Source organism: Dama dama, chromosome 25 (assembly GCF_033118175.1).
Source record: "Dama dama isolate Ldn47 chromosome 25, ASM3311817v1, whole genome shotgun sequence".
NCBI lineage: Eukaryota > Metazoa > Chordata > Mammalia > Artiodactyla > Cervidae > Dama > Dama dama.
In genome coordinates, this window is record NC_083705.1 from 35,425,229 (window position 1) to 35,497,317 (window position 72,089).

General features: G+C 41.2%; 1 protein-coding gene across 1 annotated transcript; it reads right to left on the reverse strand.

The window, feature by feature from the left end:
* Positions 1-30,751: 30,751 nt before the first annotated feature.
* ISL1 (ISL LIM homeobox 1) lies at positions 30,752-41,668 on the reverse strand. Its single transcript, XM_061129517.1, has 6 exons — positions 41,419-41,668; positions 40,397-40,586; positions 37,448-37,707; positions 35,357-35,643; positions 33,969-34,136; positions 30,752-31,927 (listed from the first exon to the last, which is right to left on the reverse strand). The coding sequence occupies exons 1-6, from the start codon at positions 41,444-41,446 to the stop codon at positions 31,811-31,813; spliced, it is 1,050 nt and encodes a 349-aa protein (XP_060985500.1). The 5' UTR covers positions 41,447-41,668; the 3' UTR covers positions 30,752-31,810.
* Positions 41,669-72,089: the final 30,421 nt, after the last annotated feature.

The window sequence follows — 72,089 nt, forward strand, 5'->3', positions numbered from 1 at the left end:
AAAAAAAAAAAGACCACAATTTTTAATACCCCGCGCATCCTACACCAAAATGGTGGATCATATCACAAATAATTTTATTAGAGTCTGGCCTTATGGGCAGTTTTCATTTGAATTTAAAACTTCACCCATAATTGGGTAGAGATCTCTTCAACCATGGTGCAAAGATCACCACTGTCTTAAGAGAAGAGGCTTTTGCACCCATTTCACCTCCCCTTCTTTCTCTCTTTTGGGATCTAGAATGATCTCCACCCAATCTTTTTCTCTCTTAGCAGCATCACCATTTGCCTTCACTTTTCTCTGCAATGTTCAATAAGGATAAGGAAAGGGCTTCTTTAGTTCTTCCTACTCTGAGAATTTCTAAGTTCTCTTCTGCAACCCATGGAAACTAAATTAAAGCAGAAGCTATAGTTTATTCTGCTGTCCTAGCATTGCACTACCTACCCTGCTCTCTCCCATCTGTCCTGTTAGCCTTCATCTTTATTTTTCTGCCTCTCATCACTAAGTCTCCTTGAGATTTCTCCAGCATGATGGAGGTCTCCCAACAAGGTCTTTCTCTTTGGCAGAGTGATAATCCACACTCTGGATTATCACAATCTCTGTTGCTTGCTTTGTTTTACTATGCAGACCACAGCAAGACCCTTCCTTAGACATGCACATGGCTTATTAAGGGTTTTATACATACAAGGCTTAAAAGTGGTATCCTTGCATGTATAAAGTCATTCAAAAAGCACAATAAAACTATCTTAACTGATTTGATCCCATTGCCAAAATACTTAAAAACAAGTCATCTACTGAGTTTAACCAGAATGCTTTGAAAGTTAAAGTCTCTCAGTCGTGTCCGACTCTTTGTGATCCCATGGACTATATAGTCCATGGAATTCTCCAGGCCAGAATACTGGAGTATGTAGCTTTTCCCTTCTCCAGGGGATCTTCCTAACCCAGGGATCAAACCCAGGTCTCCCGCATTGTGGGCAGATGCTTTACCAGCTGAGCCACAAGGGAAGCTTTAACCATTGTATTTAGACATGGAAAATCATGATTGGACAGATCCACTAGAAACTGAAGCAAAGAGGGTTTGGTAATGTTGAATTCCAGAAGGGTTCTCTTAGTCAATCCAAAATTCAAGTAATAATTATTTATAGAGAACTTAGATTCCAATAATATTTGAAATTCATCAAATATTCCACCAGAAACATAAGACAAGTTAGAAGAGAATTCAGGAGAAGCATACATAAAGAATTTAGAGAACAAAACCACAAAACAGTGTATAATTAAAAGGCAATCACCAAGGTAAAAGCAGAGATACTAAAGAAATTCTTATAAGTGAAATACTAGACAAGGATGGTTTGGATGAGGATATGGAACTCAAAATGAACTATGTGGATTAAAAAAAATAATGTTTCAGGAAAGGACATAAGAAAGGACACAAAGTTGAAACTAATAACCATGTAAGGGACTGGAACTAACCATTATAAGAAGTAGATGACTTTCTCATGTATCTGTTTCAAACAGTCTCACATGGGGAAATTAAAAATAGCCATAAATCTTCCCTTCCAAGAGCTAAAGTCTATGTCTTCACCGCCTGGATCAGAGTTGTCACTGTGGCTTCCTTTGGCCAGTAGAACCTTAGCAAGCATGCCACAGCAGAGAAATAAATGAGAAACACTTGCATCTTGGAGCTTGCCTTTTATTATACTGGTATCCCAAGACCATCATGGATGAAAAAGAACCCAAGCTGGCCTCCTGTAGGATGAAAGATGAAAAGACCCCAAGGAGAAGTGAGGTGACATAGATAACAACCAGACAGCTCCAGGAAAAAGCCTCCCAACTGCCAGGGATATAGTGAGGCCAAGCAGCCCGCCAGCTCACCAGGGACGCATGAGTAAGTAAAGAGCTGTGCGGCCAGCCCAGTGCACCTTGCCAATCCATGGAATTCACACACACACACACACACACACACACACTCTTGAGTGTGTGTGCCTTTCTTCAAAATTATTATCTTCCAATTAATCACCTCCGAACTGATGACCCAGCTTTCAGCTTTTCCGTCCAAGCTACCTTAATCATTGCTGTCAGTTTAACTTTTCAAAAGAGCTCATCTTTGATCCTCTCATTCCTCTGATCCCAGGTTTCTAATAAGCATTCATTCATTCAATACATTTATTGATCACCTGCTAGGTCCTGGCCACTAATCCAGATGTAGGAAATACAGTTTTTAAAACACTGTACAAAATCTCTGTTCCACAAGATTAACATTTCAGCTCATCAGTTTCTACAGTAAAGGATCTCCAGTTACTTCACATAAGATCACTGGGGGAGATTAATAATGACGTACTGAACATAAACAACAGAACAACAAACCACACATTGTTTAAATGGTTATCCACAGCGGGAAGAGGCATATAGGCTGCTGTAGCTTTGTTGTTGTTGTTTAGTTGCTAAGTCATGCCCGAATCTTTTGTGACCCCATGGGCTGTAGCCTGCAAGGCTCCTCTGTTCATGGGATTTCCCAGGCAAGAGTACTGGAGTGGACTGGTCAGACAGGCTAAATTACTTTGACAGTAACTCGGTTTGTAAATTTAACATGGGAAACATGTAAACATCCTACACAATTATAAAAGAAAATTAAACTTATAAATTAGCTTCTTTAAATGAAAATAAAATGAGCTTTAATACATAACCAGTTGCTGGTGCAATCAAATGGATAAACTGACTGTGGGCTTCCTGGTAGCTCAGCGGTAAAGAATCTGCCTGCAATGCAAGAGACACAGGAGACACGGGTTCAATCCCTAGGTCAGGAAGATCCTCTGGAGGAGGAAATGGCAACCCACTCCAGTATTCTTGTCTGGAGAATCCCATGGACAGATGAGCCTGGCGGGCTACAGTCCATGGGGTCGCAAAGAGTTGGACATGACTGAAGCCACTGAGCCTGCATGCAAACTGACTGCAACCCCTAGTGGCATATACACCAAGAATAAAAAGATAACAAAGGTTCCAGTAATAATGTTATTAGAAAAGATGTGTTTGTTGTTATTCTGAAATTTTTGTGTGATCACTACAGGTCAAAGCAAATGGCTTATTATAAAATATTCTTCTAACATTCCTCATATCATTGAAAAGTGGGATTTGGGAGAGACTTGGGGGAAAAATCCTACTGACATGAAACAAATCCTGTGGTGCTGAGTCTGAATGGAATGTATCTATAGATCTTTGAGGTGAGAGTATCTTAGAAAATAAAATCTTCCCTGGCACTTTCCATTTAAAAGGCTTAGAAACATGGGCTAATAGCAGTGCAAACCACTAGTATCCAGCATGTAATCTTAAAATATGGTTTCCCAATGAAAGACATCAAAGCTCCACCTCAGGTTTGGGACAGGAAGTGTCCTAGACGATCCTGACACATTCTGTCATACTAGAAAGTAAATAATGTTTTAAATATTATTAAGGTCATGTCAGAAGAACTCTGAAGCCAAACTGAAGAAGTCCCCACCAGGCAAAGAAAGAATTGAGAATCAGTAACAACAACATTGCAATGGACTGGAATATGCCAAACATGTTTAAATTCAGAGTAATACTAAATAAACTAACAAAATAATTGGATTTACTGTATGATGCTAATGAACAAATTCATTATTTTTAAAACTGGTAAATAAGGAAAAGAATCATGTATCCTGCTTTTCCAGTCTAGACTGTACCACTTTTTAAGCAACTAGCAGATGAAAGAAAATGTCTCTTTATAGAAGTATTTCAGCAAGTTATTGAGAGATGATAGAATATCATCATTTTGCAATTTCTGTTAAATTAATGGATAAAGGCATTGCTCATCAGTAGTTCCTAACATATTAATAAGAGAAGCAAACAGATATTAAGTGCTCCTAATGAAAGAACACATCGTTACCTAGATATCGGTCTTGGAAAAAAAAAAAAAAAAAACAACTGGAAGAGAAATCTTTTAAAACCTCTTATTCCAACTGTAAATAACTAGAAAATATTCTAAATATGCTTCATACACTAGTTTGCAGGAACAGTATGGACCTAACAGAAGCATAAGATATTAAGAAGAGGTCTCAAGAGTACACAGAAGACCTAAACAAAAAATATCTTCATGACCCAGATAACCACAATGGTGTGATCACTCACCTAGAGCCAGCCATCCTGGAATGTGAAGTCAAGTGGGCCTTAGGAAGCATCACTATGAACAAAGCTAGTGGAGATGATGGAATTCCAGCTCAGCTATTTCAAATCCTGAAAGACGACGTTGTGAAAGTGCTACACTCAATATGCCAGCAAATTTGGAAAACTCAGCAGTGGCCACAGCCCTGGAAATGGTCAGTTTTCATTCCAATTCCAAAGAAAGGTAATTCCAAACAATGTTCAAATTACTGCACCATTGCACTCATCTCACACACTAGCAAAGTAATGCTCAAAATTCTCCAAGTCAGACTGCAATAGAACGTGAACCAAGAACTCCCAGATGGTCAAGCTGGATTTAGAAAAGGCGGAGGAACCAGAGATCAAATTGCCAACATCTGCCGAATCATAGAGAAAGTAAGAAAATTCCAGAAAAACATCTACTCCTGCTTCATTGACTACGCCAAAGCATTTGACTGTGTGGATCACAAAAAACTATGGAAAATTCTTAAAGAGATGTGAATACCAGATCACCTGACCTGCCTCCTGAGAAATCTGTATGCAGGTCAATAAGCAACAGTTAGAACCAGACATGGAACAATGGATTGGTTCCAAATTGGGAAAGGAGTAAGTCAAGGCTATATATTGTCACCCTGCTTATTTAACTTACCTGCAGAATGCGAAATGCCAGAATGGATGAAGCAGAAGCTGGAATCAAGACTGCTGGGAGAAATATCAATAATCTCAGATGTGCAGATGATACTACCCTTATAGCAGAAAATGAAGAAGAACTATAGAGCCTCTTGATGAAGGTGAAAGAGAAGAGTGAAAAAGCTAGCTTAAAACTCAACATTAAAAATAAAGATCATGGCATCCAGTCCCATGACTTCATAGCAAATAGATGGGGAAGCAATGGAAACAGTGGCAGACTTTATTTTCTTGGGCTCCAAAATCACTGCAGATGGTGACTGCAGCCATGAAATTAAAAGACACTTGCTCCTTGGAAGAAAAGCTATGACAAACCTAGACAGCATATTAAAATCAGAGATATTACTTTGTCAACATAGGTTCTTATAGTCCAAGCTCTGGTTTTTCCATTAGTCATGTATGGATGTGAGAGTTGGACCATAAAGAAAGTTGAGTGCCAAAGAATTGATGCTTTTGAATTGTGGTGTTGGAGAAGACTCTTGAGAACCCCTTGGACTGCAAGAGGATCAAACCGGTCAATCCTGAAGGAAATCTGTCCTAAATATTCAATGGAAGGACTAATGCTGAAGCTGAAGCTCCAATACTTTGGCCATTTGATGTGAAGAACTGATTCATTAGAAAAGACATTTATGCTGGGAAAGAAAAGACTGAAGGTAGGAGGAGATGGGGACGACAGAGGATGAGATGGTTGGATGGCATCACTGACTCCATCACCAACTTGATGGACACGAGTTTGAGCAAACTCTGGGAGCTGGTGGACAGGGAAGCCTGGCATGTTGCAGTCCATGGGGTTGCAGAGTCAGATATGACTAAGTGATTGAACTGATGCTAAATGATACCATAGGAAAGAAACCAGCAAAATGCAAAGTAAAGAAAATTTTGTAGAACAATCTCATTTTTTTAACAGAGAGAGAGAGAAATGAAGAGGGAATATTATATATTAAAAGAGATATATACCAGCCAACATTATTGTGTTGCTGTTGTTCAGTCACTAAGTTGTTTCTGACTCTTGGAGACCCAGAGCAGCACACCAGGCTTCCCTGTCCTTCACTATCTCCCAGCATTTGCTCAGATTCATGTCAATTGATTCGGTGATGCTATCTAACCATCAAAATTATAATTCAAACAATCTGTAGAAAATTGTATACAAACACTCACACTGATGAAACAGTAACTAATTAAAATACAACTGGTTATTTCATGATATTATAAATGTATGGCATCATTGGATGTCCTTATTTTGCGATACAAACTGAAGTGTTACAGCTTCCCTGGAAGCTCAGCAGTAAAGAATCTGCCTGCTAATGCAGGAGACACAGGAGATGTGGGTTTGAACTCGGGAAGATCTGCTGGAGGAGGGCATGGCAGCCCAATCCAACATTCTTGCCTGGAGAGTCCCATGGACAGAGGAACATAGGGTCACAAAGAGTCAGATATGACTGAAGCGACTGAGCACACACTCAACTGAAATGTTATGGATGAAATTTTATAATGTCCAAGATCCACCTCGAAACAAAATAGAAGATGGGGAGTGGTAGGGGTACAAGTCAAATGAGACTGGGTGGAGGAGAGTTTACAATTGTAGAAGTTGGATGATGGGGTGGGTGCAGAGGTGTTCACTATCCTGCACTGCCTACTTTTATATATATTTAAATCTTCCCATAACAAAAAGCAACATGCATATATACATTGCTACAAAGGTCCCAATCTCAGAAATTCAAATGTAATTGGCCTGAGGCTCAGGTAGGAGAAGGAGAGAGAGAAGAAAAAGAGGAAGCAGAAATAAAGAGGGAGGAGAAGCAGCAGCAGGAGGAAGAACAGAAGAGGAAGAAGAAAGAAAATTATAGAAAGAAGAAAGGAACGAAGATAGGGAGAAAGGGAAGGAGGAGGGAACAGGGAACTCTCCCCGCGACCCTACTGCAGGAGAATCCTGGGCAAACAGCTACTCGTCTACCCTCCAAACATCCCTTTACTTCCAGTCACCCAGCCATGCCTGTTTCTCAGTGGTTCCATCAGAAATTAGTGGTAAAGAACCTGCATGCCAATGCAGGAGATAAGAGACAAGGGTTCTATCCCTGGCTCAGGAAAAGCCCCTTGAGGAAGGCATGGCAACCCACTACAGAATCTGTATCTGGAGAATCCCATGGATAGAGGAGCCTGGCAGGTTCCAGTCTACAATGTCACAAAAAGGTGGACATGACTGAAATGACTTAGCACACCTGTGTTAAACATGCTGACTCCTGGACCTCATCTCAGGCTGGGGAGGGGCCTGGGAACATGGACATTTCATAAGCTTCACAGGTCACTGGCTGTCAAATTAGGATGAACACCTTCGCTGTGCTCATCAGAGCAAGCCTTCTGTTGTTCCTGCACACGTGGCTCTCGGGCTACTGGTTCTGAGCCTTTGTTCTGCCCAGCCCTTTCTCCACCTGAAATGCCCTCTTCTTCAATCAGTTCAGTTCAATCACTCAGTTGTGTCTGACTCTTTGTGACCCTATGGACTGCAGCACGCCAGGCCTCCCTGTCCATCACCAACTCCTGGAGTTTGTGATCCCAAACTCATGTCCATGAGTCGGTGGTGCCATCCAGCCATCTCATCCTCTGTCGTCCCCTTCTCCTCTCACCCTCTATCTTTCCCAGCATCAGGGTCTTTTCAAACGAGTCAGTTCTTCCCATCAGGTGGCTAAAGTATTGGAGTTTCAGTTTCAACATTAGTCTTTCCAATGAACGTTCAGGACAGATTTACTTTAGGATGGACTGGTTGGATCTCCTTGCAGTCCAAGGGACTCTCAAGAGTCTTTTCCAACACCACAGTTCAAAAGCATTAATTCTTCGGCACTCAGCTTTCTTTATAGTCCAACTCTCACACCCATACATGACTATCGGAAAGACCATCGCTTTGACTAGACAGACCTTTGTAGGCAAAGCCATGTCTCTGTTTTTTAATACACTGTCTAGGTTGGTCATAACTTTTCTTCCAAGGAGTAAGCGCCTTTTTATTTCATGGATGCAGTCACCATCTGCAGAAATTTTAAAGCCAATAAATAAATAAATAAAGTCTGCCACTGTTTCCACTGTTTCCCCATCTCTTTGCCAAGAAGTGATGGGACCAGATGCCATGATCTTTGTTTTCTGAATGTTGAGTTTTAAGCCAACTTTATCACTCTCCTCTTTCACTTTCATCAAGAGGCTCTTTAGTTCTTCTTCACTTTCTGCCATAAGGGTGGTGTCATCTGCATATCTGAGGTTATTGATATTTCTCCCGGGAATCTTGATTCCAGCTGGCGCTACCTCCAGCCCAGCATTTCTCATGATGTACTCTGCATACAAGTTAAATAAGCATGGTGACAATATACAGCCTTGGCGTACTCCTTTTCCTGTTTGGAACCAGTCTGTTGTTCCATGTCCAGTTATAACTGTTGATTCCTCACCTGCATACAGATTTCTAAAGAGGCAGGTCAGGTGGTCTGGTATTCCCATCTCTTTCAGAATGTTCCACAGTTTATTGTGATCCACACAGTAAAGGCTTTGGCATATCCAATAGAGCAGAAGTAGATGCTTTTCTGGAATTCTCTTGTTTTTTTGATAATCCAACTGATGTTGGCAATTTGATCTCTTGTTCCTCTGCCTTTTCTAAAACCAGCTTGAACATCTGGAAGTTCATGGTTCACGTATGTTGAAGCCTGGCTTGGAGAATTTTGAGCATTACTTTACTAGCGTGTGAGGTGAGTGCAATTGTGTGGTAGTTTGAGCATTCTTTGTCATTGCCTTTCTTTGGGATTGGAATGAAAACTGACCTTTTCCAGTCCTGTGACCACTGATGGTTTTTCCAAATTTGCTGGCATATTGAGTACAGCATTTTCACAGCATCATCTTTCAGGATTTGAGATAGCTCAACTGGAATTCCATCACCTCCACTAGCTTTGTTCATAGTGATGCTTCTTAAGACCCACTTGACTTCACATTCCAGGATGTCTGGCTCTAGGTGAGTGATCACACCATGATTATCTGGGTCATGAAGATCTTTTTTGTACTGTTCTTCTGTGTATTCTTGCCACCTCTTCTTAATATCTTCTGCTTCTGTTAGGTCCATACCATTTCTGTCCTTTATTGAGCCCATCTTTGCATGAAATGTTCCTTTGGTATCTCTAATTTTCTTGAAGAGATCTCTAGTCTTTCCCATTCTATTGTTTTATTGCCTTCTCCTTATCTTCATCCAAATCCTTCCTACTCTATGAGAAGTGCACTTGCTCAGTCATGTGCGACTCTTTGCCATCCCATTGACTGTAGCCTACCAGACTCCTCCGTCCGTGGCATTTTCCAGGCAAGAGTACTGGAGTGGGTTGCCATTTTTTTCTCCAGGGGATCTTCCCAACCTGGGGATCAAACCTAGGTCTCCCGAATTGCAGGAAGACAGTTTACCCTCTGAGCCACCAGGGAAGTCTCTACTCCATAACCCAGTTAAACCCTAATCCTAACCCTATAACCCAGTTCAAAAATCACCCATCCATGAAGGCTAATCACTTCAGCTGAAGTGATTCCTTCCTCTTTTGAAGTCAATTTTCCCCCTCTACACAGGTTTGTATCAGTTTATATACCCCTACTCAATAATAAGCTGCTTTGCATCAAAGGGCCTTTTTAAAAACATACTCTTATAATCTCATTGAATTTAGACACTGTTTTTGAGTTCAATAAATGTATATGAAATCAATGAAGCAATGAAAGCATAATGGCTGATGGTGGTCAGAATACTTATCTATACACTCTCTTCTCTTAAGGACTATTTACCATCCCCATTCCACCCTCAATATACAAAGAAGCACCTCTCGAGGAAAGGTGGTACTAGGAAGAAGGCTGCTGCTGCTGCTGCTGCTAAGTCGCTTCAGTCGTGTCCAACTCTGTGTGACCCCATAGACAGCAGCCCACCAGGCTCCTCTGTCCCTGGGATTCTCCAGGCAAGAACACTGGAGTGGGTTGCCATTTCCTTCTCCAATGCATGAAAGTGAAAAGTGAAAGTGAAGTCATTCAGTCATGTTGGACTCTTCACGACCCCATGGACTGCGGCCCACCAGGCTCCTCCATCCATGGGATTCTCCAAGCAAGAGTACTGGAGTGGGTTGCCATTGCCTTCTCCAAGGAGGAAGGCAGTTCAAGATAAATGACTATCAGCATCTCTCTAGAATCAGCTGTAAAAGCTTGATGGTGGTTTAATCGCTAAGTCATGTCCAACTCTTAAGACCCCTCAGTCTCTGTCCATGGAATTTTCCAGGCAAGAATACTAGAGTACGTTGCCATTTTCTCCTTCAGGGGATCTTCCCGACCCAGGGATCAAACTTGGGTCTCCTGCATTGTAGGCAGTCTCCTGCATTGCAGGTGGATTCTTTACCTACTGGACCACCAAGGAAGCTCATAAAAGTTTGACTACTTCCTAAATCAAAATTCCATGCTTATCATTTTTACCAACTAAAGAAACTGGTTTAAAGAAAAATATTTCAAAGACTATTTCGCATATGGCAACTGTGTCCAAATATGCTGATGCCTTGTTTTATAAAAATGTAAGTAAATATGCCTTTCTGTATAAATGTGCTTCAATTTTAGGAGACTTCTACAGAAAAGGGATATGGATTTGTAAAGACCTCTACTTCAGATTCTCAAAGGAAAGAAAAGTCTTTTAAACTCTGACTGGGAGAGTTATCATTATAAATTAATGCCTGGCACTCATTGAGTGCCTGCCGTGCTCAGCAGTTTATCTGATTTTTCTCACTAAGTCTCCTCTGAGCTAGGATTATCCACAGTTTATCAAGAAGAACAGTGAGATCTGGAGAGTTTGAGTAACTGCCTGTGGTCACCCAACTAGCAGAAGTGGAATTGAAGGCCCCATATACCTGATTCTTTCCTCCTACAGATCTCAGCTTTCTTAGAACTGGGCTGACTGTTGAGAGTAAAACGACAAATGCTGGGGAAAGGGATGAGTAAGAGGAGGAAGGGTGGACTACAGAATGAGAGAAGAGATGAATGAACAGAAGCATTAGTGTTAGTGTTCAGTTACTCAATCGTGTCCAACTCTTTGCGATCCCATGGTACTGCAGCATGCCAGGCTCCTCTGCTCATGGAATTTTCCAGGCAAGAATACTGGAGCAGGTTGTCATTCCCTTCTCCAGGGCATCTTCCTGACTCATGGATTGAACTTGCATCTCCTGCATTGGCAGGTGGATTCTTTACCACAGAGCCACCTGGGAAGCCCACTGAGGGTTTTACTGTGAGACAAATCTTCATTCATATCTGTACTGAACTCCTCTGATCTTCTCAGTAACAATATGGACCATCTGGAGCTGCTGTGAGGAGTGTTTAAGATGGTGCATATGAGGATCCTGACTCAATAAATGGAAAGTGTTGGTTAAAACAGCCAGTATGGACAACTTTGGTCTTGTCATGAATAGAGTGTCCTTGTAGATCTCTCCTCACTGGACCATCAACTGATTCAGTGAAATGAACTGAATGATACTTCATCCTTCACAGATTCTAGTGAAATCATATTATATGACATTATATCACCTAATTTGCTGTTGTTATTTTTTTTTCAAAAACATCTTAAAGCATTATATATATAAAATATTATATATTATATTAAAGTTATATCAATAAATTTAATATAATATAAATTTATATTTATATTATATATAAATATATTATTACAGTATATAAATATATTACACACTCTTTATATATATATATAAAGGGTCACCCTCGTTTAACCCCAAACTCATGAGCTGAACTGCTCTTAGCAGCCTCATTCCACATGATCTGTCATTTAGGCAGAAGGCTCCGCTCTGTGCCTAAGTCTTGCCCGAGGGGACGAAGCCCGGAAGGGTCAGTTCAGTACGCACACAGTACACCTGTCACGGTCAGCCTCTCTAGCAATCCTTCTGCATCCTCCTTTGCTTCACCCAGGGATAATGATGATCATTATTTCCCTCAAGTAATCCTTCCTAGCAGCTCAGACCTGGCAGAAGCGAGTGGTTCTGGAGGGACACTCCGCTTGCCCTTCCTCTCTCATCTGTTTTTTCCACCCTAATTTGAATGGTTTTACCCTAAACTAAGGAGTGTCTACCTCTTAGGATTCGAAGAAAAAAAGTTATTTTCTAAATCCTCCTGTACTGTGTGTGTGTGTGTGTGTGTGTGTGTGTGTGTGTGTGTATGTTCGTGTCAGTTGTGTCTGACACACAGGCTCCTCGGTTCATGAAATTTTCCCTGCAGGTATACTGGGGTGGGTTGCCATTTCCAAGCCAGGGGATCTTCCCAACCCAGGGATTGAACCCAGATCACCTGCGTCGCCTGCACTGACAGGAGAATTCTTTACCACTGCGCCACCTGGGAAGTCCCACCACCTGTTTAGGAGGTACTTTTGAGGTTTAAGGAGAAGGCAATGGCACCCCACTCCAGTACTCTTGCCTGGAAACTCCCATGGACGGAGGAGCCTCGTGGGCTCCATCCTTGGGGTCGCTGGGAGCCGGACACGACTAGGTGACTTCACTTTCACTTTTCACTTTCATGCACTGGAGAAGGAAATGGCAGCCCACTCCAGTGTTCTTGCCTGGAGAATCCCAGGGACGGGGGAGCCTGGTGGACTGCTGTCTATGGGGTCGCACAGAGTCGGACACGACAGAAGTGACTCAGCAGCAGCAGTAGCAGTATGAGGTTTAACGGAGTGGTCTGACTCCATGGTTAAATTCCGAGGTGATTCGATACTTAGAGATGCAAACTCTTCTGCCTTTAAATCAGTGTGGACTTTGAGTAATTGAGTCAATAGTCAGAGATACTGAGAGAGAGTCCACAATTGTTGATGATTTATCATTTTGTTTACCAATTATAGCCACAGACATTATTTATAGGAAATTATTTACAATTTCTACATTGTGAGAAACATAAATTACTAACAAAAATAAATAATTGGTAATTTGTGGGTTTCTGTTCACAATCTTTTGTCTTCGAAACAAAATGTTCCACTAGCACCTTCCTGTACCTGAATTGAAGAAAAAGCTAATAAAACTGAGTGTTTATTTATAACTTAGAAATAACTTTGCAGGTATGTTGACAGAATGATTCAGATACCAATACAAGCATACCTATTTTTTCTCGCAAATAATGTAGTTCTCCAAACTCCAGGATGACTGAAAATCTCTTGCTCTCTGGGGGAATCTTTCACAAACTAGTGTATGAAGATATTTTATTCTCCCTTTATTCACAGAGAGCTAGGTTTGGAGAGCTGACCCTTTCAAAGTATACAACATTTCTTAAAACTTAAGCCCATTTATGTTTTTCTAAAAGATATGCTCAGATGTTCACACTTTTAATAATATGGCTATTTTTTACATACATACAGAAAATCTGAGACATAAATATATTAAAAGTAGATTCTTCTTGTTATGGAACCAGCATTAAAACAGGATTTTTATTTTAAAATTTTCCTGAAAGCACTCTGCATTTATGAGATTAAGCTGCTGTGAGGTCTGCTTTATCTATTTCTGTAATTATTTTGTCAGTCTCTTTAACTATCTAAGTATCTTTTACAGTTAGAATTAAAAACCCAAACCTATTGTTAGGATTCTTATAAATCCTCTGTAGAAAATCTGTTTACCAAGGAAAAGAAACAGAACAATTCTTAAGCAGAGGATGTCCTACAACCGGAAATGATGTAGAAATTACACATTTTTCCAAAATGTACATTTTCTCTCTTAGAAGGATATAGAGGAAAACAATTCTAACTCAGTATGCAGAAAAAGTTGATCATGTGTCCAATACGCTGGCTTAAGCTTTCTTCGGTGCTCCTGCACTGTTTTTCACTGGTTGCTGAGTAACATTAGCATAATCCTGAATTATTAAGAAAATTAGAGGTCAGATTTGCTTTACAGGAGAATTCAACCTAGCTGAATCAGGCCTGAGAGGGTGGTGGCATTCCAGATGTGAGCCTGGTGGTAGGTGTAAAGTGCACCCCATGTAGAGAATGTGCACAGTAAGGAAAAAGACAAATTACCCAGAGCTATTACTGTCATTAGTTCCATCAGCCTGGGAAGCCCTCCCACGGCATTTTCAGTGGAGTATGTGGAGCAGGCCTGGGGCTTATCACATCTCGCAGGGGGTCGTCTTCTTCCGGGCATAGTCACATAGCTTGACATTTCAGTTAAAAAAAAAAGAGTCTGGGCCTTCAATCTCCATGCAGGCTTCTGTTTCTCAGCTCCACAACCACTAGCTTGAATAAAGGGAGCCAGCCCAGTAAAGACGCAATCATTTATCTGATGGCGGAATTGCTAGCCTACACCGAGGTGCACACTATTCTCTCACACAATCAGGTCTCAGCCAAGGAAATAAGCCTGTGCCACTGCATTGTACCAGAAGCTCCTCTGGGGCTTGTTTCATTAACCTCTTGAATATTTTGCCATAATTAAAAGGCTAGGAGTCTATGCCACAAGAAAGGTAATGAAATAATTAAGCACACACAATAAATGTTAAATGGACTATTGCATTAAGACTGTGTAATGGTCACCATTGAAAATGGCTTAAAAAACCACTGATATAATAGAGCCATTTTCCCAAGGTGTTTTTGCTTCTGAAAGTGCACATAACACCATGGGATATTGAGCAGAAAGGGTAGAAAACAATGTATATAAATATATATATATATGACATTGATATAATCTGCTATTCACTCGTACTTTAATATATATACAGTAAATATAGGTATACATATACATTATAATCATAACTATATGAGAATCTGTGCTTGTGGGAAGTTATATGTAAAAAGGAAATGGGTTGTGCTAGGTAGGGTGGTGTAATTTTTTAAAATTGTCTTTTAGTCATTTGCTAAAATCCTTTTAATGTTGCATATTCTCCTCAGTTAAAGGAAGCCATAGAAGTTTATGTATACAAGGATTCTCATGAAGGAAACTAACCAGAGAGAGGAAAACAAGTGTAAAAATAAAAATAAGAAAAAACCACAAAGGCTCGGTATCTATTTCAATAGGGAGCAAAGAAAAAGATGCAAAGAACCAAGTACATTCATTCAAGAGAATAACACTTTTCTTGCACCCTTCAGAATACAATAATCATCCTATAGAGCAGGCACACATCAAACTAATCTAACAAGCCATTCCTAGACATGTGGAAACAAGTTCTGAGAAGCTAAGTAACATGTCCAAGGTCAAACAGCAAGTGTTCATATCCAAGACTGCTGCCTGATTCTATCTTTGCTCTACATTGCACATCCCTCACTCCTCACCATCATCATCATCATTTCATTAAGGTCCAGTTATGACTTTGAAATAGCCCTCTTTTTCTGTTCCTCTCTAGCCTTTAATAAAACTACAATTCTCACCTGACTTTAGCAGGTCTGATATTCACTTGTACTTTAATGTATATACAGTAAATAAATATTTGAGTACCTTCTCTGCAGTGGGCTGGTTCTAGGGATACAAGGCTGAAGAAAACAGACACTCTGGAGGCTTACACTGAAGTAGGAGATACAAGCATGCAAGGAGGCAAGTGTAGTCTGTGATGGGAGCACAAAGCTGGGGCACATGACATCCTTCTCTTGAGGAAATGACATCTGAACCCAGAAACTGAGGCGTAAATACGGATTAGACTGATGAATTGTGCATTATCTAATCTATCCTCATAGCTCAGTCAGTAAAGAATCTGCCTCCAGGGCAGAAGACCAGGGTTCCGTTCCTGGGTTGGGAGGATCCCCTGGAGAAGGAAATGGCAATCCACTCCAGTATTCTTTTTTTTTTTTTTTTTTTAATTAGTTGGAGGCTAATTACTTCACAACATTTCAGTGGGTTTTGTCATACATTGATATGAATCAGCCATAGATTTACACGTATTCCCCATCCTGATCCCCCCTCCCACCTCCCTCTCCACCCGATTCCCCTGGGTCTTCCCAGTGCACCAGACCCGAACACTTGTCTCATGCATCCCACCTGGGCTGGTGATCTGTTTCACCATAGATAATATACATGTTGTTCTTTCAAAACATCCCACCCTCACCTTCTCCCACAGAGTTCAAAAGTCTGTTCTGTCCTTCTGTGTCTCTTTTTCTGTTTTGTATATAGGGTTATCGTTACCATCTTTCTAAATTCCATATATATGTGTTAGTATGCTGTAATGTTCTTTATCTTTCTGGCTTACTTCACTCTGTATAATGGGCTCCAGTTTCATCCATCTCATTAGAACTGATTCAAATGAATTCTTTTTAATGGCTGAGTAATATTCCATGGTGTATATGTACCACAGCTTCCTTATCCATTCATCTGCTGATGGGCATCTAGGTTGTTTCCATGTCCTGGCTATTATAAACAGTGCTGCAATGAACATTGGGGTGCACGTGTCTCTTTCAGATCTGGTTTCCTCAGTGTGTATGCCCAGAAGTGGGATTGCTGGGTCATATGGCAGTTCTATTTCCAGTTTTTTAAGAAATCTCCACACTCTTTTCCATAGTGGCTGTACTAGTTTGCATTCCCAACAACAGTGTATGAGAGTTCCCTTTTCTCCACACCCTCTCCAGCATTTATTGCTTGTAGACTTTTGGATAGCAGCCATCCTGACTGGCGTGTAACGGTACCTCATTGTGGTTTTGATTTGCATTTCTCTGATAATGAGTGATGTTGAGCATCTTTTCATGTGTTTGTTAGCCATCTGTATGTCTTCTTTGGAGAAATGTCTGTTTAGTTCTTTGGCCCATTTTTTGATTGGGTCATTTATTTTTCTGGAATTGAGCTGCAGGAGTTGCTTGTATATTTTTGAGATTAATCCTTTGTCTGTTTCTTCACCTGCTATTATTTTCTCCCAATCTGAAGGCTGTCTTTTCACCTTACTTATAGTTTCCTTTGTAGTGCAAAAGCTTTTAAGTTTCATTAGGTTCCATTTGTTTAGTTTTGCTTTTATTTCCAATATTCTGGGAGGTGGGTCATAGAGGATCCTGCTGTGATTTATGTCGGAGAATGTTTTGCCTATGTTCTCCTCTAGGAGCTAGTTTCTGGTCTTACATTTAGATCTTTAATCCATTTTGAGTTTATTTTTGTGTATGGTGTTAGAAAGTGTATTCTTGCCTGGAGAATCCCATGGACAGAGGAGCCTGGTGGGCTACAGTCCATGGGATCGCAAAGAGTCAGATACAACTTAGTGACTAAACCACCACCATGGTGCACTATAGGAAATAATTCCTGTAGAGGGCCAAAGTGGGGGACAATAAAAGACAAAACCAAACAAATATGGTATAGTCTAGAAGCTGAAATTGACCCAGATAGCTGTATCTGGCATCAGTAATATCCACAAAAACTTTGTTGTGCCTAAACAGTATTTTTTTTTGACGATCTGGAGGGTTTGTTTTTCAAGGAAAAAAAAATTATTCATGATGGCAAAAAGCAACATTTAAAGCTTTTTAGATTTTTCCTCATTGCATGTCAACAATACAAACTTCTTGTGAATAACTACATCTAAATTGAGTTTTGTTATGAAAATTACATATGCAACTTAACTTAAATATCATTGTGCCTATTTTGGAAATTCTGAGACCTTGGGCAAGTTTTCTTGACTGGTCATTACCTTCCTTTTCTGCAGAAAATGAGCTTATCTTAACTGTGTGTGGATGAGAAAGGGGAACAATCTAAGACTAGCACCTAATCCGGTGCCTGGTACATAGAAGACACCACTAAATAACAACTATAGTAGAAGAGTGTGGGACTTCCCAGGTGGCTCAAGTGTCAGAGAATCCGCCTGCAAATGCAGGGGCTTCAGGAGACTCTGGTTTGATCTCTGGGTTGTGAAGATCCTCTGGAGGTGGAAATGGCAACTCACTCCAGTATTCTTGTCTCTGGAGAATCCCAGGGACAGAGGAACCTAGTGAGCTCCGTCCATGGTATGCAGAGTCAGACACGCCTGAAGCGACGGAGCACACACATATAGTAGAATAGTTTAGAAAGCCAAATACCCATAAAGGATCATTTTAGTGACAAGGAGGAGGAAAGAGGGAAACAAAAAGAAGGAAGAACCATTTGCTTACCTGCCTCACACTTTGTTCGGAATACCAACTGACTATTTAAATATATGATTATTTTACTAACAGCAAACTTCAACCTTGTTAATGACTCAAAAGCCCTCCTGTCTTTCTCTTACTCCATATACATTCATGTTGCATACAAGAATATGTGCTATAGATCAATAGCTACAGATCGGAATGGAAGCCTTGATTCATTGAGGATAAGGCTTCTAGGCACAGTTAGAACATGCCTAAACTTCATAGGATGGGTCACAAAAGTTCTCATTCACTGCCTGGGTCATCTAGCCACCCACTTGGCGTATGCACTGCTTGCTATAGAGCTAATTGAATGCCAAGAGGTTTGGGGACTCATGCAGAGAGTCTAACTGTCGTGAATTTATTGGCATGTTTCCTTCTGAGAGTTTATTGCATCACGTCAAGACCAAGACATTTATTTAACTCTATAACTTTCTAGACTATAATGCTCACAGTCTTGCTAAGCAATAGTGAGCGATTCAGAGCTGCCATTCTGAGATAGTGGGTAGTGGGGAAGAAAACAATTCTCATTAACTCTCAAGCATAAAAATAGATTTATCATCATTCATTTTGAAGAAAAATGATTTTCTCTTTAATCAACTGGTTTCAGAAAGCTGCTTTTCTGAAAGCGAATGTAGTTTGGATTGCTGTGGCATTTTTTTTTCCACAAAGAGAAACAACCAAGACTTTGTCTTTGGAAAAAAAGACAACTAATATCAGGTGATAACAAGTTAGTTTAGTTATAAGAGGTAAATTACATTTACATTATTAATATACTTTTTACATGATGCACATTTTAGAAAGTTCATTAGGTGAACACAAATGATATTTCATTCAGAAGAAAACAGAAGATTTATATAGGAAAGTATTTTATATGCCAAATCTGCATTCCACAAAGAAAAGAATAAATAAAAACCTTTACAGTTATGGAGGTGTCTTCATTTTATTGTTTGATGCACTTTAACACAATCTCAAAATTAGAGCTCGGGGCTGGGGAGAGATGGGGTCTCTCTCATTATCGGGTGAAACAGTATTAAAGAACTCTCTAAGACTTAACATGTTCAAAACTGACTAATTCAACTATCCCTCCTAAAGTCTTTTGCTCTGTCTTTACACACTTTTCCATACTATACCTTGTGCATTTATGCATCAGATGAGGTTTCCTATTTCCTCTACATTGGCCCTTATAATCACATAAGCCTTTCTCTTCTTCCTCCATCCATTCCTTCCTTTAACAAAGGTTTTATGTTTTACCTTCTTGTGTATACTCTAAGTACTGGATTAAAAGTATTTAATCTTTTAAAATTATTTAACTATTAATACAAAGTATGTTTTTATGTTAATAGATTTCGACTTTACCTTTCCCTCCAAAGTGTCTACATTTTATGCACATCCGTAGTGGTACATATACACCCTACCATTTCTCAGAGTAAAATAAAACTAACAGAAATATACATTCTTGGGAGGCAACCATTCCATGAGAGGCAAATTATGGCAGATATTACCAGTGGCTTTCTCTTCCCACGGACACCTCTGTGATGCAAACCAACATACCATCTGATTCTATGGTGTTTTCAGACTGGCAAAACATCAGCTGGATGATGAGTTACAAGACAAAATATATGAAGGCTTTGCTTCTTGCCACTTGAGTTTTAAGTCCCAAGTATTTTTTTCCTTACTTCAGGTGATTTTCAAACCTGTTGCTTTTTTTAAAGTCCTTTCAGCTGAGTTTTCAGTAGCATGATAGTATACAGTTCAAGGAATCCCACTTTCTGATGAAACATCATCTATTCTAGCCTACTGTCAACAAAACTAAGCAAATTGCTAACCTCTCAAAGAGTTTTACAACATGTCAGTATGTCTTTTTCTCTTTTAGGTTTTTGCCTAGGTTCTTATAATTACTGCATAATGACCTCTCCACGCTCACTCTCTTTTGACAGCTTAGTTCTAGCCTCTGGGATTTTAACATCTAATCGGTTTGTCTGCTTAGACTGTGGATACTTGAGTCTTCCTGAACTCAGCAAAGCCAGACGGCCAAAGGGATTAAAAACATTTTAGGTAATTCTGTCCTCCAGAGCCCTTCTAAAATAGAAGTACCAGGCTCTGGTACTTCTGTCACTCTTCACAGAACTGGTAACTGGACTCAGCGAATACTTTGGTTATCAGAGCAGCACTCTGTAGAATCACTGCACTCAATAAATGTCCAATAACAATGGCGAAGAGTTAGATGAACTATATTTAAAATATTTTCCCCTTAATTCCCCTCCTAAATCTGGCTTCCATCTTTGCCTCTTTATGGTATCCAGTGATCTCAGTTGAGCCAAGTTCAAAGGCACTTCCGCTGCCCTTATCTCCCTTGATCTTTCTGATGTATGGGGCACAACTTTTCATACCTGCCCCTTTGAAGGCTTCTGGCTTCAGTTCCTGAGACACTTCTATTGTCATTTATTTTTCTTCATCACCACCCTGATCTCTTCACTTATTTCTCACGTTGCTTTGTCTTTCTTTTTTCCTTATACCTTTCCAGTCACTTTTCTTCCAAACATATCTCTGATGAATTACTGTTTTCCTTGGGTCTTCCTGATTTTTTTTTTAATTCTACAGAGATTCTTTTGCTTTCACTAAGTTATGTAAACTAATAATTTACAGCTACCTCTCTAACATTGATTCATTTCTTTCTGTACATCAAGGGCACATTAAAACTCAAATATACAGTTTCAGTATATTGAACTGATACAGTACATTTATTATTTCATTTTCATTTTTTCCAGTGCTCACTATCTCTTCAAATGTCACCTCTTCCGAGAAGTTGTGCTTGATCACTCTACCTCAAATTCTGTCTCCCTTTCTAAAATAGGCTTGATTTTTCTTCAGAGCATTTATTATTGCTTTCACTGTAGTGTGCATTTATTTGTATGTCATTTGAATACATCACAAAAATATAAATTTCATGAAAGCTTCATGTTTATTGCCATATAGCCAACATATAAAACAGTACATAGGATGAAGTAACTACAAGATCAGAATTAAAATGGGTTAATGAATGAGTCAATGACTCAGTAAATAAATACATGATTCATTCAGAATCTGTCATTCAGATTCAGAACTTTAGAACCATCCTTCGATTTCTCACTACCTCAATGCTCTAGTCTATATCCTATTGTATTAGGGTAAGGCTAGGCTGATGTAATAAATAGACCTAAAAATAACTTAGTGGCTTAAAGAAGATAAAAAATTACTTCTCACTTATAGTTTGAGCTATTTCAGGCTCCACTGGGAAGCTGGGCATGCCAGTCCCTGAAATTATTTAGAACATAAGTTATTTCCATCATGTTGAGCCACCATACCCATAGGGCACTTTCATCATCTGTCCTTTCAAAGCTGGACTTTCTTGGGCTCCAGCTAGTTAGGAGGAAAAAGAAAACATGAATGAAGCACATCCCCAAGCCTAAAATAACCTACATTATTTCTGCCTAGATTCCACTGGTAAGGATGTAATCATGTGTCCCCTCCCTTAACACACACCTGTAAGGGAACCTGGGATATGAGCCTATTATTCAAGAGCTTACAAAAAGAGAAAAACACATTCTGATGAGACAACTGCCAGTCTGCTTCACATCAGTTAGTTTATCAGAATATTTTTAAGACCGATTCCTTCTGTTCTCTATTCCTGCCGAATCAAAAAAGTCCATCCCCTGCCTGAACCACTGTGATCCTTGACTTGTTATTTTTCTAGACTTTAGTCTTTCATCTTACAAGCTTCCTAAATCCAAATCCAAATGACTTTTTCAAATTAGAACCGTCATTTTTTTAATTTGTTGTCTCAAAATGCTGCAGCTAGCAATTCTCACATACATCAAGTCAGAATTATTTGCTATGGATTTCTGTGCTCATCATCCTCCAACTTCACTAAAGTAAAGGAGAAATGAGTCCAGCACATATGACATTTCCTAGTCCACACTCATGGGTCTGTTTCTCCTAAAGGTTCTAAGAAAGAAGTCTTAAATTTTCAGTTATATAACATCACAATATTTTTTTTTTCCTTTAAGGCCCTGGACCTAAGCAACTTTCAGATCAGAGTTTGATAATGGAATTGAAAAGTCACAAACTAAAACTGCAACCAAGATTTGCCTTGAAAGCAAACCTGAATCACTAGAACTTACCCTAAGCAACTAAATTCCCTCAAGCAGTAGTTTCTCTATAATCCTTTTGTAAAAGCACATTTTTAAGGCAAAGTTTCTCACTATGTGATCTGGGGACCTCTGAGGAGGTATCTCTGAAACTTTTTCAGGAGGTCTATGAGGTCAAAAGTCTTTTCATAATAATTATGCTAAGACATTTTTTACCTTGTAACTTTCATTCTCTTATGAGGACATGAACTTTTCCAGAGGCTACAGGATGTATGATATGACTACAGCTGGAATGAGGAAGCAGATATGAGAATTAAGCTGTCTTCTTTAAGCCAGATATCTAAAAGGTTTGCAAAAACAGAAAACTATATACCACTCTTCTCACTAGATTTTTTGCTTTGCAATCTATACTTATTTTTCATTAAAAAGTAATTTATGTAATCCTATGGCATGTTATTTCAAGTAATAAATATTTCAAAATTATCACTTAAAATTTATACAGTAAACAATGACAAATATAACTCACATAAACCAAAACTTTTGGAGGTTCTCAATAATTTTAAAGAGTTTAAAGGGGTCCTGAAATCAAAAAGTTTAAGAGTCCCTTATTAATGGAGATTAGGTACAGTGTTGCTAATAGTCAATTGAACTCACTAACTTCACCATTCAGCATCTCCCCTCACTTCCTGGAAGTAAGGAGAGTGGACCTCACTGAAAATGTCTATAAAACAGTTTCCATTCTCTGATCTAATGTAGTCCTCACTAAGGCTATCGAGGACAAAGTATTGCTTCTTTGATGTTCTGCTCTTACACATATGAGGGAAAGACAAGGAAATTGAGAATTGTGCTAAGAAACAGGTAGAGAGGTCATTATGAAAACAGGCTCAGCGGCTCTCATGCATAACTAACGACTGCAAAGTGCTTTACAGATAGAAAAGTGTCATGTCATGGCTGAAATAACCACTATGCATCTCTGGCTCCAGGAGAAACAGCCTGCTTCCCTGATACTCCCTGTAAAAAAGACTTAAAATATTCTTTGTCAGTACAGTGATTCTAGAAGAGTTTACCTTGAGTATAACCAAAACAGCTTTCACAACGAACAGCATTCATCATTTATACTCTTTGACCATCATTCAATTCTGTCATGTTACAGATTCTATTCTAATACAGCCACTTGGCTTGGCCCTAGAGAAAACTCTATGCCACAGCCAAAGGCTGCCATAATACACATTAGAAATGCACACATTTATCCACAGGAATGATTTCACAGAGTCCATCACCACTACAAAATGAAAACAAATAAACAAAGCATCACTCAAATTCCAGTAAATAATTCATTAAAAACAAGCTCCTATATGGTGAGTAAGCAGTTTCTAGGACCAGCTTAGGTCCTAGATCTCAGTGGTAGTGGTTATATGATTTGCCTGGCAGGAAAATTTCTAAACCATCAGGTAGTTAATAAGAGTTACTCCCAGAATTCTAAAAGATGGGGGAAATACTTTCAGGCCTCTTTAAAAAAAAATGTGTTTGTTTTTAAAGTCAATTCTAATCTTACCATTTCATATGCTCATTTTCACCTGTGAGATTAATATATTATGTAGGCCCAGATGTGATTGAAATTACTTCTTAGGTAGTTTTGGCCTTGACATACTTGCTATAAAGACATTGCTGGGTGAAATATCTCCAAGCCCTGTTTTGCAAATGACACAGAAGGACATTTTCCATTAACATTAATGAGACCTATGAATCCATTGATGGGATAATAGAGCTAAAAGGTGAATTTTTATTGGTGATATACAATCCTTCATCCAAGTGTTCAACTTTTGGTAAACAGGTAGATATTTGGTCATGCATAAAATGCCACAATGCCAAGTATCTTTGAAGTTGCAAAGTCTTCAAAGATACAGCATAGTCTTAAAATAGGAAATGTACTTTGATACAAAAATAAAAGTCTAAGCAATAAGTCTCTAAAGTATTTCCATACATTACTGAAGAAAGTAAATGAATGATTTCAGAATTTACTCTGCATTTTTACTCTCCAGAAAATGATAATCAGTTTCATTCTCCAGAAACTGACAATATTCTTTACATTTAATCATTTTAGACATCTGCATTCATCGTTAATGGAAGAAAATTATTGTATTTTACAAAGTCACTCATTTTGTTTGATGAATTAAATCTTAAATGTTATGTAGGTTGCCAGTTTATTTTTATTTCCAGTATTTCTTCTTGAGAACTTATATCCCCACAACAAAAACTTTTGGACAATTGTTACACAATTTCAAATAACAATCAATTATAGTCTCTGAATTTAACATGAGATTTTAACTATTTGGACAACAGGCACTTTCTCTTTTATTGCTTAAAATATACTGTTTCAAAGTAATATATGCTCTCTTTCCAAATATAACTTTTTTTTCTATTTCTTGATAGTTTTCTGCCAAAATCAGATATTCCTTTTACTATGCTAAACCTATTTTTACAACAAACCTCCTGTATATAATAAAAACAAATCAGTATTTGATCTAATAAGTTATTATTGAAATTTCTAAGACAAAATGTGTTTTTAACTAAGTGTGGGCATTTTTTTTTTTTTTTACTAAAGGTAAAAAACTTATCTAAAACTAACTGAGACTATATGCAATCTAAATTATCAAAATAACTGCAGACCATTACCTGCACAAGTAGCATTTTGCTAAGTTATGTCTTTAATGCACCTTGAACAACTGTTTACTGTATGATATTACAGAAATGTTGTGAAAAAGTAGTTGAAACATTTTGAAGAGATTAATTGAAAAGCTATTGGGAAAAAGTAAATTCCTTCATAGCCCCTAAAAGTTCATTCCCACCATATTTTACCTTATCATATTCAGTGGCCTGTCTAGTATTATCTCCATTTACCTGCTAAGTTTAACAAGTTTCAAACAACACATTGTATTTGTGACAGTTCAAAATAAACAGCAATTCTTACCCATGAGAAAAAGGAAAGTCAGTGCCTGAGTTACAGTTAAGGATTATTTTCTGGAGAAAGAAAAGAAAATTCTTTTAAGCTCCCTATGGAAATTCCTTCATTTCAGGAAAACCTGTTTTGTCTTTTTTCATTTGACACTTTGGTGAGAGGGACCAGGCAGGGAAGAAGGTGATGTGAACTCACCTACCTCAAAGCTGGGAGATGGGGTTGTCTGTATTACCATCACATGAAGCACATAACCAAATTTCCTGACCTCCACTGATGGTTCGTTTTTAAACAGAGGCAGTATTATCTTCCATGCCAAGGACACATATACACGTACAATGTTTGCAAACTAGAATAGTGAGTAACCAGATGTAACTAGAAACTCTCCCTTCTTTTTGAAACAAGAGAAAAACCCCACAGGGAAAGACCAAAATTGTAATTAACTTAATCGTACTCAATTAATTTGAAATGCAAGCCACAAAATCCTGGATTAGAAATCCCCAAGCTGGGTTATTCGTCATTCCGAAAAGGGCGAGCGCTTGTCCCCATGGTCCCCCGGCTCCCAGGTGGACGGCAGTGTTAGGCTCTCCGTGGCGGAAGCCAGTTGGACGATCAAGGCAGGATTCCACGGTGTGCCCAGTGAAGTGGTCACGAAAACACAAGAAAGTCACGCCACTTTCTGTGCTTGCTGGGAAAAGAAAGGGCGCTCGCCGCTCAGGGACACCCTGTCCAAGATGGTGACGCATCTTTCTCGGTACATGGTGGGGAAGGGGGGGGGGGGAGAAGCTTATTACTGAACTAAATGTTTTTATCGATCGCCCTTGAGTCAGAGCCCACTGACCCCGAAGACCATAAGTGATGAGAGCGCAAAACTGTCATTTCCAGGCAGCAAGAGGAGATCCCGGAGCAGTCCAGGACACCTCACGCTGAGCTTTCTCCCACAGCCCCTCCACCCGCCTCGCTCCCCGGGTTCAGATCCAGATGCGGGCAGCTCTGGGGGCTCCGGCTGGCCTCGGCCCCGGGCAATGCGGGACCGGGTCGCCGCCACGCGCGCACGCGGGGGCCCGAGGACGCCGAGCGGACGGCGGGGCTGACGAGCACCCCACCCGGCGTCCGAGGCCCGCCGCCACGCAGAACTGCCAGGCTCGGGGGCCGAGAAGACAAACGACTGCTTCGCGGCCCTCCCCATTAAACAATAAAGCGAGCTGTAAAGCCTCAGGTGCTGTGTTTGTTGTGCCGTCTGCGCCGCGCGGTGGCTCCGGCCAGGGCGAGCCGGGCGCAGTGGCCCGGGGAGCGCCTCTTCGGCTGATTCCAGGGAAAGATAAGGAGCCGCCGAGCCACCAGCTCTGTCTAGACTCGCGACCTCACAAGTCAAGCGCCTTGTTTGGATTAGCCCTCCAGATCTGCCAACCTGATCAACCCCTGAAAGAGAAGGGGCCAGCAACACCCTTTTTTCCTCTCCGGTGCCACGATTGTCCCTACGTTAAGGGATCAAGGGCTGGCTTGCCCGCGGGAGTCACAGGGCTGGTTAGACCGGTGTCGGGTCCCCATCCCCCCACCCTCGGGTTCCTAACACCCAAACCCGCGTGCAGCCCGGCTCTGCCCTGCTCTCTGGACGTCAGAAACACAGCAGTGGGGGAGAACCCACTAGAAAGACCGGAAAAATGAGTTGCAATTCAATCAAGTCCACAAATAACATCGCCTTAAAATGAGCACTAATTTTTGTTCAGTGGAAGGGAAAGAGTGTCCTAGGCGTGCAGGGTGGCTGAACAGAATCTGCCTGGGGCTGTCCTAAAGCCCAGGTCAAGGTGCCTTTCTTCCCACCTGGTGAAAAGCAATTTTACCCCACAATCCCCCTACCCCCATGCCCCACCCCCCAAAATCATAGGCATCCTCTTTTGGGGGGAAAATGGTTTTCTTTTTAGAACGCTTTGCATATCATTGCTGAACGCTTTTGCAGAGGCATAATTATGCAGAAAGACTTGCAAAATAAATTGTAAAAAATTTAAAAGAATCAAGTAGCCTTTAAGTGCGGTTCCTGGGAGAGCCTGGCTTCCCCAAGGCACAGAGACTGGCTTCGCTGAGCCAACAGCTTAAGCGCCATAAAAATTAAAGGATGTGATAGTAACAATGCTCCCAGCAAACACTCAGCAGCCTGCCCTCCCGCCCCTCCCCCTCCTTCGCTCCCCGAGAACCAACTTCTCTGTCTACACTTCAGAAGTCTCCGGGAGGTGTGGAGAGATCCTCCATCACGACTTGGGACATTGTAAGCTGTGAAGTTTATGTTTGTGGCGCCTGGGCTCAAACAGCCATTCAGTGGCTTGCTCGGTTATCAAGAAAACAACAATCAGAAAAGATCAGTAAACAGAATCGGCTGCCAGCGCTCTGAATTAACTACTTGCATTTTACTTTAAAAACACCAACTCACACTGTACAAGTTAATTGCTTTTATTTTAAATAATTAATGAGAATTCAGGATTTGGAGTCATTTTTGAAAGTAACACTTTAAAGACAAAAAAAGAAAAAAGAAAAAAATCCTCTCTCCCTTTCTCCCAGTGCCCACAAAGAAAATTTGACTTGCCATGTTGTGACAAAATCTTTAATTGTTGATTAGCAGCGAGGAAGTAAATAGTCCTTAATGAATAGAACCCAAGCATAATTTGGATTATAAATCTCCTTTACAAAAGTGGACTAAACTGAACTTTACAGACAAGAAAACAAGTACTTTCTGCTCAGATAGTTTACTTGTATTAGGGGTGAGATTAGACCCAAACTGGCTGGGTTTCATTCAAACTTAGCTCTTCTGGTGGTTTGGAACTAGTTTTTACTTTTTTCCCCCTCTTTCTTAAGAAAAAGAAAAAGGGAAAATGCACATGGGACTTTTAAGATATTTCAATGAGACTGATTTTAAGGGTTAAAAATTCAAGGTGCTAGAAAAATATCAAGTACTTTGAGGTACCTTAAAAAGCACATTGTCTCTTTTAGTCAAAAGACAGACCAGAAAGGAAGTCAACAGATGAGTTTAACAAGTTGATCAGAGTGAAAAGCAGCAGACCATCAAAATCTTGAATTCCAAAAAAGTTGTGAATTGGGAAATAGGTACACACACCCACACAGAATCTCAAATAACCCAAAGTGTTATTTCAACCTAGAAAAAAAAATCTCTTCAAAAAGGATTCTAACTTAGAGAGGACCTTTTTTTCTAAAAGAAAACCCAGGTCCATTTGATGAAAGGGAAAGACAGATATAGTAAACTATAATACAGGATGTTATTGCTCTGAAACAATAGGGAGGAAAAAAATCCAGTTTTTTATATGGATTCCCTGATTTAAGAAGAGTGTCCTGGGTGTTTTTTTGGTTGCATTCAATTTTAGCCTGCAGAAGCTGGAGGAAATGAGTCATAATGTCCAGAAGGAAGAATTCAGAGTAATAAGGGGAGGGAGGATCAAAGATAATGGCAAACAGGAGGAATTTCATTAGAAGAGAACCACTCAAAACTTGGTCTCCAGAGGTGTGCAGGGAAAAGGAGAGTATGTGCTGAAGATGGTTTGCAAACAAGAAGACATCTCAGCTGCATGTTTTAGAGAACACGCTGAGGAGTCTAGAAGGGAACACACCTCTCATATGAATAATACAAGAACTGGAATGCTATCGACCAGTCAATCCATCCTTAGCCAACAGGCAGCAAATATCTTGAATCTAGCAAGTGAAACAAAATCATTCAACACTTCCCTCCCAAATTACAGTACTTAAACTGGAGCTGTGGACTTCAGAATAGACAGATATCTACACAGGAGATACAATAGTATCTCCCCTTACCCCCTACCTCACACACTTAATCTTAGAAATAAATGTCAGCATGAAAATCTATCACAAAGATGTGTGCCTCACTTAAGTACCTCCACTGCAAATCCTAATTCCCCCCTTCTCTAAGCCCTAAGGTTTTCAAGTGTCTACTAAAGGCTATGCCTGGGGAAGAGGACTTAGTTTTCAAACCAGGACCTCAGCAATGGATAACTTTGGGCTCCTGACGCCAGTATTCATGTTGTACCTGCCATCCTTGCACATATCCCAGGTATGACGGTGAGGAAAAAGGAAAATCGAAAAGACAGGTGAATAGAAACAGTGAATGGGAAGCTGAAAAAGTCCAGTTCGGTGCAAGAGAGGAGAGGAGACAGGAAAGAAAAGGAAAAAAAAAAAGAAGAGGGGGAAGCCTTTCTCGATCCCTGTGAGATAAGACATAACTCCTGTTTTTCTCAACAGATGACTACAAGCCATTATTACTGCCGGCCAAATTATTACCCCTCTGTCAAGAATTAGACACAACAATCAAAGTAATCAACGGGCATGTCTAATGCACTGTAGCATTTTCAATGCAAAGTTTGTTTTCTCTCTGCCCCCACGTTAGAGCCTGTAATTAACCCGTTATGTAGAACGAGGCCAAACAAAAGCCTAATTGAAGCTCGTTTCCCGACTTGCGGCAGGTTTGGAGCGGGTGAAAGCGACTTGAGAGGTGGGGAGCCGCGGGGCTCTTCCGGCTCCAGCCCGGCCTCTGCCCCACTCGCCAAGGGTCCGCAGGGGCGCACGCCACGAGACACACGACGAGGGTACGTCAGCTTTCGTGTTTATTACGAGTTGTCAGATGTTTAAAAAGGCATTACACTCGCGCATACAAATGCATCCCGTTTCTAAAGAGCCAGGGTAGCATGGTGGGGGGTGGGGAGCAGAGGGGATAGGGTAGAGCCCCAAATCCTAGCTCTATACCCGCAAACGAACCGAGAAGCCTGCTGATTTCCAGCAGGGCCGTTTCCCCGTCCCTGGGTTCTGCCTCTAGCACACGCGCTTCGGCCCAACGCCAGCGGGAAAGGTGTGAGCGCGCACGTCCACGAAACTCAGACCGCCGACGGGGCGGCGGAGCACGCGACGCGGACGCCTGGCCTTAGAAAGCGGCTCCCGACCGAGCCCCCGCAGCTCTTCTCCACCCTAGCCCATCACCCTCCTAAGGTTTGGGGCATCGGAGTTGGGGGAGAAAGAGAGAAAGCGAGGGGGCGGGTAGGAAACAAGTTGGAGGCGGCGGTGGGAGGGAGAGGCAAAGGAAAGACCCACGCTGGCTCGTCTGGGAATTGGTGAGAAAACTCCCCTCTCTTGGCCTGGTCTTCTGCGCAAATAAAGCAGCATTTCTCTATCGGCTGACAGCCGCCACTGGTAAATAATGGTCATACTTCACTGGCTAGGCAGAAAGCCTCTCTTTTAGCGAGAGCTTATACTTGAAATATGGGTCATTTCAATAATCCTAAGCAGGCGACTTTGGTAGAAAGCACTCTAAGATAAAAATAGTGACTCGGTCAAAATCCTTTTTAAGCAGGACCTTCTTCCTATTTTGGGTGGGGTGGCATGGGATAGGATGGAGGGTAGGGCTAGAAAAGAGGAAAGAAAGGTGGGGAACAAGACTGAGGATATTTTCAAAAAGCCAATAACATTACCGCAGCTGTGAGTTGTAAGCTTACCACCAGTTTTCCCCAACTATTGAAATGCAAATTTGCAAGCTCCACCTTAACTATTTGCAATAAAATATCACACCTATTGTATGTCTGTTTACCCCATTCACATGCAGTCCTTAATTTCAGACATTTTAATGACTTAACTTGTAAACATATAAAAGAGGGACCCTGGATCATTGCATTTATTTATTTATCTATGCCAAACATTTATTGGTGAAATAGTCCTGAAGATATAATTCTACATATGGCGCTTTCATTTCACATAATATTTAAGAAAAAAAAAGACAAAACAAATAGAATTAGACATATAATTCAAAGACCACGGTACAACCTTTATCGTTTTCTTATTTCAGCAAACAAAAAATAATGTCAAATGACATGAAAAGTGGCAAGTCTTCCGACAATAAATAATAAATTACTTTATAATTTTTGCAATGCAAGAGCAAACAAAAAAAAAAGTTTCCTTTTTTTCCTCTTTATTTCCAGAGAGAGAGAAAACAGTCATTTTAACCAATAACTATACACATCTTTGGGGGAAAAGTTCTTGGACGGACACAAGTCAAACACAATCCCGAGACGCTTGTGGCAAAATAGAGGTAACCTTGTTGCAATGCTTTATAAGTTGGTTTTTAAATCTGAATTCAAAAACCTTTAAAGTCGCTTCAGACTTCTTGATAGAGGATGGATCTCAAAAAAAAGGGGGGGGCAAAAGGAAAAAAGAAATCAGCTACAGGACATGCTAGAGACCCAAGATTTCAATTAACCCCTTGTTAAAGTCAACTAAAAACATCGCAAGCAAGCAGCTCCACCTTCTTGAAAGGACTCTTTCAGCCAAAGAGGCCAGTCTCTCTTCCTGCTCATTTGCTGGAGCTCCTGTTTGGCAAGGCAATGACCAATATAGAAACAGCACCATTCAGAATAAGATGGACTAGAAAATCTCTATTTCTGCTTTTCTCTAGATGTGCAGTGAAATGAAAATGCTTTTTTTGAGATCCTTGAATATAAATCCTCTACGTTTCAAAAACGTCTTTTTTTTTTTTCTTTCAGTACTCCTAAGGTCATTGGATAGCGTTATGTTGGGTTTGGGTTTTGTTTGCTGTTTTAATTCTAGTAAAATCCCATGATTGTCTTCACAGTGTTGCTACCATATCACCTTGTCATTAAAACAGACTTCGTGCATTTCATGGAGCATTCATTTCTCGATTCAGTTTTCATTGACTGGGTCGTTAAATACTTTTGTTTCGGAGTTCAACATTATAATTTCCCACTTTCTCCAACAGGGAAAAAAAAAATACGTCTGAATGAATGTTCCTCATGCCTCAATTGGACTGGCTACCATGCTGTTAGGTGTATCTGGGAGCTGAGAGGACATCGACGCCACTTCACTGCCAGTGGAATTAGAGCCCGGTCCTCCTTCTGAAAAATTAACCTGCACAGAAGGTTGAGACATGAATAAAGGAGGCTATGATCATATTCACAAAAGGATTATAAACTCGTCTTGTGTGTGTGTGTGTGTGTGTAGACAGATATATACAGAGATATCCGCATATATAATTGAATTTTAACAGGCTTAAAGAAAACCTATAAAAAAAAAAAAGAGAAGAAATCCTCTCACTTTCCCATCTTCCAAGAGATCTCTGTTTTAAATGAAACTGAATTCCCAACATTATGTTGCATTAAATTATTTAAGAACAAATGTGTTTCCCGCTGTAAAATGGCATTGCAACTCTACCATGCACGCTGAAAATAAAATTATCCTGCTGGCTACATGTTGCCCTGGGAGCAGGCGAGTTCTCAGTCTCCAGGCATCAAAGCCTCTCTTCTCGAGTTGAAAAATCCATAACACAACGCTTAGATCCTGTGACGGGAGATTCAGAGGAGGCTCCAGAGAACAATGATTAACTCCTCAGAGAGTTCACAGCAGGGGCTTTCTTCCTTCTTGTTGGTCCTGCTGGCTTTTGGCCTCTTTTTCTCTTTCAGTCAGGCTCTTCCTTCCGAGAGGAGACCCATATATTATAACGTCACCCACATTATAAATATCTGGCTCCTTCTCTTAAGTCCAAAGTATTGTGTTGCTGCTGTAAACCTTCTTCTCCACTCTGCTCTCAACACTCCCCCCGACTCTTTGGCTGCTCTCATGACACTAAAGATTCAGAAGGTGCAAATGCTTGGCTGCCCTGAAACCTCCCCTTACCTGCCTTCTATGATCCAAATGACTGGCAAGATTAGCGTGACATTAAAAATCAGCTCTTTTTCCTAATTCCAGGGTCTACCTTTCTTCCTACCTTATTGAACTTTCCCACTGTGACTGTCAAGGAACTTTTCAAATTTGCCTCCTTTAGCCTGGCCCATTTGCAAACAGACACCTGGGCCAGGCCCTTTTTAATGCACTGCCTGTGGTCCATTACCCAACTGTTGCCACAAAGAAAGAAAATGCCCGCCAGGTAAATGTGAGGGTAAAATACTAACCTCAATTCAAGCTTTATTTTCAAAGAAGGGAACAAGTTTTTAGGATGGATCATGTTTTATAGAACAAGATTCTATAGGGCTGATTATTATTTAAGAAAAAAAAAAAAGCCTTATGAACATATGTCATATCACAAGGACATACACTTAATAATCTTAGTTATCTTTACCCTTAAGCTTTTTGTAGGTGAAAGTTGATTTTCTTTTCTCTGGATGTGTAAGTGAGTTGATTTTCTCTTCTCTGGATGTGTAAAACATATTAATGCTGAGAGGCTTTTATATTCTTATCTGATTGATAGAATTCTGGTTCCTTTTGCTATTCATTCCCCACAGAATATGACTGTGTATGCTATTTGAACTTACACCCTAAAAAAATGTTTAAGCAGTTCAACATTTTAGATTAAAATACAGCCCCAGAAAGGGATATAGTTACAAAAAGCATCAGTCACATCTCTGAATAACTGAACTCTTTATTGATATATTTGAAAATTGCAACTATGGGTGCCTGCTAACCATTGATAATAAAATTGATTATGTATTACAACATTGATTATTATTACAGTCACCTTGATTTAGGGCCTTAACAAGATCATTCTCTAGGAGCTGAGGAAGGAGTATATTTACTAGCTGCTGATCAAAATGCCAAGATGATCTCTAATGTCCCTTTTGACTCTACAAGTTGGAGATGTATGATGCTGCAACCCAGTACACCCCTTCCCACATGTGTCTAGTGAGTTAGGTACCTTGAAGCTAATCCCTAAGAGCAGGCCTGATTAATAGAAAATTCAACGTAAATGGTCAAATTACGAAGTCTCATAGAACAGACTCACAAGAGGCCTGTTGTCCTTGCATTCCTTCCTTCCACAAGGCCTCCCCTGGCTCTCCCCAGTGCTGGGGCCACAATGGCCCCCTCCCCACCCTCAGAATCTTTAACTGTGTGACAGTTTGATCAGAATCTCCTTTCTTTGGAGATTCAGCCTCCCACTCTGGGAGCTGACACTTACCAGTTGCTGAAAAGCCGGCTGATCGATGTCACTCTGCAAGGCGAAGTCACTGAGCACTTTCCAAGGTGGCTGGTAACTCTGCACCTCCACTGGGTTTGCCTGTAGGCCTCCGTCGTGTCTCTCCGGACTGGCAGCCACCATGGGCGTCCCTGTCATCCCTTGGATATTCTGTGAATAGCGCCCCCCCCCACAAACCCAACATGTTAATGAGCAAACTCCCTCCCTCCATTGTCTGTGCAGGCTAAACAAATATACCCTGGTATTATCTTATCTATATAGTTGCCTTTATTGACTCAGTTAATCTGCTGCACCTATGGATATTAGCCAGGGTTCAGTTTTGTTTTATTACGTTCTGTTTTTCTGCTTCTGGGGGCTGAGCTATTAGCTATGCTTGAACCTTAGGAAGTGAAATTCTGTCTCAACTTTCTTCTTTCCCCTTATATTCAGCAGCCATCTCAGTTTCCCCTGTCTGCCTTCCCAAGCCACAGCATCTCAGCAGAAAGCTGGAGCAGGATTGGCCTCCCTTCAGCCTCTAGACATGGTGGTTTTCTGGGCAGTTTCAGTGAATCAGACTTTTGGTTAGATTTTCTCCAGGCAATTCTCTGGGAGCCAACCCCCACTCCCCAGCATTTGAGTCTGGCGGCTATTGTGCTGTTACGCACTAACCAACTTCGAAAGTGCCCTGGCTCAGGCTTGGCTGGTCTGCCACATTTAATGACAGCAGGTTTTATGGCATTTAAAAATAGGGCCTAAGCAGTAAAAAGGAAAAGCTAAAAAAGCAAAACAAAACTCTTTAAACTTAACCAGGAGGCCTGCCTGGTGGGTGCTGTCCTGGCCCAGGGATGCCAGGGGCCTGACATCTCTGGAGACCTGGGCTTAACCTGGAGCACAGAGTGTCCTATTTTCATGGGTCACCTTCGGGAACTTTCCTGGCCTGGGGGCTCTGCAGCAGGCCTCCCACCAAGGGGCGCCCAGAGTGACCCTGGATTAAATAGGAAACCAAGGATTCCTCCCTTCCTCCCCTCGGGTGTCTGAGGAACTGACAACCAGAAGTTTGGCACAAGGCCTCTCTGCCCCCACGGTGGGGACTACTGCCCCTCCTGATCTGGGATGGGGCAGGGGCAAGAAATTGAACGGCAGGAGAGCCCACCCACACGGGCTGGGGGCCTGTCGGCCTCCATCCCGCAGGAGGGGCCTCCTGGAGCAGCTGGGGCCCTGGCGGGTGGGCCGGGGGCGGTGGCCTCTCCCCGGGTTGCCGGTGGGGGTGAGAGGCCGCCAGGGCCAGCTTCTGCTCAGGAGCCGGAGGGAGAGAGTTGGCCCACCTGGGCAGACAGCACGCACTCCTCGGCTTCCCCCTGGAGCTCCCTGCCCGGCCCAGAGCCACTCACAGTTTTATCATTGGGCTGCTGCTGCTGGAGCTGCTTCATCATGATGCTCCGCTTCTTGTCCTTGCACCGCTTGTTCTGAAACCAGACCCGGATCACACGGGGACTGAGGCCGGTCATCTCCACCAGCTGCTCCTTCATGAGCGCATCGGGCCGGGGGTTGGCGGCGTAGCAGGTCCGCAAGGTGTGCAGCTGCTTCTCGTTCAGCACAGTCCGCACGCGGGTGGTCTTCTCCGGCTGCTTGTGGACGTGGGGCCGCAGGGCCGGCTGCCGGGCGGAGATGGGCTCGGCTGCGGGGCAAGGGGTGCGGTGAGCGCGGGCCGGGCCGCCCGCCTGCCCGCGCCCGATCCGGGGAAAACGGGACAATGGCCAGCGCTTTTCGACCTCGACAGACAAAAGCTGAGGCGGCAGAGGTGGGGGTGCGGGACGCAAAAGGGGAATGAAATCTCGCTCTCTCATCTTAAGAGGTCAATGCTGAGTAGTCTGGACCCGAGAAAGCGGCCTCCGCCCCTGCTCGAGTCAACACGGCAGAGTTAGCAAAGGGGCGCATCTCTCAGGTTCTGTCCCCCGGTTCACAGCAAGGGTGGCATCGTTCTTCCTAGTTTCTCCCCCGTTCTCCCCTTTCCTAGTACCCAGATGGGGGCCCAGGTTCTCCTCCCCCTACTCACAGGCCCTACAAGGGAAGGAAAGGCAGGACACCCAGTGACAGCGAGGACACTACCCCCGTGGGATGTCTGCAACTAAGGCAGAAAAGAATTCTGTCCGAGAGCGTTGAACTGCAGTCCCCAGAGGACAGTTATGTCAAGAGGATAAAGAAATTCGGTACTTCGGCCGTCTCTCCAGCTTCTGATCCTTCCTACTCTATCTGGATCTACTAAATCTACCTGGATGGTTCCCGATGCGATCTGCTCCCCAGAAAAGGAAAACTGAAACTCTTTAGAGCTGCCCGGCCTCTAGAGAAAAGACAGCTGGGGCATGCTCCTGACCCCTTCCCAATACGCTGTGTCCCAGGGCAGAGCCCAGGTTGCGCTAACAGAGGTTGCCACCACTGGCTTTGCTTCGCTGCAAGCTAAGTCACAACCCCTCCCACCCCCCACCCCCGACTGAATTCTTAAGAGCTGCCAGAAAGCAGAGGGGGAAGAGCTGTAGATTTTTCACCATCAGGGTTCCGGGAGGATTGATACTTTTAAAAATACACCAGGGCAGTTCTATTCAAGACCGGAAGGCAGGTTTGGAAACACTGTCGGCCTTCTTACCTGTGGCCCCCACTCCGGGCCAACCCTGTTCTATTTCTACTCTCCTTCCTGGGGCAAGGGCCCTCAAATCTGTATGTTACAAATCTTGCATTTTTCCAGGACCCCCGGGGTCAGGTCAACACCTATGAGGTCAACTCGGTGTCACAGCAACAGGCCTGAAGATGAAATTCTCACCAAATCAAGTAGAATGAACGGTTTAAAGAGGCAGGCTCCCTTTACAAGGCAATTACTGCAGATTAGCTTGTTGACAGTTTTAAATGACGGCTCTGTGCGAAGGCTTGCAATTATTAAAACTGTATCTTTTTAGGTCCTCTGTCTCACAAAGGGATGAAGATACACTTTAAAAATATTTTGGAGTGTAGGGCAGTTGGCAAGGAAAAAAGGAATTGAGGGTCTAACTTGACTTAAGCTTCCTTCATTGGGTTAAAGGAGGAAGCTCCAGGGGCCCAGAGCTCCACCCCTTTAATTAGGCAGCGGCGGAGAATACCTGAAGGGAAGCTGAAGCCGGTTGTCAGAAAGCCACGGTTTGGAGGCCAAGGTGAACTGGAAGTACTGTTTGGGCGTGTGTATACATGCGTGCACAAGCGGTGTACATTCGCGGGCACCCACAAATCGACACACAGACGTGTAGTGTAGGTGTGCCAGGGGAGTCAAGGGAGACATTGAGGGCATTATACCTGGCCGCAAAGAGGGAAGTACTGTGCAAACTGCACCCAGAACCCTCCGTGTAACTGGCAGCTGCAGCGGCAGCCGCGTGGGTCCCAAGATCGCGGCGCGGCGCTGGCCTCGCCTGGCGGCGGCCTCCCCAAAGAGAACCTCCCTCCGCTCCCAGGAGTACCTGCCATTTGCAGCGGCCGCGCCGGGTGCAAGGGGCTGAGCGGGTCGCCGGCGCCCAGGCTGGCCCTCTCCACCACGTCGTGGTCCGCGCGGCAGAAGAGCCCGTCTTCCCGCAGCGCGAACTCATCCCCGGGGATCAGCTGGCGGCTGCAGGCCACGCAGCGGAAACACTCGATGTGGTACACCTTGGAGCGCGCGCGCATCACGAAGTCGTTTTTGCTGAAGCCGATGCTGCACTTGGCGCATTTGATCCCGTACAACCTGCGCGGGGGTGGGATGGGGGGCGGGCCGGGAAGGGAGGGAAGCAGAGAGAGAGGGAGTCACTTCAGGCGGGCGCTGCCCCGGGTCTAGGGTCGCTGGCGACTTCGGCCACGACGCCCTCACACACTGACATAAGTATTAGCAGGCAAGCTGGGAATGGGAGGATGGAAACGAATAGATTTCTCTCTTTTCCCGTTCCGTTTCCCCTGCCTATGAACCTCTGTGTCTCGGTCTGTACCAGTCCAAACTGGAGAGAAATGTTTGATGTATTGGAAGCCTGGGCGGCTGCTCCAGCGACCAGTACCCGGGTGCCTCTTGCTGCTCTTGGCAGGAAGGAATCCCGAGGTGAATTCCGGGAGCCACTGGTCCCACGTTTTCACCTTCCTATCCCCCAATTTCTGCTGCTAGAAACGTCTCTAAAACTGCAACCTGCATCCTCCTTTCAAAAGAAAATGAGGTTGGGAAATGAGATTGTCACCCCCACAAAACATACACAAATGCATGGGTATGAGAACAAAAGGAAACCTCTGAAGGTTTCCAGAGTCCTTTCTGCATCAGGAGCCCATTGCTGTTTCCCCAGCTAAAGATTTTTTCCTCAGGCAGAAATGTTAACAGAAAGTTTCCTCTCCATTCTTCCTCTTATTATTATTTTTTTTTAAATCTGCTTGGGTTCCTTCCATCTTTATCCAGTCGCTGAAACATCTACCTCTATTTCTGTCTGTCTGAGAATCCTGACCTGCCAGAAAAATGAAAAGACCCACTTCTAAGGTCTTCCTTGCCGCTCACCTTTCCTTGCCAACAGACAATCCTTGTAGGTTCCATCTAGACGCCCTACCCTTGCCCCGTCTTCCCGTATCACTAATAACCAGAGCGGGGGCATTCCTACAAACAGAGAATGGAGAGGCAAAGACCCACACGAAGAGGGGCAGTGGGGTGAACCTCGCTCCCCCAAGGGGAGAAAGGTTTTGGGAAATCTCAACAGTCTCTCTGTTCTCCTCTTACAACTACAGGATTTCAAAGGGACACACACAGTTGCACACGGGCGAGCGCGCGCACACACACAGTTGAAAGAGTGGAGAAGAAAAGGTAAAAGCAATTGGTTCCTTCCACAAGCATGTCTGCAGAAATAGGCACATGCAGGTCTGAATACAGCTGAGCAAAACACGACCCCCACAGGAGTAAAGATACTTCTGCAGTGGCCCCCTCTCCAGAATCCGGAGCTCATACACCAATCAAGTAAACAATTGAAAACGGCTCATTTGTCAGAGGTTAGAAGGTAGATTCAAAAGTTTTCCTTCCCTCCGCCTACTCCATGTGAGATCTGCCATTTCATAGGATGAGGACTTTACCTTGCCTGTGACCAAACAATTGGGAAAATCCCTCCCCCTTCCTCCAGCGCCCCACTTCCCCTCTTTGCTCTCATTCTCCTCTCCCACCACCAAAGTACTAGTAAACTTTTCCCCCCTGCACTGTTCACCTTTATCTAATAAAATTCTGCTCTCTACTTCATGGTTTGAAAATAAGAAAAAATACTGAACACCGAGTGAGCAGAAAAAAAACGTTAACTGCATACTTAAATCCTAACTAAACTTTAACTTCTCAGCTCCATAAGCCCTGTAACTTCCAAAGCTAATTACTTGTTAATAGCCACTGGACAATTTATTTTTAAAGATAATATTTTGTATTATTCAACGTAATAATGAAGGTGTTATCTCTTCTGTTTTGTTCTTAAAACAGTAATATTTTCTTTGGAAATTCTACTTCCTTCCTTAGGCAGAAAATGAATTTTCTGACGTATGTATACACAAGTCAGAAAATTTGAGATTGGCAACGCCTGAAGTTTAGATGCAGAATAAATTGATAGAAAAAAATTCAGGACGTTCCTTATGTGGTTTTATTCTTGTCAGTGAGGGCAATTCGCTCATTTTATCAGTTACCAGATTTTAATGTGAGAAAGGAAGCCGTTCAATTATCTAAATATACCGATTGTTCATAGACAGATGATGGGCAATTTGATCTGCTCTGTCTAGTTCATCAGCTCAGATAAGATAAGAAAGACAGTCATATGTCACCAAAGGGTTAATATTTAAAAAGATTAAATCTCCGGGTCGTTTTTACAGAGAATATTTGGGTTGCTTTTTAAATTTTCCAAGCAGGATCCCTCACCCAAAAAGTAAAGGGCAACACCTCTATTTGCTCTTGCAAAGTATACTTTTAAACATGCCTAGGTCAAACTTTTATTTTACCTATTGCATTGACATCTTCAAAGAATCTGGCAGTTTCTAATAAAATACTGAATTAAAAAGGAAAACCACTGTATGATAGAATAAAATCCAACCTTTTAAAAAAAGTTTAGAAACCCCAACTTATCCATACTGTATTTTTTAAGTTTGTTTTGGAAGGGGGAGGGTAACAGGAAAATAATTTCAGCATCACAAATTCCAAAAGCAATTAAACAAAGCTTCAAACCACATTATTTTTGAAAGCCACTATTGAGTCTCATTTTTTCCCCCTGAAAAGTAAAATGAACAGCATAGTTTAAGTATTACATTTACAGGGGTAACTTCTGCACACTAGTACCCATTAAGGCATACTCTGGCAAAAGACAAAGCCACACAAAATAATAAATAACGAATGGGGAGAGGAAGGGGACTCTCACAAAATTAAGTAAACGGTATAAATGGCGTACCTGATATAATCTCTTTTACAGTAGGTTTTCCCATCTCTAACAAAGCACGTACAGCTCTCGTCCAAATACTGATTACACTCCGCACATTTCAAACATGCCGCATGCCATTCCAAATCCGGAGAAACCCTCAGAATATACTGATCGTGAATTTGATTGCCGCAACCAACACACAGGGAAATCAGACGTTTTTCTGAAATGAAAATAAATACATGATTGACTAACCGTTTACTTCCTACAGAGATAAACACACTTTTAGTGTCGTTCTCTTATAGGGCGTACTCTGGGAGTTTTTTTTTTTTTTTTTTTCCTTTTTTTTTAAGAGTATTGCACTTTGGGATGGTAATTGAAGTGTGCCATCAAAACCTTGACTCATTTTTAAAAGGAGGTGGAATATATATAAAATGCAGATTTGAATAGTCTGCATTTGCAAGCCTAGCACGCAATCAAACCCGTTCATTTTGTATTTCTTTTCCCTCCCTCCTCCCTCTTTGCCATAATCATTGGGAAAGATTATGGATAAGTCAAGTCAAAGAAAAGGTTTTGACTAGAAGCGTTAAGTGAACGCAGGGATGTCTATATTTTCCATGAAGCACGCTCTTAAATAGCACATAGGACTGGATATTGTTAGCAAGAGCAGACATCAATACAGTTGTCACTCGTTCTCTTTTGCAAGTCTAATACTAATTCACATCTCCGGGTATTGTACGTGCAGGCATATCTTTGCAACAGAATAACCTTCTCGGAGAGCTCCGGAGTCCCAAGGAGAAAACCGCCGCTTAGCACCGGAAGGCTAAGGTTTTGGAGGACGCGCAGGCGAATTCAAACACAAGGTACGATCAGTTTCCCCGAAGATCGGAACCGACGGCAAGCATGCAGGCGTGGCGGCAACAAGAAACAGCCACCTTCTCTCTCTCTCTCCAAGCAATGACTCCAACTCCGAAGAGCCCTTGGCACCCGTGCCTGAGAGAGAGACCCCCGCACAAGAACAGCACCGAGCCCCACAAGGTAAAATCGCTTCTTACTTTTTGGTGGATCTCCCATGTCTCCCATATCTGTAACAGGGAGTAATGTCCACAGTGAAATGGTGGTTGTACAGTTGGTGAACAGCCCACAGAGAGGATGCTGGAGCTGTGGCTAAGTGGGAAACAGTGGCCCCTGGGGTTGCCAAGGCTGAGAGAGCCCGCTGCCCGGCTGCGCCGCGCCCTCGCTGATCGGGGAGTCCAATTTAAGCCGGCGGAGTTGGCGGAGCGGAGGCGCTGCGGCGGCGCGGACTCGGCGCGGCTCGGGCACCTCTCTTCCTTATCTCTTACTCAAACTTCTCTGCTCCAACTCAGCTCCATCGCCATTGGTCTGACGCAGCGCGCGGGGACGTCAGGCGAGCGCCGCGCCCATTGGCTGCGGGGCGCGCGGCGCAGCTGTTCTGATTATCATATTTCAGCCTCGCTGTCGCGGTGCGCCACTGACCGTTCGGCAAGCCCGCGGGAGAGGGTTAGGGCTCCCGAGGCGACTCGCTCGGGGCTCAGACCGCTCTCTCCCGGTGCTCCGGCGGCCCGGCCGCCCTGGCTTCTGGCTTCCCTTCTCCTCCTTCTGCCCCGCCTTCCCCCTTGCTCCTAGCCGGCCGCGCCGCCAGCGCCCTCGCCTCCTGTCGCGCTGCTCCTCCGCCCTGCGCTCCTGGGGTCCCCGCAGTCCGGCTGGCCGCTTTGCGCGCGGGGCTCGCTTTTCCGCCTCCGGTGGCGAGTGGCTGGTGGGTAGGTGTTCTAGATGACGAGGACCCTTCCGGACTTTAGGAAAAGGGCGACTTGGAACAGGCCGTTTGGCTCGGTTTGGTCTCGCGCTTTGGCAGACAGCTCCGGGCCCGGCCGGGCTTGGTTGCCAGGGCGGGTGAGTTCCCGAATTGTCTGCGCGTGGCGCGCTGGGAGCTGCCTAGGGGAAGACTCCGGTCCTGGGATGAAGGGACCCAGAGGAATTGTTCGCTGCTGCTACCCCAGTACCCCGTTACCCCTTACCTCAGATCTCCAGAAACGCGGGGTGGGGGTAAAGGGGCGCTTCTTACCTAAGCGCAGAATCAGGTTGGAAGTTCCCAGGTATAACCAAGTTGACTCCGCGGACTTCTCTCTCTTTCGGACCCGTGGGGTCTGCTTTGCAGTTTAACTTTAGAACTAACCCGAAGCCTAAGTGCAAAGTGGTCTTCTAGTAGTTTAAAGTTTGCAAAGCTATGACGCCTATCCGATTCCTCTCTCTGCCGGTCTCCTGCCTTTTGTTTTTAAGCAACCGTGTGCAGTTAGCTGGTGGTGTGTAGATCATTGTAAGGACAAGTCTCCACGTCTCTAGAGATTTTAAAAATGCGTCAATCTAAGGGCGTGAGTAGGGAGGGGTCTAACACAGAAGAACAGCGAAATACCTATTTCATTTCACCGGCTGTGTTTACCTTATCATTTTCTCTCGAGAAACAACCTGGAGAGAGACGAATGTTGACTTCAACTCGTCGGTAACCCTCTTGAATAATTTCTTACATGTTCCTATCATATCTTACTGTCTCCCCAAAACAAAGTCATAGGGAGGCCACGAAGAATCCCCCCCTCCCCGTCCGCATCTCCAAAAGCTTCTAAACATTGATTCCTTACCTAGTGTGACTGCCAGTTTTATCTGAAAAGGTCCGCAAATGCACGCAGTAGTAGATTTAATTTCGGTGTCTCATTGCCTTGAGAAAACCCGGTGTGTTAGGAAACTCCTTTCTTTGTATCATTCATCAGATCTAGCTCTCGATAAGAGCTGTGAGCCCTCCACCGGCCTGAGTGGCTCGGTTTACAGCGGTATGCTTCTCCAGATCGCAGAGAGAAGCAAAGATGCTGAATTTACTGGTGATATGGCTGGGGCTTTACCAAGAACATGCTTTTGTTTTCTCTCAAGGAAAATTTCTAAGTGGATCGCATCCCTTCTATTTTTATTATAAGTTATATCAGTGTGGGTGTGGGAAATCGAAAGTTAGATGTTGATACATTTACCAGGTTGGGGGAGGGGCAGGATGTTTCTGTTTTTGGTTTTTGCTCATAGTTTTCTAGTGTCTCCGGTATTATATGCGTGGAGTCTTTTGTCAGGCTGCTTTGGTAAAACTGATGCTGATAATGACAACATGAAGCAAATCATCCCAGTATATGGGCATGTTTCCTGTACAGATAACCAAGTTGACACTAGTTTTGTTTTGTTTTGTTTTTTTAAAGGTACTATATCCCCAGAAAGTAAATAGAGAATTTTAACCAATTATATTCCATCATGCCACCTTTATAACATGGAATTAAGCAACGGGAGCTGCCAGAAGCCTGATGACTTATATTTGAGACCCAGAAAGCACCTTCACTATCCATCCTTCTTCAACCAACACAGACACACAGACTAACTAAAGAATTAGTGCTGATGATAGCACGCGTGCAAACACACACACACACAGACTAACTAAAGAATTAGTGCCAATGATGATAGCAAGTCTAAAAAGAAAACCTGATATGTGGCTTGGAGGAAAAGGGTTAGTAACTGGCAATTTCATCATAATGAAGACAACGGGTGTTTCTCTTTCTTCAGTGCATACTGTTACTGTAAATAAGTAGTATTTTCTTAAGAAGTTCCTAAGCTGTTAGAGGTAAAAAAAATCACCCAGAAGATACCCTCTGTCAAAGGGAGAAATCTGAGGAAAACTCAGTAGTTATATTGCTCCACGATGGATGTACTCTGGAGGTCTGTGTGTTGCTAATACATTATGCATTAAAATCGCAGCTAGGATAGCAGGCATTATTGTTTCCTTTCACCTTGAAATTCAGATTTGGTCACAGATATTCCCCTGTTTCTTTAAGTGATTTCTATACACGTTTAATGCAGCAAATATGTCTGTAAAAAAAAATTGTAATGTTTTTATAGAATACATCAAACTGTGATTAGCAATATTTTCCCCCAGTATTTGATCACAGGAGCGACCTCTGGTGTTCAAAGCGGGGATTAGACCCTCTTGTCAAAAGTGGACTCAATTTTGACCTTTGTATATTCTGTTAGGTCAAAAAAAAATGTACCCTTAAAAACAGCAGGTTTGTGAATCCCCTCTCTAAGCCCCTCTACTGATGAGAAAGAAAAGAAGAATATGAGTACTTAGTTACCATTACCTCCAGGCCACTTCAAATATACTTTAGTGTCCTTGAATATAAAAAGGACGCTGAGATTTATTAAGTTCTATGTAAGCCTGTGGCATCTGCCCACATGGGCTTATAGTGCTTTTCCACCTAAAATTCCTAGTGGGCTCTATGCCTGCGTTTTGTGTGTGGTTGCTTTCTCTGCTTTGATGAAAATTTAAGCATTCTGCATCAAAAATGCCAAATACAGATTCCTATACAAATATCATGTTCTCAAGATACATTTCAAATATTTAAATAGATTTTAACTGCAATTGACAAGTAGCATTACATATTTAGGATTTATTTCCCAACAACTTCTGGCAGATATAAGTGGATTTTTAATTTTGTTGTGAAATTTAAAAGTTTTATTTGGGGGGGAGAAATTATGTACAGTAAGGGAGAAAGCTTTTCCTCACCAACTAACCAAGATTGGGAAGGACAGGCAACTTTGATCAGTTTTCCCTGAATTATGGATTTGTTTGGGAACTTATTCCCAGGGAGGTGATGCTGTGTTTAGCTCACACCAAGATCAAGTTTGTGAATAACAATTGGAATGCCAATTTTCCACAAATAAGGTGTTCTGAAAGAAAAAAATATAACTGAAGGACTTATATTTTCTGATATCCACAAATATGTAATTTGGGGGGTCAAAATGAAACATGGACGTATTTTATTCACCTCAGAAAATGTGGAATGGAATACATGTATTTATCCCACTCACACTTTTTGTTTTTACTTTTCCTGTGTAGTGTAATCATGTAGAATAAAGCTATACAAACCATCAGTATCTTAAATCACATCCAAGTGTCAGGTAAATTATATGTGTATAAACGGAGTCATGATTAACTATTTTCCAACCAGAACCGGGTGTGGATATTTAGAGCCTGTTTGCCTCTCTTCCAGTTTCTGGTGGTGGCTTAATGATGAATCAAGAGAATCTGCACTATAATTTCAGAGAAAAATGAAAGCGATGTTCTGTTTGTACCACTGGGTAGGAAACGGTTGTCTCTTTTTTCCCCTCTCCTTTTACTCTCCCCGCCCCCCAGAATGCTAAGCAATAATAATAAAGGTAGTTGTTAACAACAACAAAACTTTAGTCTTGATTCTTACTGTATTGCCAAAGACTCCTGCTGTGATTGTGGTTTTGTTGAGTGTCAGTTGCTTTATTAACCAGTTAAAACAATCTGGGTGAATTAGCACGAATTTTCTTCCGCACGCAGAGCCTCTTAGCCTGAGTCTAGGTAGTTGTGTCTGTCACCAGCAGTCCTGCTCTTCTTTACTGGCAGACGGCAGCCCGGGAGGCCGCGTTCCTGGGCGGTCTGCTGCTCGGTTCCCAGCCAAGATAGAATTCCACGCTCCCGGCAGCGGCGAAGCCACAAACCTCAGATCAGTCTTGAGAATGCGAGCTTCCGCATCTCATTACCGGTAGGACTTCGACCAAGCGAGGACAGAAATTTGCACCCTTCCTTTAAAATTGTGTTTTGGAAGTATTGTCTATAATTTCACAAAAGCGCTGGCCATGTCAGGTGAAACCCTTTCCTTTAAAAAGTTTTTTGTTTTGTTCTTTTTGAAACCCTATGTGACTAGGAACAGGCAGTTTTTAACAGGACCAGAGTTCTGCGTGGAGCCCAGGTTGGAACCAATGAGTGCAAAGTGCTAAGAGGTTCTGACCCCAGGATGCGTTGAACCCTGCCTCTGGCAAAAACCTTTGTTAAATGTACCGGATTCTCACGGGGGGGGGGGGCGTAATTGGAGTCCTGAGGGCGAAAAACCTTTATCCCCCAAGGTTCTGGGCGGTTCAGCTGAAAGCTACTACAAATGCACGGAATCCAGCAAAGCACCCACGGACCCACCCAAGCTCTCGGGAAACCCGGAGTGAATTAACTCAAGTTTAGCTGATCAAATGACATTCTTTCTGAAAGAAGTGACACCATTTCCCCCACTGCAGTCCTGTCGAACCGGCAGCTCTGAATTTAGCGCCAAAGGATTGATTTCCAACTCAGTACTGGAAGTTTACTGGGAAGGAGAGGGGGAGGGGAGGCGAAGGTACCTTGTTGGAGGTCAAGAGGAGGAGGAGGAGCAGCAGAAAATTACCAGCTCAGCGCGGGAGGGAGTTGGAGGCCAGGAAATCAACCCAGGAAAGCCTCAAATAACCTTCTCTCACGTCTCAGAATTCAGCGCTCAAAAAATCAGCCTCAAAATAAGGTGTCCTGGGCTGGAGTCCTCGGGTGGGCTGCGGAGGCGATGTCAAGAGTTATTGCTACTTTCTGTGAATGAAACTGGTGGCTAAAGCGTGTCAGGGCCGTTTAATGTAGCTTGAGAGGCGCGTGGGTGGGGGCTGTTTTTAAGTAGAGAGGCAATCATTGGTGGCATCTACCCGTAGATCGTGATAGAGAAGCTGGTTTCGGGGCTGGAGAAAATTCTGCAAACCCCAGTGAATGGCTAGTCAGTTCGGAAGATATGATTTTAGGGAAAATCTTAAAGGTGGTGGTCTGATTCGACTCCGTGGAGGTGAATGGGAGGCTGTGCTTGCGGCGCCTCTGCCTTTAGAATTCTGTACGCCTCCCAATCCGTGCTGTTAAGGAAACTCATTAATTCTTCCCGACTTTAGGTTGAAAGGAGAATTTGCTTCGCTCCTCTACCTGCTAAATTCCAACTGAGAAAGGGGCTCAGGAGACGAGCCCCTTTTAGGAAGAACGTCATTTGATCAACTCAACCGAGTTAATAACTGGTCTCCCGGAAGGGGTCAAGAACGCCTTCCCTTCCCACCCGCGCAGCGCGCGGAGCGGGGTCGACCACTCCTACCCCAGGTAGCCTCTCGCCGAGGCCCAGGAAATCCTGCCTGACTGTCCTTTAAAGGCTCAGAGCTTTGCGATCAAGTTTCTGGTATTTACTAGAACCCCACTCGCTCGCGTTCAAGCGCGTAGGTCGTAAAGATTTAGACTACCCGAAGTCCTAGGATAAGAGCAACGAGAAACAAAGAGACCGCCCCCCTCCCCCACCAGCAACCTCTGTCCCTTGGCCTCCTCCGTTACGAATTTCCGATTTGCAAACCTCTGCTGGGAACCCCCAACCTCCGCCACCCTCAATGTTCTGCGCTTAAGGGCATTCTTCAATGTGTCCTGTCATTGAAAGGCGCGGAAAAATCAAACTGGAGCTACACTCCCGGCCCTAATTCCTGTTAGGCTTAAGGAAAAACAAACAAACAAAAAATAACATCCTGCAGACCTCTTTCGGTCCGATTGGCGAGCCTAGCCCCCAGAGGCCACTTCCTTAGTTTGAATCTGTTTGCCACCCACCTTTGGGACCAGAGCTCCCCTGATGGCCTGTCTCTGTCGCGCACTAGTGGGCCCAGGTGGGGACTCGAAAGGAAAGATGAATCAGGTCTCCAGCCCGCGGTGCCAGAGCTCTAAAAGGGCAGGAGTGTCTGCCTGCCACCTGGGGGGGGGGGGGGGGGGGGCTGCTGGGAGACCCTCTAACCCTCTAGACCACGAGTGGAGAAGAAAGCGCAACTCCTGGCTGCAGGCAGAGGCAAAGACTAAACCCTTTCCGAAGGTAAAACTTTGTGTGAGGTTTTCCCCCTTCTCTGTCCATACCCCAACCCCCAGGGTTTCTCCCCAAATGAATACTTGGAAATGAAAGAATCAAGGTACCACGTTAACTGCTTCAAACTCTTTGTCAGATCACCTTTTTATGCCATCTGCCAGAGGCTCAACTTGCTCTGGGCGCCTACATTCCGAAAATTGTGAGGACAACGTTCCCTCTGCTTTTGACTTGGTGGCAGCGTCCGGAAGTGATGGCATGGTTACTGATACAGAACGTCGGAGTGACTAGTTTAATTCTTAATATCACGTCTAAAATATAGGTAGCCCCAAGTATCAGTTGGCATTTTCTCCCTAAGTTTATTTTACTCACTTCGTGTGGCAAATGTTTGAATTGGAAAACAAGAGAAAAACCCCACAGCGTAGATTCACTTCTGTGTTCTCCTGTCAGGCGGGAGACCCTCACAGGCTGATTAGCCATAGAGGCAGGCTTTGTTGATTTAAGAGTTCATCAGGCAAGACGCAACAATTACCTTGTTGCCTTTTCTTGATTCTCTATTGTTGACTTATATCTGGAATGCCTCCATTGTACAAAATTCGATCCAAAAATGAAAAAAAAAAATTAAGGCAGAAAGGTAATGATGGCACTAGAGGTCTCTTTTAACTGACTTTTGCATGTAGATTGTACAGACCTCACATATGTATGAAAAACATGACAAGTTATAACATTTTGTGTATGATTGTGTATAATTATGTGCTAATGATAACATTATTTAATATTGTAATTCCAGAAAGAAATGTTTGAAATGTCACTTCGTAGTACACTGTAATACTCTCCTTCTGAGAAAATAATTAGCAGGCTTCAAAATTATATTCAGGGTGCATTGTAATAATAAGAACAAAACCTGAAACTTCATAGACCAAAATCCCATCAAACATGATGGTTCATAGCTAGGTTGTTACAGGTTATCTATAAGGAGATAACCTTCTGTTTTGCACAATTGCATTTTATTTCAGTTGTGCATTTAAAGTATGTATTCTACATTTGCTATTCTGAAATTTCCAATCACATAATATCAGCAAAAATAAAATAAGTCCTAGATATGCTTAAGGATGACTATGATTAACTTTTGTGGTTTGACACTATTGTGCTCTTCTTTATTTAAATGTAAATATTAATATATTAATATTACTGGATAGTTTCATCACCCCATCATTTACAAGATATTCATATAAATTGAAAGAGTGAAATACATTCTATAATGCTACTTAGAGTCTATTATCAAAGGATGGTAACAATAAGATTCACTTGTGTATATGTAGCTATCCACTCTGCTCCCAGAGTGTTCAGTTTAGTTACAAAAACATTGAACTATTACATCATGTGTGCTCTCACTTGAGTGTAGTTAATGTTTTGCCAGTTTTAAGAATCCTCCCCTCACTCTCCAGATATATGTAATAGCCTAGGAAGATCACTGCATCAAATGTAATGCAAAATGGGATATTATAATATTACCTATAACTAGCATCCTGCTGACTTGTATATCACGACTTGAAGTATGTTATGTCTCCCTTTAGAGTGTGGTACAACGTGCTATTTTGTCTTCTTTGCTCAGTGTTAAGATTTATTATTCACTCTCCTTTTTATGAGCTGCATGAACAACTGGTGATAGTGATGAGAAGCATTGGGTATAGTTTCACTGGCTTTGGACTCTCCTATGCTATATGGAAGAATAGAAATCTTATCTTTTTAGGTCTTGATGGTGTGTTTCTTCCAATCCTGAGTTGTTAATTTAGCTGAGCCAAATGTCATGTGATGTGCCTCTCTGTGATCCTGTACCCAAGTCATTGCAGATCTGCTGATGTGACTTTGGATAGGCTGTGCCAGGGCAATATAGTCTTTTGAATGATGCCAGTAGTGAGGAAGAAACATGAGTATAGCTCTCAAAGTGGAAGAAAAGGTAAGTGGATGGAAAATCACTCCTTTGAATAAGGTGGTGGAGAAAGAATTGAGTGTACATAACTTTAACAGCCATCAAAAGAGAGAATGAAAATAGATACTAGACTAAGATGAGTAAAGTATTCAGTTTTGAGAAGGGTAAGAGAAAGCTTAGTGAGGAAAAGAAAAAAGTAGAGTAAATGTCAAGAGGGACGAAAGAAAGGAACAGGCCTTGGTGACCCAATTCATCTAGCACGCAGATCTTTACTAGCAGTAGATGGAGGTTGAGAAAGTAGACGGAAAAAATAGACTTTATAGTTACTTTAATCTGGCATTTAAACTTTAAAACTCTTTTTTAAGGGGGGAGGTTTTTGTAGACTATTTGGCAATAATTTTTAAAAGTTGTACTGCATCTTTAAGTATCTTATATTGGTTGGCCAAAAAGTTTGTTAGGGTTTTTGTTACAGAAAAACCTGAATGAATTTTTTTTTGCCAAACCAATACTAGAATGCTTACCAAAAATAAACCCATTTTTGGTAAACTGAATCAGCATAGAAAAGACAAACTAAAGTTACTAAAATACCATAGAATGGATTCCTACAATTTTTCATGTAACTGGTTTCATTAACAACAAGATTCAGGACTCAAAAAAGAGAACTAGATCTGAGAAGGAATTTTCAAAAATGTCTTCAGGGTTTTCCAGAGTTTTGGTCAGTTGTTGCCCTTTCTACAGGTTGGATTATACCAGAAAGTGTAATTCACATATTTGGAACTGCTCACTTAAACCATAATAAAAACTGAAAGATGTGAAAAAACTGCTCTCTGCTCAAATTCATGCCAGGGAACTTGAAGGGCTGCCAGAAAATCACTGCTCTGTTAGCATTTCTGACCTGGTTTCACAGTCTCCCAGACTTCATTCTTTTGATGTGAGAAGAATGTAAGCCAAAACCACAAGGAAGCATTCTTTGCACCCATGCCCTTGGGAAGAGTTGGGGTGTCCAAAATGTTGGAAAGGTTAGATGCAGTTGTCCTCACAGAATCTATTTTGGAGGTCATGAGGTCAGAATGTCTGCCTATGTGCACAAACCAGCAAGCCCATAAAAGCCGGATAGGAGGCAGCAGTGCCCCATAAAAGGTCACACCCAGCCAGAACCCAACAACATTTGAAAAGCGTCTGCTATAGAGAAGAAATATGAGACTGACGGCATCAACTTTGGCCACTGCAGCAGCAGTGAAGAGATGGATGGGGATTAATCATGCTAAAATACTGAGCAGAAGAGACAGCAAATTCTGCCAAGCATGAATACTACTCCACTCATGTGTATCACCAAGTACACTCTTCAAAGTACAAGCTGATTGGCCAAGGTCAGGTTGATCTTCGCTATGCCAAAAGAAGTAGCTACTGAGAGTATACTCATGGCAGAAGACACTTAAAGACTTTTAATGTTAAAAAAAGAGGAAAGTTATTTGTGGTTCAACAGTAGAAATACTCCTGATCACAGTTGGTTATCAAAATTGCATTCTGTCTCAGCACCCATACCATTCATTTTGGGGTAACACTGATTTATGAAGGTTACTGGTTGTTATTGGCCGGTGTAACTTCAGGACTTTTCATGTATATCTCTTATGTTACTATATTTAGCATTTTGCCTCATTTTATAATATCTCCTCATCAAGACATCCTTTGTATAAGTAAAACCTTTACAGAACAGCCTTTGAAAGACTGAATATGTGACTCTACGCAAGGCTACCAAGAATGACATAGCCCCACACCCCTCCTCCCATATCTATCAAGGGACATAATATAAATTTTGTAAGGATTTATTTCTTTGACATTCATAAAAAGCTTTTTAGAGGCTTCTCTTTAGTTTTGTTTCTTGTTTCTTAATTCAAATACCAAAGGTTTCTGTTCAGTTCACTTCAGTCGCTCATTGTGTCTGACTCTTCGTGACTCCATGGACTGCAGCACACCAGGCCTCCCTGTCCATTGCCAACTCCCGGAGTTTACTCAAGCTCATGCCCATTGAGTTAGTGATGCCATCCAGCCATCTCATCCTCTGTCGTCCCCGTCTCCTCCCACCTTCAATCTCTCCCAGCATCAGGGTCTTTTCAAATGAGTCAGCTCTTCATATCAGGTGGCCAAAGTATTGGAGTTTTAGCGTCAACATCAGTACTTCCAATGAATATTCAGGACTGATTTCCTTTAGGATTCACTGGGTTTGATCTCCTTGCAGTCCAAGTGACTCTCAAGAGTCTTCTCCAACACCACAGTTCAAAAGCATCAATTCTTTGGCACTCAGTTTTCTTTATAGTCCAACTTTCACATCCATACATGACTACTGGAAAAACCATAACCTTGTCTAGATGGACCTTTGTTGATAAGTATTGTCTCTGCTTTTTAATATGCTGTCTAGGTTGGTCATAACTTTTCTTCCAAGGAGTAACTGTCTTTTAATTTACAGGCTGCAATCACCATCTGCAGTGATTTTGAAGCCCAAGAAAAGAAAGGCTGTCACTGTTTCCACTGTTTCCCCATCTCTTTGCCATGAAGTGATGGGACCAGATATTGTGATCTTAGTTTTCTGAATGTTGAGCTTTAAGCCAACTTTTTCAGTCTCCTCTTTCACTTTTATCAAGAGGCTCTTTAGTTCTTCTTCACTTTCTGCCATAAGGGTGGTGTCATCTGCATATCTGAGGTTATTGATATTTCTCCCGGCAATCTTGATTCCAGCTTGTGCTACATCCAGCCCAGCATTTTCCATGATGTACTCTGCAACAGAAGCAGAAGATATTAAGAAGAGGTGGCAAGAATACACAGAAGAACTATACAAAAAAGATCTTTACCACCCAGATAATCACAGTAGTGTGATCACTTACCTAGAGCCAGACATCCTGAAATGTGAAGTCTAGTGAGCCTTTGGAAGCATCACTACTAATAAAGCTAGTGGAGTTGATGGAATTCCAGTTGAGCTATTACAGATCCTAAAAGATGATGCTGTTAAAGTGCTGCACTCAATATGTCAGCAAATTTGGAAAACTTGGCAATGGCCACAGGACTGGAAAAGGTCAGTTTTCATTTCAATCCCAAAGAAAGGCAATGCAAAAGAATGCTCAAACTACCGCACAGTTGCACTTATCTCACATGCTAGTAAAGTAATGCTCAAAATTCTCCAAGCCAGGCTTCAGCAATACCTGAACTGTGAAATTCCAGATGTTCAAGCTGGTTTTAGAAAAGGCAGAGGAACCAGAGGTCAAATTGCCAACATTCATTGGATCATTGAAAAAGCAAGAGAGCTCCAGTAAAACATCTATTTTTGCTTTATTGACTATGTCAAAGCCTTTCCCTGTGTGGATCACAATAAACTGTGGAAGATTCTTCAAGAGATGGGAATACCAGACCACCTGACCTGCCTCTTGAAAAACCTATATGCAGGTCAGGAAGCAACAGTTAGAACCAGACATGGAACAACAGACTGGTTCCAAATAGGAAAAGGAGTACGTCAAGGCTGTATATTGTCACCCTGCTTATTTAACTTATATGCAGAGTACATCATGAGAAACAGTGGGCTGGATGAAGCACAAGCTGCAATCAATATTGCTGGGAGGAATATCAATAACCTCATATGCAGATGACACCACCTTTATGGCAGAAAGTGAAGAAGAAATAAAAAGCCTCTTGATGAAAGTGAAAGAGGAAAGTGAAAAATTTGGGTTAAAGCTCAACATTCAGAGAACTAAGATCATGGCATCCAATTCCATCACTTCATGGCAAATAGATGGGGAAACTGGAAATAGTGGCTGACTTTATTTTTTAGGGGGCTCCAAAATCACTGCAGATGGTGACTGCAGCCTTGAAATTAAAAGACGCTTACTCCTTGTAAGGAAAGTTATGACCAACCTAGGCAGCATATTAAAAAGCAGAGACATTACTTTGTCAACAAAGGTCCATCTAGTCAAGGCTATGGTTTTCCCCGTAGTCATGTGTGGATGTGAGAGTTGGACTATAAAGAAAGCTGAGTGCAGAAGAATTGACGCTTTTGAACTGTGGTGCTGGAGAAGACTCTTGGGAGTCCCTTGAACTGCAAGGAGATCCAACAAATTCATCTTAAAGGAAATCAGTCCTGGGTGTTCATTGGAAGTGCTGATGTTGAAGCTGAAACTCAAATACTTTGGACACCTGATGGGAAGAGCTGAAAAGACCCTGATGCTGGGAAAGATTGAGGGCAGGAAGAGAAGGGGACGACAGAAGATGAGATGGTTGGATGGCATCACTGACTCAATGGACATGAGTTTAGGGAAACTCCGGGTGTTGGTGGTGGACAGAGAGGCCTGGCATGCTGCGGTTCATGGGATCGCAAAGAGTTGGACACAACTGAGCAACTGAACTGAGCTGAACTCTGCATATAAGTTAAATAAGCAGGGTGACAATATATAGCCTTGACATACTCCTTTCTTAATTTGGAACCGGTCTGTTGTTCCATGTCCAGTTCTAACTGATGTTTCTTGACCTGCATACAGATTTCTCAGGAGTCAGGTCAGGTGGTGCGGCATTCCCATATCTTCAAGTATTTTCCAGTTTGTTGTGATCCACACAGTCAAAGGCTTGGCATAGTCAATAAAGCAGAAATAGATATTTTTCTGGAATTCTCTTGCTCTTTCGATGACCCAGCAAATGTTGGCAACTTGATCTCTGGTTCCTCTGCCTTTTCTAAATCCAGCTTGCAAATCTGGAAGTTCTCAGTTCATGTATTGCTGAAGCCTGGCTTGGAGAATTTTGAGCATTACTTTGCTAGCGTGTGAGATGAGTGCAGTTGTGTGGTAGTTTGAGCATTCTTTTGCATTGCCTTTCTTTGAGATTGGACCTTTTCCAGTCCTGTAGCCACTGCCAAGTTTTCCAAATTTATTGGCATATTGAGTGCAGCACTTTCACAACATTATCTTTTAGGATTTGAAATAGCTTAACTGGAATTCCATCACCTCCACTAGCTTTGTTCGTAGTGATGCTTCCTAAGGCCCACTTGACTTCACATTCCAAGTTATCTGGCTCTAGGTTAGTGATCACACCATTGTGGTTATCTGGGTCATGAAGATCTTTTTTGTATAGTTCTTCTGTGTATTCTTACCACCTCTTCTTTATATCTTCTGCTTCTGTTAGATCCATACCATTTCTGTCCTTTATTGTGCCCATCTTTGCATATTATTTTCTTGAAGAGATCTCTAGCCTTTCCCATTGTATTGTTTTCCTCTATTTCTTTGCTTTGCTCACTGAGGAAGGCTTTCTTATCCCTCTGCTAGTCTTTGGAACTCTGCATTCAAATGGGTACATCTTTCCTTTTCTCCTTTGCCTTTCTCCTTTGCTTCTCTTCTCGGGTATTTCTAAGTCTTCCTCAGACAACCCTTTGGCCTTTTTGCATTTCTTTTTCTTGGGAATGGTCTTGATAACTGTCTCCTTTGCAATGTCACAAACAGCCATCCATAGTTCTTCAGGCAGTCTGTCTATGATATCTAATACCTAGAATCTATTTGTCACTTCTGCTGTATTATTGTGGGAATTTGATTTAAGTCATACCTGAATGATCTAGTGGTCTTCCTTACTTTCTTCAGTTTAAGTTGGAATTTGCAATAAGGAGTTTTAGACCACTAGGGTTGACTAGAAACCTTTCTTCACACCTGTTTACCCCATCACTATTCAAAGTTACAAAATATGCAACACAGTATTATTGACAATAGTCATCATGCTGTACATTATATACCCAAACCATTTATGACTGCAGTTTGTGACCCCCTTCATCTATTTTGCTTACTGCTTTTAAAGCAGAAGAAAGGAACATCTGGAAGGCTGTTGCCAGAAAACTGTTCCTTTTTTTCCCTCTCTGTGGAAGAAACTGCTATTTGCTTACCAATATCCACTCCTCTCTTTCTCCTCGTCTTTGCTAATAGAATCCTATTTGGTGTTTTTTGCCTGTTGGCGATATTCTCAGCTAAAATACGCTGTTTCCTAGCCTCTCTCTTAGATAGGATTAGCCAGTAAGATTTAAGTGGGGGGGATATACGTTGGTCTCCTGGGAAAACTACTTAAAGGGTTTCTGACAACTGGTGTGCATCTTTATTGCTCTTATTTCCCCTCTCTCCTTGACTGGAACTTGAGCATTGTGCCAGGAGTTCCAGCAGCCATTTTTTGTCTTTGGAAAGACCATGAGGAAGGGTTTTCTGTCTAGAGTCATCATACTATCTCTGAACTGTGGTGCTAGTTATCTATTGCTGCATAACAAATTACCACTGATCTATTAACTTAAAACAACACTTGTTTATTATCCCATAATTTCCCAGTATCATGAGTCTGGCGTGGCCTAGGTGGGTCCTTTGCTCAAGGTCTTACAAGGTTACAGTCAAGGTGTCAGCCAGGCTGCATTCTCTTCAGAAAGCTTGACTGGGGGGAAGAATCTGCTTCCAAACTCACTCACGTTGTTGGCAGAATTCATTTCCTACCAACTGTAGGACTGAGGTTCCCATTTTCATACCAGCTTTTAGCCAGGAACTACTCGCAACATCTAGTTCAGGAGTTTGCCATGTCACCTTCTCCATAGTTCACAACGTGTCTGTTGGCTTCTTCAAGGCCAGCAGAGGACCTTCTCTCTTCAGGAAAGATGCAGTCCATTTAACGGCTTCAGCTGATGAAGTCAGGTGATTCCGAATAATCTCCCATTTATTCAAAAATCAACTGATTTGGGACCTTAATTACATCTTCAGAATCCTTTCACTTTTGCTACATACTGTCTCCTAATCACTAGAGTGACATGCCATCATATTTAGAGGTCCTGTCCACAATCAAAAGCCATATATAACCAAGGCTGAGAACCTTGGAGGCTGTCTTGGAATTCTGGCATGGGCTTCCTTTCAGTTCAGTTCAGTTCAGTCACTCAGTCATATCCAACTCTTTGCAACCCCACAGACTGCAGCACACCAGGCCTCCCTGTCCATTGCCAGCTCCCAGAGTTTACTCAAACTCACGTCCATACAGTCAGTGATGCCATCCAACCATCTCATCCTCCGTCATCCCCTTCTCCTCCTGCCTTCAATCTTTCCCAGCATAAGGGTCTTTTCAGATGAGTCAGCTCTTTGCATCAGGTGGCCAAAGTATTGGAGTTTCAGCTTCATCATCAGTCCTTCCAATGAATATTCAGGACTGATTTCCTTTAGGATTGACTGGTTGGATCTCCTTGTAGTCCAAGAGACACTCAAGAGTCTCCTCCAACACTGCAGTTCAAAAGCATTAATTCTTTGGCGCTCAGCTTTCTTCATGGTCCAACTCTCACATCCATATACATGACTACTGGAAAAACCACAGGTTTGACTAGACGGACATTTGTTGGTTTCCTTTACTTTCAGACAATAAACCCCATACTTCTTTTGCTGTAGACAGACACATCTCTGATATCTGCAATCATATACAATTCTTAACTATTACAATATCTGGAAATGTAATGGAAAATATATAAAGAAATAAATGAGTTAAAAAAAAACCCTAGTTTCAAAATTAATACAGAAGCATATATTTATAAATTTTTAAAAAAGAGTCAAAAGCAAAGGCCCTCCTTCAAACACCCCAATACCTATTCATTCCCTTAGATCAGAGACAGTTATTTTCCTATGCGATTATAGACATACTCATATGCATGTATTATATATGTTAAAACATTTAGCTTTCTAAAATATAATGCAGCACATCTAATTCACTAAAAATTAATCATTTGGTACACAATATTGTAGAATTTTTACGTACATTAATGCCTTCCTAACGAAGTCCACTAAAGTTGGGTTTACTGTTCGCTGCCACAGCAGAGACCACACATCATGGAGAACTGGGGAGGATCTTGATAAATGGTATTAGAAAGAATTGAGGGTTTGTGCTTTGTTGGGTGTTTTGAGGGGAGGGTTCTAAGAAATGGGAGTTTGCTTAGTCTGGATTGGATGCTATCAGAAAGTGGGGATAATTTTGTGATCAGGTAGCTTAACAAATCTTTTCTAGCATGAGGGAAGACTAGAATGACAATAAAGCTGTCATTGCTAGAGAAGCAGAGATCTCTTAAATGAACCAGCCGTTGTTTGATATTTTTGTGCTTTGTACAGTGACTTGGCTTTTGTCTTGTGAGTAGACCAGATTAGAAGATGGCCTTGGTCTTTATGGTCATAGAGAAACCTGTCCTCATGTTGATATCTGTGAGACTGTGTTGCTGGGTCAGATGGGAAAACAACGAGCTTTAGCTGTGAGTGTCAGGCCAGCTCCTAGCAACACTGAGGCCCAGCTGAGTCAGACTAAGTTCCGAGACGTCAGGAGCTGCTTTCCAGAGAATCTATTTACTGAGAGAAAAAGAAAGATACAAAATGAGGTAACAGACTGCATTGATTTGGAGATAGAACTCATAAGCCATCCATCATATGCATAATGTAGCTGATAATTCTAGACTTTGGGACATTTCAGTGTTGTTTTAGAATATCCTATGTTGCTGTGATACAAACCCCTGAATGTTTGTATATATACAAACATATATGAAGTACATGTTTTATATATGTCTTATATATATATGTAAAAGTATATACATATACTTTTTAAGAGAAAACATTACTCTAAATATATCTATAGACATATTTATAATATATAACTTGTATATACTTTGTTAAAGGAAGTATCATTAACGATCACATCCTGAATCAATATACTAGTTAGAACTTGTAGGATTTATCTTGTAGGATTGGTCTTTGTTTCAAAGTTGTATAAAATAAACAACCAACTGCTGCTGCTAATATCAACAACATTTTCTAAAAATATGCCGAGTATGTTGTGTCCTTCTAAATATTTATCTTTTTAAATAATCTCAATAAGCTATATTTTGGGAAACTTTTTGGTTGGGCAAATAAATACTTCCAACTGAAACCAAATGAAGAACAGTTCAATTCTCCCCTAGCATTCACAGTATTCATCTCTACTAATCGAAATATCCTTGGTCCAAAATCGATGTGAGCTCTAATGATTTTATCTCTAAAGTTGGAGTAAGTGAGCCAAGCAGCCTGTTTTCTCATTTTTCTGTTAGAGAACCTTTCGCAGTTCATTCTGAATTTCCAACTGGAGTCATGTGCATTTTTTTTTTTTTTTTTACATTTTTAGTCTTTCAAGTATTATAAGTCTTGTCTACAAAGTAATTACAGAGTTATCTGAAAAGGACTGTGGGTTGCTTGTCTAGTTAAGATGACTTGTAGTTTCATGGGGCGATAATTAGAAAATGAAAGTTATCTCTTAAGTGTTTAGATTGAATTTCAGTATTCAAAGGATGAACTCTTCCACAAATCTTTCTATTTAAAGTTGTGGGAAAAGGTGTAATATAAGCACAATGCTGTACATTCTTTCCTCTCCAAAACTTCTGGAAAGGTGCCATAGAACATATGTTTACATCAAGTTTCTGCTTGAGGTGAGTAGGCAATTATCATCGATCAGCTTGGCGGCCAAAAGACACCCAATTCATTATTCATTTTCCTGGTCCTTGTTCCCACCAGGTATTCTATCTGCTTCATATGCTGCTTCAGATCCAGGTTACCTGGTGAATCAAAGGAAAAGAGAATAAGCTTTGTGGTCTCTTGAGAAGGCAGAATGATGAAGCAAGTTGAGTTTTAGCACACCTCCCACTTTTTTTTTTTCTTCATTTATTTTTATTAGTTGGAGGCTAATTACTTTACAATATTGTAGTGGGTTTTGTCATACATTGACATGAATCAGCCATGGAGTTACATGTATTCCCCATCCTGATACCCCCTCCCACCTCCCTCTCCACCCGATTCCTCTGGGTCTTCCCAGTGCACCAGGCCCGAGCACTTGTCTTATGCATCCAACCTGGGCTGGTGATCAGTTCTAATGAGATGGATGAAACTGGAGCCCATTATATAGAGTGAAGTAAGCCAGAAAGATAAAGAACATTACAGCATACTACCACTTTTTAAGTTTAAGTTAATTTTATATTGAAGTAGTATTGTTTAATTGCTAAGTCGTGTCTGACTCTCTTGCAACCCCATGGACTGTAGCCTGCCAGATTCTCCTCTCACTCCATGGACTGTAGCTTGCCAAGCTCCTCGGTGCGTGTGATTTCCCAGGCAAGGATACTGGAGTGGGCTGCCTTTTCTGGGGCATCTTCCTGACCTAGGGATTGAACCCATGTCTCCTGCATTGGCAGGCAGATTCTTTGCCACTGAACCACCAGGGAAGCCCATACTGAAATACATATTTGCTTTGCAATATTATGTTATTTTCAAGTATACAGCAAGGTGATTCAGTCATACATATACGCATATCCATTCTTCTTCATATTCCCTTCCCATATAGGTCATTATAGAATATTACGTAGAGTTCCCTGTGCTATTCAGTAGGCCCTCGGTGACAACGTATTTTATATATACTATTGTGTATATATTAAGCACCAATTCTTAATTTACCCCCCTGTTCCCCTTTGGTAACCATAAGTTTGGGTTTCCCTGGTGGTGCAGTTGGTAAAGAATCCATCTGCAATGCGGGAGACTTGGGTTTGATCCCTGGGTTGGGAAGAGTCCCTGGAGAAGGAAATATCAATCCACTCTAGTATTCTTGCTTGGGAAATCCCGTGGACAGAGGAGCTTGGTGTGCTACAGTCCATGGGGTCACAAAAGTCAGGCATGACTTAGCAACTAAACTACCACCAAATAAGTTTATTTTTGAAGTCTGTAAGTCTGTTTCTGTTTTGTAAATATCATTTGTATCATATTTTTTTAGATTCCACATATAAGCAAAATCATATGGCATTTGTCTTTTTTTCTGACTTATTTCACTTAATATGATAAGCTCTAGGTCCATACATGTTGCTGCAAATGGCATTATTTTATTCTTTTTTATGGTTCAGTAATATTCCATTGCATCACATCTTTTTTATCCATTCCTCTGCTGATGGACATTTAGGCTGCTTCCATGTCTTGACTATTGTAAATATGGAAACACAAAAGACCTCAAGTACCCAAAGCAATCTTGAGATAGAAAAACACAGCTGGAGGAATCAGGCTCCCTGACCCTCCATTTCCTGTGATACTGTGGTCCGCATGCCTCAGGAGCTGTCCTGGCAAGCTCTGAACTCTGTGGGGGTCGTTTGGATGCCCACACTGTTCCTGATTGAGCTCCAGTGCCCAGCATTGTGATCTGGATTGTCATGCAGTAGATCCTGTTATCTCAGCCCTGGCTTGTCCATTCAAGATTTGTTCCTGTCTGGCTGGTCATGTACCTGCATGCTCCCAACTGATGACCCTGATGAGTTGAGGCAGCCCCATACCAGATGATGTTTTATTGGTTTTCAAGCACCAACCCAGTAAAAGCATTCTGAAGGTATTTGCTTAGGATTTCATTAAGCCATGCACGCGTAAAAGTCTATTCACAGGGAAGGTAAAATGGAAGCCTTAGTTGCAAGAAATAATGAGTCATAAATAAATCTAATTTTTCTTTCCTACTCACTGCAATGCATACCTCTGTCATTAAAGATTATATTTGAGTATCAGAGATTGATGTGAACAAAATGAGATAATGGATCTGAAAATAATTCTAATTTAATAGAAAGCAGTTTGGCTCTATAGGTGCTGTAGTTAAGGCAGTATAAATATCATTATTGTTACTATAATTATTACTGGTGGTATATAGTATATGAATCTTTTCTGTTCTTAATAATAATTGCTGTTGTTCAGTCACTAAGTCATGTCCAACTCTTTGTGACCCTGTGGACTGCAGCACAACAGGCTTCCCTGCCCTTCACTATCTCCTGGAGTTTGCTCAAACTCGTATCCATTGATATAAGAAGGTGCCCAACCTTCTTTATGACCCAACTCTCATATCCATATGTGACTACTGGAAATACCATAACTTTGACTATAGGGACCTTTGTTGGCAAAGTGATGTCTCTGCTTTTTAATATGCTGTCTAGGTTTGTTATGGCTTTTCTTCCAAGGAGCAAGCATTTGGAGCCCAGGAAAATAAAACCTGTCACTGCTGCCCTTCTATTTGCCATGCAGTGATGGGACCCGGTACCATGATCTTAGTTTTTTGAAGGTTGAGTTTTGTTCAAGTGGCAGAAGACTTAAGAATGGGAAATACACTAAGGACATAATTGCTAGTTAATAGATTGCTAATGATTGTATTTTTTCTAGCTATTATATGTATAAATAGCCCTGTTATTTTCTTAGAGATGCCAGAAAAATATTATATGTTTATACAACATACAAGAATACTAATATAAGCACATATTTATTAATGTTGTACATAGATTTTATATCTAAAATCCTTGATGTAACGTGTAATATATCATACCACTATAATGTAGATTCAACATATAATAGAGAACACATCAAGTTAAAGAGGCACTGATATCTCATACCAAAGACAGACTAATTATCTTATATGTTACAGCCCCATCTTTAGTTCTCTTGTAAAGTACAAATTATTACAATATTATGTAAAAATGTTAAGTTGAACTTAGAAATGCAAGCATTCATCTATATTTTTATACTTTAAGCACATTACATTTTACTAACAAAAACCAATGAATCTAATGAAGGCAGCTTAGAATAGTTCAAACAAGTAATTAGTTCAGATGATGTAAGGATGAATCTTTTCAGCTTTTCATATGCCTGTAGAGACAGAAGCCTATTTTGTAGTTAAATGCAAGTGCTAAAATTATAATCTTAGTGTGCATATTTAATTAGCTTTGTATTTTCACAACCCTTCGATTTGAGGCTTTTTTGTAGTATGCATTATCTAGAGAGTGAAGCCTGTTCTTGTATCTTTGTTTCAGTGAGACTTTTAGAACTGACACTGTTGTCTCTATATGTAAGACTCTGTGGCATTTCCAGGAGTAGTAACCTGTCTTGAATCATCCACAGTCCTTTCTTCTTTGTAACATTCATCCATGGACAAGGTGGAAAGAGTGTGTTCAGTTGAGGTAGACTTTGTAGCAAAATGGTAACTGAGAACAACTTTTATTGATATGAGAAAGTTCAAGCCCACCTGGTGGGGAACTTTGGGCTTTATTTCCCAGAATCTTTCATTGTCTGTACAACACAAATTAATCTTTTAGGGCTTGATATTTGCCAAATGGAGAGAGAATTTCATGATTTCTATGAAATATGGTTATTTGACCAATTTGAAGGGACTGGGAGAAGGTTCTTTAAACTTTGATTTGTCTAATTTAATAAAATGTGAATGTTTGTGATTCAAGCATGTACAGACAAAATTTTCTTCTTCTGGGAACTTTGACCAGCACTCACTTAGGCATAATTATGTGTATTTAGCATATTTGTATGTATATCATGTATGTAATTTGTGTATATAATGAAGCGTTTACATGTGCTGTGCTGTGCTTAGCTGTGTCCGACTCTTTGTGGCCCCACAGACTGTAGCCCGCAAGTCTCCTTGTTCATGGAGATTCCCAGGCAAGAATACTGGAGTGGGTTGCCATTTCCTATTCCAGGGGACCTTCCCAGGGATTAAGCCTGTGTCTCCTGCATTGACGGCAGATTCTTTACCACTGTGCCATCTGGGGACCCCAAATGTGTGTATATACACGATAATCTAGATATAAAGTGATATCTGAAGTAGCATTTTAGATATCAATAATTTTGTATATTTTCCACATTATAACAAATCTTCAGAAGTTTTACAAAATAGTTTTGATCAATCCAGATATTTGACATTTCATTGATATAGTTTCCAAAAGCAGCCATGATAATACTTTTGATAGACTATGAACAAAATAAATGGGCTCCTGATGGGCACATACATTTTAAAAATTAAATTCTTAGATTCTATTTACCATTTATTTATTCCTGTAATGATCTGTAATATCTGACTGACCTTCAATATTGCAGTGAATTGTATTACTTCATGAAAAGCATCTCTCTCTACTCTTCTTTGTGCCTTTGTTCTATTGTTAACAATAGAAACATTGTTTCTATAAACAATAAATAAACAATAAAAATATTGTTAACAATATTGAAAGTATTCACTCTCTGAAGATATGTTTTGTAATGTTTTTTGTAAATGTTATTTTTTGTGTATAAATATGAATCTTCATCATAACTGTGGGATTTTTAGTGAAGGAGGATTCAGTTTTTCTAAAGGGGGGACAGACATGTGATAATTCCAAAGATGAGCAAACTAAAATTTTAGTTATGGTAGATGATTATACTGTCTTAAACTTCCTTATGCTTGGTATTTTTTCCGAACACCTCAAGGAAAATGTAAGACTCTGTTAACTGTGTCTAAATGAATAGTATGAAAAAGATATTCTGTATTGAACCAGACAATTTATTGGCAGCAAAGAAATGGCACACTCAGAGAGCTTAACTGGATAGTTATTAGTGATTTAGGAAAGTCTGGGCAGGACTAAGGGAAGCAACAGGGGTTGGGAAGCATTTGGGTCTAGCAGCAGTGAGGAGTGACCAGTCCTCGGTCTAGGATCCTTAAGCTGTGGGCTGTAGGGAGACTCTTCAAGGGCCAAAGCTGCAATGAGTCGGCAGGGGAGGGGTAAGGACTCTAGCCTCTCTCTTCCAGCCTTCCAGCCCAACCCCACCAGGCCAATACCTTCTCCCATTCACTGATCTCAGGTAGAAGCCAAAGGTTAGCCTCCTGTCGCACAGACCCAAACAAGAAGGGGTGGAAAATGGATCTGGAGCATCAGAAAGAAACAACAGAAACTCTGTATTAGTTTCTTATTTCTGCTGTAGCAAATGACCATAAACAGTGCCTTAAAATCACACAGATGTATTATCTTATAGTTCTTCAGCTAAAGTTCTAAATGCAAAGTGTCTGCAGGACTGTATTCCTTCTGCAGGCTCCAGAGGAGAATCCGTTTCCTTGCCCTTTCCAGCTTCAGGAGACTACACACATTCCTTGATTCATCACCCCTTCCTCAAAACACTCAAGCCTCTACTTCTATCTTTTTATTTCCTTCTGGCACTCTGACCCTATTGCTTCCCTCTCCTCAAGAAATTTGTGGTTACTTTGGGAGCATTTAGATAATCCAACACAGTCTCTTCATTTTAAGATCCTTAACTGAATCCCAAGTGTGAAGTTCCTTTGCAGTATAAGGTAACATATTCACAGGTTTTAAGAATTCAGACTTGGGCATCTTTGATTAGATAGTATCACCGACTCAGTGGACAGGAGTTTGAGCAGACTCCAGGAGACAGGGAAGGACAGGGATGCCTGACGTGCTGCAGTCCATGGGGTTGCAAAGAGTCAGACACAACTGAGCGACTGAACAATAACGACATCTTTGGGGAGCCATTTTCTGTATTCAGATCACAGGCCCCCAACTAGCTATGAATATAATGAAGCTGATATTTCTGCTAGTAAGAGATTAAACCTAGAGACTATGTTATACATTGGACAACTAAGAATTGCTTTTCATAATTTGAAAAGTAAGTTTTGGAAGAATGCAAAAAAAGGGGGTTAAACTAATGCTCCATTTAGTGTTAACACTGTTGTATATTTAGGTCTTTATGTTTTGAATCTCTTCGAAGTTTTCAACTTCCCAAGATGATGAAACAGAAACACAAGTAATATGTCTCAGGTAATATAATTAACATGTTGATATGTTCACTATCATTTTATATTTTGCTTTCTTTTTTTTTTTATTTTTTTTTATTTTTTTATTTTTATTATTATTATTATTATTTTTTTTTTTCCAGTGGGTTTTGTCATACATTGATATGAATCAGCCATGGATTTACATGTATTCCCAATCCCGATCCCCCCTCCCACCTCCCTCTCCACCCGATTCCTCTGGGTCTTCCCAGTGCACCAGGCCGGAGCACTTGTCTCATGCATCCCACCTGGGCTGGTGATCTGTTTCACCATAGATAGTATACATGCTGTTCTTTTGAAATATCCCACCCTCACCTTCTCCCACAAAGCTCAAAAGTCTGTTCTGTATTTCTGTGTCTCTTTTTCTGTTTTGCATATAGGGTTATCGTTATCACCTTTCTAAATTCCATATATATGTGTTAGTATGCTGTAATGTTCTTTATCTTTCTGGCTTACTTCACTCTGTATAATGGGCTCCAGCTTCATCCATCTCATTAGGACTGGTTCAAATGAATTCTTTTTAACGGCTGAGTAATATTCCATGGTGTATATGTACCACAGCTTCCTTATCCATTCATCTGCTGATGGGCATCTAGGTTGCTTCCATGTCCTGGCTATTATAAACAGTGCTGCGATGAACATTGGGGTGCACGTGTCTCTTTCAGATCTGGTTTCCTCAGTGTGTATGCCCAGAAGTGGGATTGCTGGGTCATATGGCAGTTCTATTTCCAGTTTTTTAAGAAATCTCCACACTGTTTTCCATAGCGGCTGTACTAGTTTACATTCCCACCAACAGTGTAAGAGGGTTCCCTTTTCTCCACACCCTCTCCAGCATTTATTGCTTGTAGACTTTTGGATAGCAGCCATCCTGACTGGCGTGTAATGGTACCTCATTGTGGTTTTTATTTGCATTTCTCTAATAATGAGTGATGTTGAGCATCTTTTCATGTGTTTGTTAGCCATCTGTATGTCTTCTTTGGAGAAATGTCTGTTTAGTTCTTTGGCCCATTTTTTGATTGGGTCATTTATTTTTCTGGAATTGAGCTTCAGGAGTTGCTTGTATATTTTTGAGATTAATCCTTTGTCTGTTGCTTCATTTGCTATTATTTTCTCCCAATCTGAGGGCTGTCTTTTCACCTTGCTTATAGTTTCCTTTGTAGTGCAAAAGCTTTTAAGTTTCATTAGGTCCCATTTGTTTAGTTTTGCTTTTATTTCCAATATTCTGGGAGGTGGGTCATAGAGGATCTTGCTGTGATTGATGTCGGAGAGTGTTTTGCCTATGTTCTCCTCTAGGAGTTTTATAGTTTCTGGTCTTACATTTAGATCTTTAATCCATTTTGAGTTTATTTTTGTGTATGGTGTTAGAAAGTGTTCTAGTTTCATTCTTTTACAAGTGGTTGACCAGTTTTCCCAGCACCACTTGTTAAAGAGGTTGTCTTTTTTCCATTGTATATCCTTGCCTCCTTTGTCAAAGATAAGGTGTCCATAGGTTCGTGGATTTATCTCTGGACTTTCTATTCTGTTCCATTGATCTATATTTCTGTCTTTGTGCCAGTACCATACTGTCTTGATGACTGTGGCTTTGAAATCATTCCAGTCATCTTTTCTGACCACAGTGCAGTAAGATTAGATCTCAATTACAGGAAAAAAACTGTTACAACTTCAAACATATGGAGGCTAAATAACACGCTTCTGAATAACCAACAAATCATAGAAGAAATCAAAAAAGAAATCAAAATATGTATAGAAATGAATGAAAATGAAAACACAACAACCCAAAACCTATGGGACACTGTAAAAGCAGTGCTAAGGGGAAGGTTCATAGCATTACAGGCTTATATCAAGAAACAAGAAAAAAACCAAATAAATAACCTAACTCTACACCTAAAGCAATTAGAGAAGGAAGAAATGAAGAACCCCAGAGTTAGCAGAAGGAAAGAAATCTTAAAAATCAGGGCAGAAATAAATGCAAAAGAAACTAAAGAGACCATAGCAAAAATCAACAAAGCTAAAAGCTGGTTTTTTGAAAAAATAAACAAAATTGACAAACCATTAGCAAGACTCATTAAGAAACAAAGAGAAAAGAACCAAATTAACAAAATTAGAAATGAAAATGGAGAGATCACAACAGACAACACTGAAATACAAAGGATCATAAGAGACTACTACCAGCAGCTCTATGCCAATAAAATGGACAACTTGGATGAAATGGACAAATTCTTAGAAAAGTATAACTTTCCAAAACTGAACCAGGAAGAAACAGAAGATCTTAACAGACCCATCACAAGCAAGGAAATCGAAACTGTAATCAAAAATCTTCCAGCAAACAAAAGCCCAGGACCAGATGGCTTCACAGCTGAATTCTACCAAAAATTTAGAGAAGAGCTAACACCTATCTTACTCAAACTCTTCCAGAAAATTGCAGAAGAAGGTAAGCTTCCAAACTCATTTTATGAGGCCACCATCACCCTAATTCCAAAACCAGACAAAGATGCCACAAAAAAAGAAAACTACAGGCCAATATCACTGATGAACATAGATGCAAAAATCCTTAACAAAATTCTAGCAAACAGAATCCAACAACATATTAAAAAAATCATACACCATGACCAAGTGGGCTTTATCCCAGGAATGCAAGGATTCTTTAATATCCGCAAATCAATCAGTGTAATACACCACATTAACAAATTGAAAGATAAAAACCATATGATTATCTCAATAGATGCAGAGAAAGCCTTTGACAAAATTCAACACTCATTTATGATTAAAACTCTCCAAAAAGCAGGAATAGAAGGAACATACCTCAACATAATAAAAGCTATATATGACAAACCCACAGCAAGCATCACCCTCAATGGTGAAAAATTGAAGGCATTTCCCCTGAAATCAGGAACAAGACAAGGGTGCTCACTCTCACTACTACTATTCAACATAGTGTTGGAAGTTCTGGCCACAGCAATCAGAGCAGAAAAAGAAGTAAAAGGAATCCAGATAGGAAAAGAAGAAGTAAAACTCTCACTGTTTGCAGATGACATGATCCTCTACATAGAAAACCCTAAAGACTCTACCAGAAAATTACTAGAGCTAATCGATGAATATAGTAAAGTTGCAGGATATAAAATTAACACACAGAAATCCCTTGCATTCCTATATACTAACAATGAAAAAACAGAAAGAGAAATTAAGGAAACAATACCAGTCACCATTGCAACAAAAAGAATAAAATACTTAGGAGTATATCTACCTAAAGAAACAAAGGACCTATACATAGAAAACTATAAAACACTGATGAAAGAAATCAAAGAGGACACAAACAGATGGAGAAACATACCGTGTTCATGGATTGGAAGAATTAATATTGTCAAAATGGCTATTCTACCCAAAGCAGTCTATAGATTCAATGCAATCCCTATCAAGCTACCAACAGTATTTTTCACAGAACTAGACCAAAGAATTTCACAATTTGTATGGAAATACAAAAAACCTCGAATAGCCAAAGTAATCTTGAGAAAGAAGAATGGAACTGGAGGAATCAACCTGCCTGACTTCAGACTCTATTTTGCTTTCTTAGATCAATTTTCTGCTTTCCTCTACCCTGCTCTGTAAGGTTGAACTATTCAAATTGCATCAGGCTCTCTTTCTCTCTCTCTTTTTTTTCCTTTTTGACTTCTGGTAGGCTTCAACTTAAGGGAGATCTCAGCAGGGTTTTTAAGGGTGAAATAAGAGGAGAGTGGTGGTATTTTTCCCTACACTATAGCCACCCTGCTCCTTTCCTGCCTGGATACAGCAGTCTGTTTCCCATACAATTATAGCTCCTGTTGGGTGATCATCAAATTCTGGTAATTCTTTTCTTGAGTTCTTGAGGATAGGAATGGATTTCCATTTTTTGCACGTCTCTGAGTTCTTCAGGATAACTTTATACCTTGTTGTTCCTTTCAACTTTCCCACGCCTCTGCAAATAATCCTTTCAGTAATTATTATTTAAACCCCTCTGAAGGTACCATCTTTTTTTATTCCTTTGGTAGTTAGCTGCAATTTCATTACAAGGGTATTTGACTTAGAAGCTGAGGTCTTAATCATTTCAATGTATTGGCTTTAACAAAAACATATTCCCCCAAGCAAGTAAATTTTTAACTTGAAATAAATTAGTTACATCTGATCAACTGTTTATATACTTGTTTATAGTAACTAATTTAAAAATAATGACGAACTTATTAAATTGAACCAGTTTATTAATTTTCAGATGTAGGCAGCATACCTTATGTTGGATGTAATGAGTGTATTATGTAAAAAAATCTCTCAGTAAATATGAAGCCAGTTCACCTTTATAAATTTTCTGCCCTCTGCAAGCATTTCATAGCATCTTTTCTGTCATGCTCAGATTTCATGTTTTGCAGTGAGTTTGGGTTCTATTCATTGACATTGGAAACCTATCAAGGTCCCCTTCAGAGAAGGGAGCTCTCACTCCTGCAACACATGATATACTTCTCTTATTTTACAGATTTCTTTTCACTACTTCCTAAGTGAGCCTGCTGTCTGTTTCCTTGACAACAAGGTAGAGTAAGCCCTGAAATGATACTGAGTACATGTCAGATGTATTCATAAAATGAATTGTAGTTGTTCAGAGGAAATGTATCAGAGCAACCCTGTCTTCTTTCTCGAGCAAAGATTCTAATGCAGGAGCTTCACGTTGCCAGTGATTTCCATAGAGCCGACAGGAGAGGTACACATGTTTCTTAACACTGGTCTGTCATATTTTTGCATTTGCTTACTACTGCTGTTCACTTTTTCTCCCCATTTATTCTTAAGTCACAGATCGTGACCAACTAGTTTATAACTTGAAAGCTAAATGTACACTTCATCTATTCCTTTTCAACTCTGGGATACAGTTAAGGGATAGCATGATGGTCTCTGGTGGTCTTTGCAACTATAACATGTAATTCAAACTGTAACAGTGTAATAATTATTCTGGGATTCAACAGCAGAAGTCTCCATTAGTAGTCGTTCTTGCTAGTCTAAATGACAATGTCGATATTGATAAACCTGTGATGTAACAAAATCCTAAAATAACTTTTACATTGTTAAAAAAAGTTAGATTATTTTTGGTCAATTGGATCTTAAATGTATATCATGTGTCAAATTATTTGAAAATTGGTAATTCAAACATAATGCATGTGGAATCTCTATTAAAAAGACTGTAATTAATCGACACATTGCTTTTCTTGATCATGATGAATAATAGAGAGTTTACTCTCTTTGAGTAATGATCCTCCTGAAACTAAAACCTGGGATATTTTGATTGAAAATTAATTTATATATATGATATAATTTTTGGCGATGCTTGAAAGAGATGGGAATACCAGACCACCTGACCTGCCTCTTGAGAAACCTGTATGCAGGTCAGGAAGCAACAGTTAGAACCAGACATGGAACAACAGACTAGTTCCAAATAGGAAAAGGAGTACATCAAGGCTGTATATTGTCACCCTGCTTATTTAATTTATATGCAGAGTACATCATGAGAAATGCTGGGCTGTAGGAAGCACAAGCTGGAATCAAGATTGCCAGGAAAAATATCAATAACCTCAGATATGCAGATGACACCACCCTTATGGCAGAAAGTGAAGAAGAACTAAAAAGCCTCTTGATGAAAGTGAAAGAGGAGAGTGAAAAAGTTGGCTTAAAACTCAACATTCAGAAAACTAAGATCATGGCATCCAGTCCCATCACTTCATGGCAAATAGATGGGGAAACAGTGGCTGACTTTATTTTTCTGGGCTCCAGAATCACTGCAGATGGTGATTGCAGCCATAAAATTAAAAGACGCTTACTCCTTGGAAGAAAAGTTATGACCAACCTAGGCAGCATATTAAAAAGCAGAGACATTACTTTGCCAACAAAGGTCCATCTAGTCAAGGCTATGGTTTTTCCAGTAGTCATTATGGATGTGAGAGTTGGACTATAAAGAAAGCTGAGCACAGAAGAATTGATGCTTTTGAACTGTGGTGCTGGAGAAGACTCTTGAGAGTCCCTTGGACTGCAAGGAGATCCAACCCGTCCATCCTGAAGGAGATCAGTCCTGGATGTTCATTGGAAGGACTGATGTTGAAGCTGAAACTCCAATACTTTGGCCACCTGATGTGAAGAGCTGACTCATTTGAAAAGACCCTGATGCTGGGAAAGATTGAGGGCAGGAGGAGAAGGGGACGACAGAGGATGAGATGGTTGGATGGCATCAGTGACTCAATGGACATGAGTTTGAGTGGACTCTGGGAGTTGGCAATGGACAGGGAGGCCTGGCGTGCTGCGGTTCATAGGGTCACAAAGAGTCGGACACGACTGAACAACTGAACTGAACTGATGGGATATGCACATTATGGATTTATAATTTTAGTTCCCTTCAATTTTA

What these genes read in the sequence shown, in the direction of transcription:
- ISL1 (XM_061129517.1), bottom strand. Translation starts at nt 41,446, where the DNA reads ATGGGAGACATGGGAGATCCACCAAAAA. An exon ending in AGCAGCCCAATGATAAAACT is followed by an intron (nt 34,137 to 35,356) that starts GTGAGTGGCTCT and finishes CGCTATTCACAG; the next exon opens with AATATCCAAGGGATGACAGG. An exon ending in AGCCGGCTTTTCAGCAACTG is followed by an intron (nt 31,928 to 33,968) that starts GTAAGTGTCAGC and finishes CCTTCTGTGCAG; the next exon opens with GTTAATTTTTCAGAAGGAGG.